Source organism: Rhinolophus hipposideros, assembly GCF_964194185.1.
Source record: "Rhinolophus hipposideros genome assembly, chromosome: 4".
Taxonomy (NCBI): domain Eukaryota; kingdom Metazoa; phylum Chordata; class Mammalia; order Chiroptera; family Rhinolophidae; genus Rhinolophus; species Rhinolophus hipposideros.
Genome location: NC_138050.1, coordinates 48,518,085 through 48,590,173, shown reverse-complemented (window position 1 = coordinate 48,590,173; position 72,089 = coordinate 48,518,085). Strand labels below are relative to the sequence as shown.

Below are 72,089 nucleotides of genomic sequence, written 5' to 3'. Positions count from 1 at the left end.
ATAAAGCAATGTTGCTTGCTCACCCACTATGACTGCATTTATTATGTAAAGTCTGCCACTGGCACACATAAACGTAGCCCAAGAAGTCAAGCATCAGAAGAGATAAAAAAATTTTTTTAAATATCACTTATTTAAAATTTGTCATCCATGAATAATACAATGAGTGAATGAACAATTTGTGAAAAGAGATTAAAATCTTCCAAAGATTAAAGATCTCAGAACATTGTAAATTGAAACTAGAGGATACTTAGCACAAATACTCATGTTATTATTCCAACCCAACAGTTCTGTGGCTCCTCGGGGTGACCAGCCTGGGGCCAGCAGTGTACAGGCTGTCCTTGTTCTAATCTTCCCAGCCCCTGAGGGAGGCAACTGACACACGCAGTTTTAACACAGGGTGTTAAATACAATAGGGAAAGTGTGGGGTCATGGGAACAAAGGTTGGTATGGCTTCCCGGTTTAGACAAATTACACTTTAAAAAAAAGTACCTGTCACATATATACATTATTTTAAATACACCTGTTTTAAGGTAGACAGAGTTTCCCAGACTTTTATCTGACTAAAAGGGGGAAAGTCAAGTGTTTACAACATGAACTGTTGAAGATGTGTTAACAAACCTTTCCTTTGGCAAAAACTGAAGGTGCAAGGCAATTTCAAGTAACCAGAAAAGTCACCCTTTCCAGAAAGGGAGGAGAGTACATTTCTGTGCCGCCTCCCTTCTACCTTAAATGTAAATAAGCTCTCCCAGACCTCTCCTACACCCACAGTCTCCTGAGCTCTCTGCCAGGTCTTTTAAAGAATCACATAGAAAAAGCTTTATTTACATTTCTTCTGTTTTCCCCACTCCAAAGGCTTCCCTGCAAAGGATAAGGATGCCATTCCCAGATTTTCTAAAGGAAATCTCATCCGTTTGGTCAGGAAGGGAGCCTGCCCTTGTGAGAGAAGAAGTCAAGGCCTTCAAGGCCTTCTGGGGGCTAGGAGTTGCCTCAGTCCTGTCTCTCCACTATGAATTCAGGAGCGAGTCTTAACAAAGTTCCAGGAGAGAGGGGTAACAAGCACATCCTGGGCAAGTAATTGAAGTTTCGCCTATGCAGAAAAGTAACTCCAGAGAGCGCACCCTATGTGTGGACCCTCATAGAGTTCACTTTTATTCTGATGAGCAGGACTGTGAACTGGGTACTAAGCAATAGTTTTGTCCTTGATTATTGTTCCCAAAAAGCTGCTGAGTTCACTCTGATGAGAAGGTGCCCCCGGGCCTGGGGGACCTAGCGGCAACAGCGCCTGGAAGGCCACTGGTCTTGCCTCCACAAGGACCTGGATGGGGACACAGGGAACTTCCTGGGAGGAGCCCCAGGTATTACAAGTGATGTGCTTCTGCCCTGTCTTCTAGAAGCCCAGCCTTTGTGCCTGCACAGCACCTCACAGGAGGGCCGGCTGCACAGCGCACTGCTCCAGGCACACTGTGGGAGTGCGCAGGCGCCTCGGGACCCCCAGAGTCCCGACCGGGTGCAGGGAAGCCCACAGAGTTGGCTGGCTCTGGTGAGCCTGGTGGTGCTGAGCCCGGGAAGTTGGACACGGGGCATGAGCCCTCTTCAGAGTCTTTGCCGACAGCATCTGCGAACCTGTGCACGGATGTCAACGCGAGCCCCTTCCTGTCTGCGAATACCACTCGCTTCTTGGGTCTCTGGGGTTCAGGAGGTCGTGCCAGGCAGGAGCGAAAGGACGACTGGGGCCGGTGCTCCCTTGGGCCAGGCCGGCTAGACCGCAGGAGCTGCTGCAGGGACGAGCTGTGGCTCAGGCAGAAGTGCATGGGGCAGTGCAAAGAAGACACGCTGGCAACACTGGAATCTTTGACAGATAAAAGGGGAAGGAAGTTCTGATGACAAGGTAGAAGGACCAGGCATTCTCAACTACAGCCTGCAACCTCACTGCACTTCCCCTCCGGTGGAGTCCCCTACTCACAAGTGTGTAAAGAAACTGGATAAAAAAAAAAAAAAAAAGAAAAGAAACTGGATAAAAAGAAGCACAGGCAAAAAGTGGCAGTGGGTTGGGCACCAAGTGAGAGCTGCCAATTCCTGGAGACAGGAGTACTTACCCCACTCAGGTCCAGGCAGCAGTGTGTGGCAGAGATGTCAGCTCCTCTTGTGTGAGACCAATGTCCCCAGCAGGAACTATTTATATGCTCCTGACCCCCAAAGGGCCAGCAGCACTGAGGCACCTTCCATGTCTGAAACACTTGGTTGGGGAAATGAAAAGGATATGACGAGAAGTGTGACTCAGACACTTTGCCCCAGGCCACCAGCACTCCACCCCTGACCAGGCAACTCTAGGGGTCACTCCTGGGTTATCTGGTGGGGACCCATGATAAGGACAGTGACGACATGGAAAACCTTTTCGGCTATGACACAGACTGCCTTCAAGGAAGAGAGCAGTTTCCCAATATGCTGTGGGTAGTTTCCCCTGAAGTCCCCAGAAGACTTTCTCTGTCTTGTGAAGGAGTCTGCTTTGCTGTCTTTCCTTATACTATTAATATTTCATGCCACCCACTTTCTTCTCTTCTCTCCACCTCATGGTTTCTTCCAAGACTTCTGTTACTGCCTTCTCTATGTTTGTGTTGATTTCCTACTAAGTGTGTATGTGTGTGTGCGTGTGTGTGTGTGTGTGTGTACGTGTGTGTGTCTGTTGTGATCAAAAGAGACAGTGTGTGGCACTTATTGACCAATATAGAAAGCTCCCAGAGGTTCTCAGGCATGGATCTCTGGTTCAATGAGCTGTGGCCAGGATGACAGGTTCTAAGACACAAAGTCCACCCATAAGAATCCCACCTGGGATGAGAACCTGGACGGCACTCCTGGGCTCTGCAGCCTGTGCTCGACGTGACCAGATTTTCTCAGGAGGTGGACAACTTTCTGGGTGTTCTTACTTCTGCAATCTTTCTCAGTCTCCTGTGCAGACCCAGTTTTGTCTATCTTCTAAATCCTAATGCACACAACGTCCTCAGCCCTCTACATTTTTCACTTTATACTTTTTCTTGAATGTCCTTATCCAATTTTGACAATTATTCCCTTACTTTCATATGCTAACTCCCAAGTCTATATATTTAGCCTTGACCTTTCTTTTGTGCTCCAAACTCCTAGATAATGGTTCTATTTCTTGATCTGGGTGTTGGTAACATAGGTGAGCTCTCTGTGTAACTTTCTGTATGTATGTTTTACGTCAATCAATCAAAAGTTTATTTAAAAAAAAACAGCAAGCGGGTTGGCTCAGTTGGTTACAGCATGATGCTGATAACACCAGGATTGCGGTTTGATACCTGTGTGGGCCACTGTGAGCTGCATCCTCCCTAAAAAACAAACAAACAAACAAACAGCAAGGAGGTACAATAGTAAATTATGTAACAATTTGGAGATTTTTCTTATAAAAATGGCTTCAGGAAAACAAAATGTATCAATTATATTTTTTACTTAAAGTGGATATCTTTTCATATCAGTGTATTATAGCTGTAGCTCATTTTTTATCATGTGCATAGTATCATATCACATATAGGGTCCACCATAATCTATGTAGACATTTAGGTGGTTCTCAGTTTTTTTGCTAGTAAAATAGTGCAACATTCTTGTATACATACATTTGTATATGGGTGTGAGAATTTCTCCATGATAGTTATTTCGAGTGAGGACTGTTAGTTCAAAGGGTATGCACATTTAAAATTCTGATAGGTACATATAATGGGACACCTTTGGAAAGTTTTATGCCAGTCATGACAATATTTGAATTTCCTTTGATTTCAACCCCTTCAAGGGCAGAGTCCCTCAATTCACCATATGAAGAAGACACGGGGACAAGTTTTTAGTTGGGTAGGACTCTCCACATCAGAGCACCAGGGTAGACCAGGAACCCCTTATAGGGACTGGCATTGTCCTCTCGTGTCAGCTGGGACCTCCTGGGAGGCAGCAGATTCTGGGGAAGGGGACTGACCTGGTGGGTGGGGTCTCTGAGCCTCCCTGGGACCTTAGGCCAGTGATTTCATTTCAGGAATCAGTTTCCTTAGATGTCAGATCCTGGGTTGAGCCAAATTAGAGATTTTCAAGTGTTTCCTTTATAGCAATGAAACTCTGTCAAACTGAAACCAACTCTGGTCAAAGCAGATCTGCTCAGTAGAAATTGGGATAGAGGATCCAGGTGACAACATGAGAGTCCCCTCCCTAGTCCCATGGAGACCTCAGGGCTCAGAGGATCAGTGAAAACACTCATCCAGGCCGTTTGGATCTTTTGGGTTCTCAAATAAAAGGGATTTGCAGTCAAACCCCTCCACATCATTCCCCTCAATTCCCTCCCTCTTTCCCCTTCCCCCTCTCAGGAAGAGTTCCTGGAAATTAAAAAAGCTGAGTACCAAAGACCAGTAGGTGAGCATGTATGGAAGGAGGGGGAGAAAGAGGGGAAGAGGGACGGGCAGGACATGGTTTAGTTAGTCTCTTACTTAAAGCTTCTCTGAAAAATTCTAGTCTGTCTTGTCCCCGTTGACAGAAAGAGGGATGTAGTTGGTACATGGGAAGGTGGGGACGGTTTAGGGGGGCAGGACCTGGTCATGGGATATAAGGGTCTTGCCAAGCTGTTCCAGGAGGGTGAGGAACTGCCAAAATTAGCAGGTTGTGGTTTCCATGCTGGTCCATCAGCTGGCACTCATTTGGGAACTGAGTGGATGGGGGTTCCTTTGTGCCCTAAATCAGCCGCCTCAAGAGCTGGGACATCATGCCCATCTTGGTGATGAGTGAACAGAGGCCCTGCCTGAGCCATCAGTCGAGTTTCCTGGGCTGGTGAAGCGCGGAGCTGCTTGCTTGCAGAGCTGAGGAGGCTGTATCTGAGCTGCACTCAGACCTCCGTTAGGCCCTGCCTTCCAGGTCAGGAATGACAGCTGTGGGTAAGCAGTGCTTCCTAAGGCCCAGCCTTCCCATCTGACATCAGAGAGGGTTGGATTGGAAAGTCTCTGGCCTCAGCTCCATGTCCCTCCTCAGGGTCTCAGAGCCTGGGGACTCAGACAGCTGGAGTTGGGAATCCCAGTTCCCCTACCTACCAGTTCTGTGACTGGCGATTCATCTGACCTTTCTGGGACTCAGTTTCCTCCTCTGTGAAACGAGTGATGCTAAATGACTGCTCCCATGTTAGGGACAAATGGGGTGCAGTTGGTTGACTGACACCCAGCACAGGGCCTGGAGCACAAAGTACAGTCGGGGTGGAGAGGGAGGCTGTGATTCTGAGGGAGGCCCCCCAAGATAACCTGACTCTTCTATTCAGCCACCAGTTCCCCAACATAGAACCAGTGGCAGATCACATGCATGAGACCAGCTCAAGTGCAGCCCTTTCCTCAGCATCAGGACACAGCTGGGACACTCGGGGTGCACTGGGTCATTTCCTCCCAACTCTAATGAGAAGGAGAAATTATGAGTCTCCTGGGGTTCCCTGAAGCCCAAGAGGGAGGGGTGGACCCTGTCCCATTTCCCTAGTACCTATTACTACTGGGGAGAGGCAATATTTACTTTTAGGTAGTAAATGTTAGATTTCAATATTATGTTAAAATCCTATTTCCTTTACAAATTGGGAGTTGTGGAATGCTTCTTTCACTTTCTATGCCATTGAAATGAGATTCAGAATCTCACATTCCTCCTTGAATTAAGAAATCTTGCAAGGTCATCAGCTTCTTGCATATGGGAGGAGGGCCAGGCCCCCTCCCTGGCTCCTGAAGGACACCCCGAAGTCCCAGTTACTCAGAGGACAGGCTCATTTCAGCATCCTTAACCTGAACAAGGAGGAGAGACAGCCCCTAAGAACTCCTAGGATTTAGAGATTGAAGGTGCTTTCACAGGCATTGACAAACCTCCTGAACTGTAGGTGCTTTAAAAATAACAATGGCCAAGACCACTTCCTGCCCCAGGAGAGTGGCTGCCTTTCTACAGCTCTAGAGGCAGAGGGAACAATTTCCTCTCCTGTTGAGATGTCTTTTGACCAAATATTAGGAACTTGTGGTTTTCTAGTTCAACCTCCGGAAGTGCATCAGCACTAAGTACGGAAAACAATGTAAAAAGATCAAAATGTGAATGTGGAGAGGAGGCCAAAGGAAGATCATTTGCAAATGGACTAAGGCCACATTCTCAGGCTCCCTCTAGGGGCTCCGATTGTCCTTTACCTAGATTTGAATCCTTTTGGGAGCCTTGTCCATGACTTCCAAATTCCTTTTCTTGCTTGTTTCTTATCAGGGGAAAGCTTTGTAATACAGCTTTTAAGGCTACAGTGGGGACTTGTTCCATAAACATTACTGCTTCCTCTGACCTAGGATTCCTACCATTCCTGCACTTCCTTATACTTCCTCTTTAAGGCAGACATTCCCTAGAAGGCCCCAAGCCTCTCCATCTGGTATGGCCTCTCCTCCCTGGCTGGGCCTGATGGATTACCAGTGAGCTTTGGTTTGCCAGCATGAGACCATAATCCTGGCTAGTGAATGACCCCAAACTCTCCCTTGCTGCCCAGGGGGACTTCTGGGCCTTTCTAGGTCCATGGTTCTGAGGTCCAATCACCAGTTGGACAATCACCAGTTTACAAACTCAGTTGTGTTGTTACCAACGAGTCCTAAAGGGGTAGCTGAATAAGTGCCCAGTGTGAACGGAAAAGGGGCCACATATTAAACCTGACAAGCTCAGGAGACTGAAAATAACCATATTAGATGGCCTGAGCATAAAAAATGTCATAACTAGTGGGCCACAGTGAGAAGTCACATCTTTAGCTTTCTTCATAAAATTAATCTGTGCCCTTTAACTGGGCCTATTGACGTTTTGCACCTAAGATGACATCCTTGTAATGTCAGTAATCCCTTTTTCCGGACCAGAGCAGGAAAGTACAGAATCCCTCATTATTGTTCTTGTCCCTTAACACGTCTATGTGAACTATCAACTATCCTGTACCCACCCATGTGAAAGAAGTACCTGTCTCTCCAATTTACTGTTATCCAATTCCCGAGATTTCCCCATTTTGCTTTCTCCCATCCCCTTACTCTATCACCAATGGATTCCGTGTAACCTTCCTCCTTGGATTCTATGTATAAAATAAGCTGCAAGCTGCCGTTTTGCGGAGCATTTTCTCAATCCGTTGAGATTTTGCTTCCCAGCAAGTTATCGGTTTGGCTCAAAGAAACCCTTGCAAGCTTTCTCTTAGGCTGGATGTTTTCCGTCGACACCATAGAGCTTGTCGCCCCTGGGACGGCTGTGTTCTTTCCCAGTCTTGTATTGTGGGTATGTCATGGTGATACGGTGCGGGGAGGTTTGAACTTTTCCTGTTGGGAGTTTTGAAAGATACGGGATGAGAGGGGAGGATGTACGGAGGTCCAAAAGGGGAATGCCACCTAACTGGCTCATCTCTGAGCACGCATGGACACAGCTCCAACTAAAATACTCAATGCTTTTGATCTGGGTGAAAAATACAGCCTCTCTGAGCTCACCCCCAGTACCCACCCCATGATCAGGAGCTAAAGGGTTCCCACCTGCATTTTCAACGTCATCCCTTGGAAACATCCTGTAAGAGCAAGGGCCAGATGAATTTCTTGGCACTTCTGAGTTGCCTACCTCCTTTCTGACAGCTGTAAATGTTACCCAGACACTCAGCAGGTGGAGTCTGCCAGGGAGGCCTTTTCAGGACAGCCAGAAGCTGAGGATAAATCCTGGTTCCTGGCAGCCCAGGCCCTTCCTGATGTGGCACAGCCATGTAGGAGAATGATCATCCAATGACAAGGTTATACTTTCCCTCCAAAGAGAAAGAGAAATGACAGTTCCCAGGGCTAGTCAGGGCCAGAAGGAAGGCACAGTTGTCTAATGGATTTCTCCTGCAAGACTATGAGGCTCTTGAGAACCAATCCTACATGTAGGAATATTTAATGTCTTGTGCCTACCATATGGTAGGGAGGGACAATTTATTGTATCTTTAAGCTTCCAATAGCCAAAAATGCACTGATAGTTAACAAGGGACCCACATTTACAGTAAGAGTCTATCTCAGCAGTCTTTTTACTTTGATGTAAATGTTATATATAGATATATAAAATATTGCACTCAAACTTATTCATCACAGAATAAAGAAGAAACACTCATAACCATCAAATGTATGTGTGTTTGTTTGTGTTTTTTTACAGCAGTTGACCTTTTCATAGCTGGTATTTACAACTACCTTTTTCCATTTCCCATTTCATATTCTCTTTGTCCTCATCAGTATTTCTGCAGTCTGTGGTTGCTTGCCTAGTTGGGGGACCCTGAAGGGTCTGGGCCATTAGTCATTCTGCCTAGATTGGTTTCTTATAGTTTTCCATCGACATTAATCACAGGGCACGGTGATTCGAAGAGATGTGCTCAAGCATCTCCTAAATCCCACACAGAGTGGAACCTCCGTTGCAGAGTAGCAGCAGGAAGCCTGAGTCCCCGAGTAATAGCAAGGCTATAAAGACAGTGTCTGCTTTGGATGTAGACATGAATAAAACTCAGGGAGAAACACAGGAAGGAAAAACAGTTCGGTCTTGTTTTCATGTTTCTCTACACTGAATCCTACTAGACGGTTTTAGCAGAGGCTCCCCGACAAGCAGCCCAAAGCAGCCCAGGCATGAGGCAGGAGTACTGTCCTGCTTTGGGCTTGTGGAAATAGACTGCATGATCTCTACACATTTTACAGATGACTACAGCTGAAGATAACTGAAGGCTAAGAATTACAATTACAGTAATGCTACCCATTCAAACATTTTTGGTGTGAGCTGCCCATTTTCAGTCTTACGCATCGTTCTCCAAGAACGTACGTTCTCCAAGAACGTACGCTTTAAAAGCTATAATAATGATAACAATAGCTATCATTTTGACTACTTAATATCTGCTAATCAACATGATTGGCAAGCTCCGCATGTGTTATTTCAGTTATACTCACTGTCCTTGAGGGCTTTATTCCCATTTTATAGCTACAGATTTATATACTGTCCTTGAGGGCTTTATTCCCATTTTATAGCTACAGATGTAGAAGCTCAGAAATATTAAATAACAAGGAAGGAAAGTAATTACTAAGAAGCTAAATTAAATACCTAGCTAAATTATCTGTCAAAGAAAGAAATAAAGACATTTTTAGACATACAGACAGACTTAAAGTTCACCTCCCACAAGCCTTCAGTGAAAGAACCAGTAAAGAATGTACATCAGGAAGAAGAAATGAGAAACTAGGAAAATGTAACAAAAATAATGAGGAAAAGAAGAAAATTAGCATATCTAGATTAATATTAGTTTTAAAATAAGACATTAAAACGCATTCTAACTAAAATTCCAGAAGATCACCACATGGGAGAATAGAGAAGATTCAATTAAAAATAACTTATTTTTAGGCACGTTATAAATATTATAGATACTCTATTATTGTTTAGTGCACCACTCTCAGAAACTGATGTCAGACAAAAGTAATGATATGTAGGATTTGATAATACAACATGCTTGATCAGGCAAATAGACAAATAAATCCCAATAAGCCGTAGCTTATTGTTAGATCAGTGATGCTGAAAATGGTCTCTCTTAATATTATGATCCCCCAAAAGGCATGTCAATCTTCATGAATCAAATTTAAACACATATAGATTTTTTAAAAAATGAAAGAAAGCTGGTATTTCATTATATGCAACTTGGAATTAACATGCAACAAAGAACAGAAAAATAAAGACCTAGAAGTATATATCTTATTTGAGAATATAAACGTAAAAGCTCTTTAATATTATTTTGGAACCTGCTGGAATATTACACAAAAGGAATAATCCATTCTGATTAGGTAGGTGTTACTCTGCGACTGTGAGGGCCAAACACTAAATAATCCCATGATTTTGATTACTCTGTTGAATTTATAATACAAATAAGTTAACATACATAATAAAGGAAAATGAGAGTACAACATGAAAAGGAAAGATCTCCTTTCTCTCCTCACCTAAAACCAAAATTGTCACCTCAAAAAAGATCACTGTCTATATATTCTATGTCACACACGGAAGTTTAATAAAGTATTGATATATTTTAAAGTTTCACGAGCTCAAAGCAAGAAAATATTATGGACACCACAAAGAGACATTAATAAAGTGCTGTGCTCTATTTCATCTGCACCATCTTCTCTTTTTTGCCATAGTGGTTTTCAGAATGTTCTTGGTTCTTCACTTTCTCTGCCTCACTTGCCAGTCTGTCTGCAATCAATGCTATTGCCAGTCTCTCTCTTGCCATCTTCATTTTCCTTTCCTGCTTCCTGATATCTTTCTCAGTTACCAGAAATTGTTTGCAGAGGAGCTGTGGGATACCCAGGCCAGCTCCTGGAATCATCTCTGCCATATGTGAGGACCAGGCAGGGGTGGGCATGGAGCTGCAGTGCGGACCACCTGCAAGAACATCTGACAGGGATTCACTTGTGCAACGAGGCACAAGTTTGGGCAAGGCTCTGGCAAGATCGAAAGGACTTAACAGTTCTCCTGTGCTGCTGCAGGCCTGGAGTCCTTGCAGTCTCTTCTGCCAGCATACCTGTTGAGGCTTGTCCAAGGTTTCCTCCCATTGATGGCATCTGACCTCATTGCCAGAGTGGGATGTGATTCTAGTAACTGGACTCTTGAATATGTAACTGGACATTCTCAAAGGGATGGACATGCTTAAATCAGGCTTTGGTTTAGATTGGTTTACCCAATCACGATGCTTCCTTTGTGAAGTCTTGACCATTATACTTCTTTTCCTTTTACTCTATAATAAATCGTGAAATTGGATCCAAGTGATAAATGAAGCCTGCCTTCTTAGGACAATTACCTTGGCTGTCTTGTACTTCCACCCTCCCTCTGTCCCTCTGATGGATTTGACCTGCATCCTGGGACATCATCAAGCCGATTTAGGTCAGGAACAGAAAGCTTGAGGTCAAAACTCAGAACCTACTCTAGATCATTTCTCCTCCAACATTTTGTAAGACCCTCTACTTTATGAGTATGATTTTATTTTATTTTGTCCTTGTCACTCTCAACTGCACAAGTCCTGCTTCTCTCTCATGACACACAGTCCCTAGTCTTTTTCTAAATCCCAAACCCTACCATTTTTCTGTGTTACGTGGTTAACCCATTGACCACTTGGTTTTTATAGCTTCTTTAGAGCTTAACTCAAAAGCAGCATTACCAACCAACCCAATCTTAGTAACTCACTCCCATTTCCCGGAAGTTTACATCAACCCAAATGGTCATATTCAAAATAAATAATTCAGAAAACATATTCACCCACTACAAATTTCTGATTTCCAATATTTTTTTTCAAACATTCATGTAATAGATAACCTGTTCCTCAAGATTGCAAGTTATGCCAGATCACCGTATTCTTATCTTAATTTCTCTTCTCCTAGTCTTAACAGTGATAAGACAGGGTTCTTGGGAAAAGACAATACTGCTGGCAAAAATAGAAGGCAGCAGGAAAAAAGGAAGACCAAATTTGAGATGGATTGACTCCATAAAAAAAGCCATAGGCATGAGTCTCCAGGAACTGAGCAGGGCTGTTGAGGACATTGTGGACATCACTCATTCATAGGGTCGTCAGGAGCCGACTCAATGGCATGTAACACATTTGTATAGATCCTGGATTCCATGGACTATGATCTCAACAATCCCCCTGGAATCATCCAAAATTCCTTACCACTCATCATATCTGCCTTGTAAAAGTTTAAATCCAAGATCTTGATTATCCGCCCTGCCAGAGCTACTGCTGATCTTATCATAACTGCATATTTGTGTACCCCTGTAAATACGAAATCATCTGTACCCACTGGGAAGCATCCATAATGCCTGGAAATTGTCCTTTCTTTTTATGTGTTGGTATATTTACTTCTTGATTTTTCCCAAACCCTGTTTCAAATTTTGTCCACTTTCCTTTGTCTTTCATATGTATTCAATATCCTTTAATTTGTCTGATATTTGACAGAGAAATTGTGAAATACTTCTAGATTGAAACTTTACTGCCATAGATACCAAATCTGCAAATATTTCTGATAAACTCCTATTGTTTCTCAACTCCTTCTAATCATATTTAAAGAAATATCTTTATCCTCCACTGGTGATCTGGATCTCATTCCTTCTTCCTTCTTCTTAAGTTCATCCCCCCAATATTCCCATATCACCCCTTTACTTTCAACCTCTTTATGAACTAAAACCTTCCTTCAGCATTTACATATCTAAAAGTCTTTCCTAACTACACAGAAATCTCTCACCTGATATTCCTGGACCCCTCCTCAACTACTGCGTTCTACTCCCTCCCCTTTTTGTGAACCATTGGGAATGGTCATCTATATCATGTGTCCTGGTGGCCTCACCTCCAACCACCTCCTCAGACCATCCCACACTGCCATCTGCCTTCACCATTCTAGAGTAAGGTCACAATGACTCCTTTGTTACTAGGCCCAACAGGAACTTTCCATTGTTCATCTGACATGAGCTTTAAGAGGAAAACTTAAATATATTGGGACAACTTATTTATGTGAATACTATTTTACAGCTGTGAATATTATAGAATCTAAATACAGAGCAGGTATATATGATAAAATTCAACTTACAAAGCGAGAATGAGCTGTAAGTGGAAAGTACAAACTGGATTTCTGGAACTCAGTACAAGAAGAAAAGAATGTAAAATAACTCATTAATTTTTACATTGACTGTATTCAGAAATAAGATCTTGGTTCTAATGAGTTAAAATATACAATTAAAATTACTTTCATCCCCTTTATTTGATGTGGCTACTAAAAAAATTAAATTCCATAATATAGAGTGCTTAATGCTTCTATTGGACAGTGCTGGTCAGGCCAGGAGTGAAAATAAAGCCCACAGAAAGTGATCAGGGAAAATTTTTCCCAAGGAAAGGAGTCTCCCTTGACCTCCATCGCTAGATGCAGCAAACACTCTCATACTCTCTCTCTCTCTAACGAAACCAACCTAACATTATCCCAGGGTCCCACTACTACTTCTCAAATGCCATGAAGCTGCACTCCTACATCGTCCTAACTGGACTGATCTCAAGAGAGAAGTCAGAAGTCAATATAATTTACCAATTAGGAAAAGCCAAAACTGGAGACTAAGGGTCAAGATTATTTGTGAACTCCCCTCTCTTTAGCTTCTGTTAAACACTCAACACATTTAGAAAACTTTCTCAGGGAGGGTTGTTTTAAAAATCAATTTATCTTTTCTATGTAAAAATATACAAGGTATGCAAGGAATAATCACTTTAGCCAATATATAAAAAGGAGGTGATAGAACACAAATATCATTATGTCTAAATCACTATTAGATTAGTGAATCAGTCAGGGGGCAGGTGATATTGGATTAATTTGGAACTTATTAGGCCGATCCTGATTAGAAACCATCGTATTGACTGTTGTATGCTAGCACCTCTGAAACATGCCAGCCCCTCCTACTATTTAACCACCAAGGTCCAGCAACCAGACCAGTCACTGCTGACAAATCCCCTGGCTCCACCCCTTCTGATGACACCTGGAGGATTTTCCCAAATCCCACTTTGTGAAGGCACTCTTCTGTTTGCCACGGGCCAGGGAAAGATTTTCTCCACGGCTCATGCTCTGTGTGATACGTCTCCGTGGCTGAAGGGGAGATCAGGATGCAGACCCTGTGAGCTGCAGGAATTAGCACACGACTGTGGTTTACTGACAGAGAACCTTTAGTGCGCACAGCTACGAGGGTCCACGAAGCCCCAGTGATTCCCAGACAGCATGAAAGAACAGGATGCAGGACAGAGCAGTGTGTTTGCGGGTGAGTGTGCTTGGGAATGCCTGTAGCATGACGCATGTGACACTGGCAATGCATTCACCAAAGTAGTTCCTCCACTGATTCACTCTATGTTATGGAGTGTTTTCTACATACATTTAGGTGCTAAGTACCCACACTTTGGAGCCTATAGTGTCAGAAGAATTTTTAAATTTGATTGTAATATATAGATACAGCATCTGTGTTATACCAGTTGTTCCAAGAATTTTTCAAACATTAGCTTCTTTTCTTTTTTTTAAGATTTTATTGGGGGAAGGGGAACAGGACTTGATTAGGGGAACACTGTGTACTTCCAAGACTTTTTCCAAGTCAAGTTGTTGTCCTTGCAGTCTTAGTGGTGGAGGGAGCGGCTCAGTTCCAGGTCCAGTCGTCATGGTAAGTTGCCGGGGGCGCAGCCCACCATCGCTTGCGGGAGTCGAGGAATCAAACCGGCAACCTTGTGGTTGAGAGCCCACTGGCCCATGTGGGAATCGAACTTGGCAGCCTTCGGCGTTAGGAGCATGGAGCGCCAACTGCCTCAGACACCAGGCCAGCCGCAAACATTAGCTTCTTTAATAGTGTGCATAACCTTATAAAGAAGGTACGCTTATTATAATATTATTGCCAACTGACAGAGAAATTGAGACACCATCAAGAGAAATAACTTGCCCAAGGTAAAGCATCTAGTAAGTGGTTGAGATGGAATTTGAACATCAGCTCCATATTCTATGCCCCTAACCATGATATTTGCTCTCTAAAGACTTCACTTCAGTTTGGACTGAGAGTCTGAGTTCCTTTCTGTCTGTTGGCTGGGCACTCTCTCCCACATTGTTCTCCTCTGGGGCCTCTACATAGAGCAGTTCAAAACATCAGCATTTACTCTCCCAGTTCCAGCCATATGAGAGAGGAACAGACGGAGAGTAAGAAAGAGAACACAAGAAAGTGAGTAAAAGTGACAGGTTTTTGTTAATGAAAACTTGGATGTGACATCCCATCCTGTGGCTGTACGCTGTTGTTCAGAAGCCAGTTACTAAGCACTTAGTGGTTACACAAGATGTGTACACAGGAGGCTGGGACCAGTGTGAAGGCTGCTCACCACATAGGCCGACGTGAGGCACTGGGGTCTGACTCTGAGTGTAACAGGGGACCACCGGAAGGTTTTATGCCAGTGCATAAAGTATCTGAATTTTCTTTCATTTCAACCCCTTAAAGGTGAAGACCTAAAAATGAGGCCAAGAGGAGCAGTGACTTTCCCAAGATCACACGCTGGAACCCAGGCTTGGTTTGAGTGGTATTCGATGCTACGTCCCACCAACCCCTTTTTGTAATTCATCCACCTTTGAGTTTGTGCATCAGACATATGACACCAGCCCACAGGAGTTGTAGGTATTATCTCATGTAGAGTAGTTTCCCCCTTTATCCACAGTTTCACTTTCCACTGTTTAAGTTATCCATGGTCAATCATGGTCGGAAAATATTAGATAGAAAATTCCAGAAATAATTCATAAGTTTTAAATCTCATGCCATTCTCAATCATATTTTGAAATCTCCTGCCACTCTGCCCGCCACCCCCAGGACGTGAATCATCCCTTAGTCCATATCCACGCTGTGTATGTTCCCTGCCTGTGGCTGTCTTGGTTCTCAGACCCACTGACTGTCATAGTACCGTAGCGCTTGTGTTCAAGTGACCCTTAGTTTACTTAATAATGGCCCCAAAGAGCATTTGAATATGCCAAAGAGAAGCTGTAAAGTGCTTCCTTTACTGAGTTAACCACAACACCCAGGTGTAGGATATTATCTTTCCTCAGAGGTGGTTTTAGTTCTGCTAGGTGTCAGCAGTCTGGATTGCTTTAATCCGATTTTATGTGTAAGTTTGAGATTTTTCAGGAACATCCATCAACATGATTCAAAGCCTGAAATCTGTGTGCGAGGGCTTGGCTGACTTCTAGTTCCTTTTTACTCCTAGAGCCCCAATCGTGAACGCAGGGTTGTTTTCTAGAACACTCAGCCTTCAAAGGCACTGAACTCCGGCTCTGCCCCGCTGGTCCCACTAGGCCAGAGGTGCTTAACCTTGTGTTCCACAGATCCCTCTGGCAGTCTGATGAAACTATGGACTCCCTTTCAGAATACTGCTTTTAAAAGCATAAAATATATAGGATTACAAAGGAAACTTATTATATTGAAATACAATTATCAAAACATTAAAAAAAATTTGTGATATAGTAATTCATGTGCGTCTTTATTCATGTATTAAATAGCAAGTTCTAGCAGTAGGTCCAATAGCAACTGTAATTTAGAAAGTGATGAATGTAAATGACATTTTGAGATATCTGCGACAACTGTAAACGTGGTATGAAAATATCTGATTTCTGTTGGTGACAGAAAGTCACAAGTAGTACTGCTAATATTACTAGGGCTCATGGCTTAGATTCTTAATAGACGGAAAGTCTAAGCTTCATTTAGAGGTTAGTGAAAAAGGAAGATACAATTTTTTTTCTCAACCAAGTTCACAGACACCCCTGAATTGAAGTCTGTAAAACCCAGATTTAGGATTGCTGCATTTGGCTGTTGGAAGTGCTGCTCCATCTTGGCTACCACTTTGCCTGGGCAAATGCTGCACTCACCTCTCCTCATCTCCCTCTTCTCCTAGATCTTGGAGCAACAAATCCTCACTAGTTCATCAGCTCTTTGAAGTCTTTAGAAAAATGCTTTTTATATTTCATCCCATGTTTTAATTGTCTCCAGTGTAAGAGTTGACCTAAATTGCCTAGCCCACCATTACAGGAAGCAGCGGTGCCTGTCTGGCCCACGTTATCTCCACTTTTATGTTCATAAGGTCCTTATTTCTTCTCCCCTGGATTGCCAGCATAGCCATTGGTTTCTAACCCTCTAGTCTGGCCTCCATTCTTCAGTCACCAAAGGGATTTTTCTAGATGTAAATCAGATTTCTAAAATATAAATCTGACCATATTAGATCTTAGCTCATTCAGAGACTTCCAAATGTTTTAGTGCAAAATCCGAATTCTTTAGTAAATCAGTCTCCTATGAGACTTGTCTTGTAAGTCTGCTATAAGACTTACAAAATCCTCCTAAAGATGGGAAGTGGCTCTCTTCCCACACTCCAACTCTCATCCTATGCTCCTGCCTTACCCAACTCCTTGGAGTGCCTAGAATGCTGTATGCATTCTACAGCTTCTGTGCCTTCTTCGCATGTGGTATTTCTGCCCCAAATAGCCATCCCCTCTTCCCTCTGTGGCCTGGCTAACGCATCTAGTGTTTTAAGTGTCAGCTCAGGGACCACCCCCTCTGGGAAGCTTTTGTGAGTTGTCTTTGGAGTCCTTCCTAAGGTTCTTTCGGAACACCCCATGTCCATTCCTACTGTTATATTACAAAAGCATATTATTCTGTGATTTGAGTTCTTGTCGGTCTCCTTCACTAGACAATACACTGCTTCAAGTCAGAGGCTTTCTTCTTCTGAATGCCCAGCACATAACATAGTGTCTGACCCTCTATGTTCATTTGCAAATTGAATGGAGCTATGCTTGGCATGCTATTTTTTAAAAAAAATACATACATATAAAGAATGAAAAGCACTTCTTTGGGCAAAAGGAGCTGCAGCCCACGAGACAGATTCAGGTAGTAATCCAAGTTGTGTTCCCACTACTATTTTTATTGTGTTGTTACGTGACATATTCATTCTTTTTAAAATGGTAGATAGGGCACAACTCTTGCCTTCATTAACACTTTTGTTTATGTGCCTCAGTTAGGAATTTGTGAAATGGCTCTTTCCCATACAGTTTTAAAAACTGGGAACTCCAGGTTACTAATATATGTCCAAGTTACTACTATATAATTATTTATCCTTTACTTAATTCTTACCAAAATGTGGGGTAGTTTTTCAAATTAAGACAAAGTGAAATTGTAAAACTGTAGGATAAAGGAGATCAGAAATTTAAGGAAAGCCTCAGGGCAATATTATAGGAGGCTGGGGTGAGGCAGTGAGCCTAGTAATTGGCTCTGAGCTCCCTTGCAGGAGCTAAACAGGGGAACAAACAGGGACTCATCCATGTGAGAAGATGACTCACAGAAGTTTGAAGAGACAAACTTTTACTTGCACTAAATTCTGAGAAAAGTTTATTACATGGATCTTTATAAAGAAAAAAATAGGTCATGCAATTGATAATGTCTTCAATTGTACATTCTGGAAGACATGGAGATGTTATTCACATGGCTGTTTTTGCTAAAAGCAAGGAATACATTTGTCCAGGGATACCGCTTTCTGGGATCAAATTTGACACAGAAATTAAACTTGGGGAGACAAGAGAAATGGACTGATGATATACCCTCAGTTTTTCTCATTTCATTTATTAGCTGTAGTTAGAAGCCTATTCATGACTGAGTTCACTAAAGTGTAGACATGTGATGTTGACCGGAGATCAGAAAGCTTGGGATACCACAAGATGGCAGAGTTGATGATCTATCATAAAAACGAAGAAGGCAGACTACAGTTTGACTTAGACTGAAGGTCAACTGACTGTCTGGAGGTTGAGGGGAGCCAGGCCTGCAAACAGTCGAGTGGGTAGCAAACATGTTGCGTTTGTTAACAAATGAAGTTAGATATGGCAGCTGCCATTTTTCACTGTTATAAGACCTGAAACCATAAGAAGAAAAACAGGCAGCAAACTCTCCGACTTTGCCCTTAGTAATATTTTTTCATATATATATAGATCTCTCTCTCTCTCTCCCCCCTTGGGAAAGGGTAACAAAAGAAAAAAACAAACAAATGGCACTACATCAAACTAAAGTTTTTGCACAGGAAAGGAAATCATCAAAACAATGAAAAGACAACCTACTGAATGGGAGAAGACATCTGCCAATGATACATCTGATAAGGTTTAGTAAATTTATAAAGAACTCATACAACTCAACACACACAAAAAAACAATCAAATTGAAAAAATGGGCAGAGGACCTGGACAGACATTTCTCCACAGAGGAAATACAAACGGCCAACAGACATATGAAAAGATGTTAAACGTCACTAATCATCAGAGAAATGCAAATTAAAACCACAAGAGATATCACCTCACACCTGTCAGAATGGCTATCATCAATAAATCAAAAAACAAGTGTTGGTAAAGATGTGGAGAAAAGGGAACCTTTGTTCACTGTTAGTGGGATTACAAATTGGTGCAATCTCCATTATGGAAAAGTTTGGAGGCTCCTCAAAAAATTAAAAAATAGAACTACCTCCTGATCCAGCAATTCCACTGCTGGATATTTACCTGAAGAAATCCAAAACACTAATTCCAAAAGATATATGCACCCCTCTGTTCACTGCAGTGCTATTTACAATAGTCAAGATATGAAAGCAACCTAAGTGCCCATCAACAGATGACTGGGTAAAGAAGACGTGGTACATATATACAATGGAATATTACTCGGCCATAAAAAGAAAAAAATGAAATGTTACCATCTGTGAAAACACGGATAGACCTAGAGGGTATTATGCTAATGAAATAATTCAGACAAAGACAAATACCATATGATTTCACTTACATGTGGAATCTAATGAACAAAACAAACATACAAAACAGAAACAGACTCAGATACAGAGAATAAACTGATGCCTGCCAGATGAAGCGGGGTAGGGAGACTAGATGAAAAAGGTGAATGGATTAAGAAGTACAAATTGGTAGTTACAAAATAATCAAAGGGATGTAAAGTATATAGTATAGGGAATACAGTCAATAATATTATAATAAATGTATAGTGCCAGGTGGGTACTAGACTAATTGAGGGGATCACTTTGTAAATTATATAAATGTCTAACCACTATGCTGTACACCTGAAAGTCATATAAAATAATACTGAATGTCAACTGTAATCGAAAAATAAAAAAAATTATTCAGGTTATAATTATTTTAAAATGTATCCTTTTATTTGCTTTAGGCACAGCAGAATCTCAAGAAAACTTAGAGCAATTAAAAGAGAATAATAATGCTTCAATAAGAAGTCAAATGGAACTCAGAATTAAAGATCTGGAATCTGAACTCTCCAAAATAAAAACTTCTCAAGAAGATTCTAATACAATAGAATTGGAAAAATATAAGCAACTCTACTTAGAGGAATTAAGTTAGAAAGGCATTGGCAAATAAACTAAACGAGACTAATGAAAAACTAGCAGAGATCAGTACCAAACTTTTTGTGAAGAAACAACAGAACAAATCTTTACTCAGCACTCTTATTATGAGGCCAATCTTGGAGCCACCCTGTGTTGGAAACCTCAATAATAGTTCCGTGCTTAATAGAAATGTTACTCCAAGAGAAAACTCAGTGATTCCTACCTCAATCCCACAGATTTCAAATAACAGCATGGAGACTTACTTGACCAGGATGCAGCAGGAGTTGGAAAAAATGTACCTAGAGAACTAAAAGAAGTTGCCACTGAATTTGAATCTGAATCTTATAGAACTTCTCCTCCAGCTTCTATTAGTAAGTTGATACCAAGATATAGTTTTGAAAATATCAGATGAATATGTATACAGTTTGAAGAAAAATTGTATGATATGAAACATAAATAGTAAAAATTTATTTACTGGACTGCATACATAACATTTTGTTTCCCATTAAACATATGACATGTGAAATCTTTATTAAAGGAAAATATTTTTGTATCAAAAAAAGAAATTCTGGAGCTGAGAAGTTTAATAATTGAAATGAAAAAATTCACTACTCAAAGACAGATTTCAGCAGGCAAAAGCAATATTCAGTGAACTTGAAGACAGAGCAATAAAAATTATCAAGGCTGAGTAACAGAAAGAAAAAAGGTTGAAGAAAAGTGAAGAGAGCCTAAGGGACCTGTGGGATTCAACACAATCAAGAGGACCAACATATTCATTGTGGAAGTACTAAAGGAGAAGAGAGACAGAAAAGGGCAGAGAGAATATTTGAAGAAATAATGGCTGAAAACTTCCCTAACTTGATGAAAGACATATAAATGTCCAAGAAGCTCAACAAACTCCACGTAAGATGAATTCAAAGAGAGCCACACTGAGACACATTATGATCACACTTTCAAAAGCCAAAGACAGAGACTCTTGAAAGCAGAGAAAGAGAAGGGAATCATAACATACAAGCGATCCTCAATAAGATCATCATCAGATTTCTTATCAGAAATTTTGGAGGCCAGAAGGCAGTGGGTCAACATAGTCAAAGTGCTAAAAGAAAACTGTCAACCAAAAATTCTACATCCAGCAGAACTGTTCATCAAGTAAGGGAAAAATGAAGACATTTCCAGATAAACAAAAGTTGAGGGAGTTCGTGACCACTAGACCTGCCCTGCTAGAAATGTTCAAGGGACTCCTCTCCTGCAAGGTATAATGAAAGGACATTTGACAGTAACTCTGTACATAAACAATCTGAAAAGGAAATTACAAAAAGTTTCACTTATAATAGCATCAAAAAGAATAAAATACTTAGGAATTCACTTAACCACGGAGATTAAAGACTTGTACAATGAAAGCTATTAAACATTGTTGGAAGACATTAAAGACATAAATAGATAAAACACAGCCCATCTTCATGGACTAGAAGACTTAATATTGTCAAAACATTAATACTTCCCAAAGCAATCTACAGATTCAGTGCAACCTCTATCAAAATCCCAAGGACTTTTTTGCAGAAATAGAAGAAAACCCATCCTAAAATTCATGTGTAACATCAAGAGACCCCAAATAGCAAAATCTATCTTGAAAAAGAACAAAACTGGAGGACTCACACTTTCTGATTTTAAAACTTATTAGGAAGCTTCGGTAATCAGAACAGTGATAGAGTGATAAAGACAGACCTAAAGACCAATGGAACAGAATAGAGAACTCATATACCTTCACATATATGGTCAAATGATTTTTGACAAGGGTGTCAAGACCATTCAGTAGGGGGAACAGTCTTTTCAACAAATGGTGCTAGGAACACTGGCAACTTCATTCATGCAAATGAATGAAGTTGAACAATTACCTAATACCACATACAAAAATTTACCCAAAATGCATCAAGGACCTAAAACAAAACTCTTAGAAGAAAACGTTACTACAAAAACTTCACAACATTGGGTTTGTTCATTTCTCTTGGATATGACACCAAAGGCACACATGACAAAAGAGAGGGTTGACAAAGTGGACTTTATGAAAGTTAAAAAAAAAAAATTTGTGCATCAAAAGATACTATCCACTGAGTAAAAAGGCAATCCACAGAATGGGAGAAAATATTTGCAAATCATATATCTGATAAGGGCTTAATGTCTAGAACATATACGGAACTCCTAAAACTCAACAACAGAAACAAAACAGCCCAATTAAAAAATGGGTAAAGGACTTGAATAGACATTTCTCCAAAGAGATACAGGAATAGCCAATAAACACATGAAGAGATGCTCAACATCACTAACCATTAGGGAAATGCAAATCAAAACCAGAATGAGATACAACCTCATACCCATCAGGATGGCTACTAACACAATAATAGAAAACAAGTGTAGTCAAGGATATAGAGGAACTGGAACCCATGTGCACTGTTTGTGGGAATATAAAATGGTACAGTTGCTGTGGAAAACAATATGATGGTTCCTCAAAAAATTAAAAATAAAATTACCACATGATGCTACAATTCCACTTCTGGGTATATACTTGTAAGAATTAAAAACAGTCTTGAAGAGATACTTGTATACCTATGTGTATAGTAGCATTATTCACTAAAGCCAAAAGGTGGAAGCAACCCAAGTTTCCACTGACGGATGGAAACACAAAATGTGGTATATACATACAATGGAATATTATTCAGCCTTAAAAAGGAAGGAAATTCTGACACATACTACAACATGGATAAACCCTAAAGAGAATTGTGCTAAGGGAAATAAACCAATCACAAAGAGAAATCCTGTATGATTCCACTTATATGAGGTATTTGTAGTAGTCAAAATCATTAAGACAGAAAGTATTATAGAATGGCGGTTTCCGGGGCTGGAGGCAGGGGGAATGGAAAATTGTTCAATAGGTAAAGAGTTTCAAATATACAAGATGAAAAGAGTTATGGGGATGGATGGTGGTGATGGTTACACAACTGTGAATGTATTTAATACCACTGAACTGTACACTTAAAAATGGCTAAGATGGCCCTTGTTACCTCACAACACAAAAAAAGGAAAAAAATCAATTCCTGAAGAATTCCAAATGTTTGAAATGTTTAGCCTTCCATGATAAATTAAAGAGCATTACATGAAAAATTGATGTCCTTAATTGATGATCTTGCTTAACAATTCACTCTGAAAGCTTTAACTCATGAAGATCACAGAAGGAAGTTCGATGCGTGCCCTCAGTGCCTGCTGGGACCTGGGCACAGATTAAACCCAGCTGGGGTCTTGTTGCAAAATCACAGCTGATACATGATTGCTGCAGCTGGGAAAACCCAGATATGAACCTGTAAGCATTTCTCAGGAATAGCCATTTGGGGCGATAAGCTTATGACAAAGTATGATGCAATTATTTGAAGAAAATGTGTCGTCATGCTTCCAGTGTTGAGTTTTTAACAATAAGCAAAATACCACAAACTGAAAAAGTTCACATCACACTAATCCACATCACTTCCCTTTCTACTTGGTTTTGCAATTCAATTTCCCCTTTATTTTAAAATGACATACTAATATTTAAACCAGTCTTCCTTTGAAGAGGTGACCAGCAAATGAGACAATTTACTCTGTGGTTTTAGTAGACACCCTGAACTCCTCCATGTGGCCTGGCATGCACAGGACAGGCGCTGGGAACAAGAAGATGTGAGCCCGGCCACTTGAAGTGTGGTCCCTGGGTCAGCAGCGACTGCATAGCCTGGGATCTCTGCAGAATGCTGGGACCCAACCCAGAACTCCTGAATCAGAATCTGCATCTGAACAAGATCTCCAGGCAATTGGTGTGCACAGTAAGGCTTAGAAAGCACAACAGCGTGATAGCCCTCATCCCTCTCCTGGCCGCTCAGCACCACGATGGAGGCAATGCATGTGCACTTGTGACTAGGAGGAAGGAAACGTAGGCTCCAGTCTTAAGACTTGTCACTGAATATCTGCTTTGTTTCCCACTTATTACATACTACCAGCCCTGCCTACTACTAGGACTGCTGTGAGGACCAAACGGGGTCCTTGCTGACAAAGCTGGAAGTGATCTGGGCCCAGCATGCCTCAGACCTTATTCTGTACCATTTTCCAAGTTGCTCATTGCATTCTAGTCACACTGACAGCAGGCAGAGTTCGTTTCTACTTCAGGGCCTTTACACAGTTTGCTTTTTCTGCCTTGGATGCTCTTCCTTTTGATCTCTGTCTATCTGGCTCCTTCTTGGTTATTCAGATCCCAGCCTAACACAGTGAGATTCACTGAACTCAGTGAGAACCTCTCAGACTACCCAATGTAGTCACTCCCCAGTGAGTCAACCTGTTCAAATTCTCTATCAGGCACTTATCACCATGTGTGCAGGCACACTTATTATGTTATTCTGGGTTGGAGTCTCAGTGCCTTGAACTGTGCCTGTCACACTGAATGCTCAATACATATTTGTTAGATGAATGGCTAAAGAAGGTAAAAGTACTCTTGAGAAAGATATGGCACTATATGAAATATAAAATGCATAAAACCTTCCTTGCTTTCACCTAGTGATTTCTCTTGGAAATGACAGCAATATTACATCAATTACTCTACAGCCTATGGCATGTAAGTGAAAATGTCCTGCCTTTTTATTAAGCAAGAAAAGACTGGAATCCAGGCTGCTTGTTATCATGTTTGAAAGAAAGATGGTTCATTCACTGTTCACATCCCTCCTTTGGGTACCGGTAATAGTCTCTATTCACACATTAGTTTAATTTCATCCATTTCCCTTGAGAAAGCGAAGTGCTTAAAAAAAAAGTTGCTACTGAGGTCACAATATAGGATATCAATGTTGCTGTGCTAAGAGCTCTGGCCAAGGATGGCCAGATGGCCTGGAGGCTGGCTTGGGCAAGCGCTGAGATTCTGGGAAGGCTGCAGGTCAGCAGCAGGGAGAACATAACTGCATTAGACTACAAGCCAACAACTGTCCCGAGGTTTCTTCTGCCACAAAACGGAACCTTAATAATGGTTATTGGTTTAGTTGTGACTCCCAGTTAAGCATGAGAGGAGTTGGTTTTAAGTCCTCTTCAGAACTTCCAAGATATTAGTTTACACAAGTTAGTGACACGGCATAGAAGAAGACTGCAGTTGTTTTCCTTAACCTATTTAAACTCTTCCTACTAGGATGGTTAAATGAACTCTCCTGCCAGTATCAGGTCAGGGCTAACGACTGTCTCCTAATCACAGGCAGTGATATCTCTGTATGAACTACCTTCGCCTCACTTTCCTTAGTTCAAAAAATACCACAAAGGGGAGGCGCGCAAAGCGAAAATCTCCATGTAACTGCCCAGTGTGCAGAATCAACAGAGTAAGGGCCCCATCTGCTGGTTCTGGCTAAAACAGCGGGAAGTTAGGGTATGCAGCCAGTTAGGAATCTGCCCAGAGCACCTTCTCAGGTCCCAAATGATCCACAGCACTGCTGAGAAAAGTCTCGTCTTTAGGCACAAAGTGATATGAGGGCTATCTAAATATTTTCTCTCAGGTTCCATGTCTTCATTCTTGTTTATTCACTTTTGGTTTTAAATTAGCTGTACTGCTCCAGAAGCAACCAAAGGTGCAATGGTTTTATATCGGATCAAGTGCTGCGAGCCTTCCTCCAAGTCAATCACATAATCCCTGAAAAAGGAGGAAAAAAAATGTATCTGCAGAGCTTAGCTGGTGCTCTATCAGGAGGAATTATTTCCCACTGCCAAAGACACAGACGTCACTCACCTCTGCTCGTCTGTTTCTGGCTCTACCAGTATGTTTTCTTGTCGTTCTTTTACTCTCAGAAACACGTATGAATCTAGATCCGGCTTGGGAACTGCCAGAAAACAGTAATGTCATCAGAAAAACGCTCAGCTACCAACATCGATATGGGAAAAGTTGCTGTCGTTAATTATGTTGAGCACTAAAGGATCCCTGACGTAACAGCATTTTAGGGGTAAGGTGGTTTGAGGAGAGACCTGGCTCCTCCTTGAAACAGCATACTTCCCACCCACGGTTTCACACAGCAACCACTCATTCGACAAATGATGAGTCGTTCAGACATGCAGAGAACTCTGCTACATATTGTAGAGGATTCCCGGAATTTGGGCTAACTAAGACTCAGATTTCACTAGGGCAGGCTGCTCCTTCCCCCCTCCCCGACCTGCCCCACCAGCTTCCAATTCCAGGAGCCCGGATGTCGTCTTTGTCGGGGATCCAGGACAAGTAATATGTGAGTGTTTTTTTTGTTGTTGTTTTCGTTTTTTAAGGAGGGTGCAACTCACAGTGGCCCATGTGGGGATCGAAACAGCAACCTTGGTGTTATTAGCATTATATGTGAGTGTTTTAGGAGGTGTCCACGAGTGTCAAGTAGAAGCTCTGAGACAATGTCCTAGATCCAGTTCCAGGAATTCAAATGCATGCTGTGGCTGCTTTAATCAACTGGGTACAACAGCACTGGACATGATTAAGGACATGGTGCTTGCTCTACTCCAATTCTTCTAAGGTGCAGACAAAACTGGCTGAACTGGACATGGATTGGACCTTCTGTTTCCCTCAGGCAGGTTTGCCAAAATGACCAATTCAGGGTTCCACAAATCTGGTACGGGTTTGGCTTTGACTTGCTCCTGGTGTTGTAGGCTGCACACTGTGCTCTCCCCCGACTCTTACACCCCAATTCATATATTGGCACCCTAACTCCTGGTACTTTAGAATGTATTGGAGGTAGGGTATTTAAAAAAATAATTAAATTAAAATGAGGCTGTTAGGACGAGGCCTACTCTGAAAGGTGTCCTTATAAGTGGAAGAGACAGAGGTACTTGTGCACAGAGGGGCAACCATGTGAAAAGGCAGCAAGAGAGTGGCCATGTGCAAGCCAAGGAGGGAGGCCTTGGAGGAAACCAACCCTGCAGCACCTTGATCATGGCGTCCAGATCTGTGAGAAAATAAATGCCTGCTATGTGAGCCACCCAGTCTGTGGTACTTTGTTATGGCAGCCTGAGCTGATTAAGACACCTGGTGAACCATGTCTCCGCCATCCTGTTCTAGCTCTTCCACCTGCCACAGGGGTCACAATGTGGCCCCCAGCTAAGGCTGGGGGGCAGATGAACTCTCAGTGCTCAGTTGTACTTGAACTTGTGGCTTCAGCACATTAAGTTTACCTTGGGAACAAAGTGGATTCCAGTCCCTGGAGCACTGTTGGATTTGGTCTAGCAATTTTACCTGACAAGGTCCTGCTTGGATATGGCAAGCTGTGACAAAGTCGAGGGGTATGGACTGTAACCTATTTGCTTGGGGTCCCTATTTAGTTGATCCAAGGTTAGGAGTTACCACCAGAAGTCCCTCCCCTCAGCTCAGCAGAATATTAAGGGGACTCTGTGAAGAGGGTCAGAGGTGGAGGCACTGGCCGTGATGTTCTTCCCCCACACTCTCAGTCCTGTTCCCCTTTTCCATGAGAGAAACTCCTCACAACAAAAAGATCAGGAGCCCTTACTACAGGTAACAAGGAATCATTAAAGGTTTCCGTAGCCTCCCATATAAATCCTCCTTGGTGGCTAGATAGTCTCCTGCACAGTCTGAAATCTGTGAGGAAAAGATTGCTCCCTACCTGAGAGCAGAGACTAGAGAGAAGAGTCTGGCACGGTGCAGATGTCCAGGACGTAACTGCTGAAGGAACAAATGACTGAACACCTGAATAAATTTACATTTATAAGAATGTAAACCTAACCTGAAGAACAAATAGCTACTCTTACACCTACTTTTAATGATTTTTTGTTTTTAACTCAGAGCCCTTCCGCTCTCTCTCTCTTTTTTTCTTGCTTATCTACACACTTATTTTTCCATTTTTGAGAGAAAAAGAGTACAGACAAATACCTGAAGATTCTTGGGATGTAAACTATGGCCCCTCAGGATATATGAAAAAAGAATGTTTTGCTTACCTGACCTCAAGAGGTCCACTTTTTGTAAATTAGGAGGCATGTGTTTTAAGGCAACATTCTTTAGGTAGGTCTCTGTGTTAGTCATATACCTGAAATACATAAATTCAAATCACTATGAGAACATGACCAGTACTAGGAGCCCCCAGGATTCTCAGACACAACAATGGCTCTGAGATCGGCTTCATGGATACAACCACCAAACCTCATGCTGATGAGCCAGGGAAAGAAAGGCAGTTCCCACACTTACTGCTCACTTACTCTTTGGCAAAGGCAAACTCTTCCGGAGAAAGGCTAGAAGGGTCCCCCTCATGGCGTGTTTTCTCCTTCTCAAGGACATGAGGAAAAAACTTCTCTATCTGGGAGGATAAATAAAAAATCATCATGAAAACATCTGTCAAGATTCCAGGGTTAAACATACTAGTTTTCAGAAATAGGTTGAGATTAATATAGAAATTGACTCCAAATATGGCAAGTCTTTGTGATCAAGACTGTTTTTAATAACAACCTACTCTGTGGACTTCAAGAAGGCAGGTTTCAAAGAATTCAGGGTCCTAAAAAGGATGTTTAAAACGGATGAGAGGCTTTCGTAAAAGGTAATCTGAAAATACAACTGTAAATGACATTTAAGAGGAAGAGAAGGGGATATTATTTAACGTATCTATGTAATTGTACAGGGTGTTCTTCTATGAGATGAAACATACAAAAGCCAGAAAGAGGCATACAGAATACAGAAGAAGATAGAATAGTGCACTTAATTATTAAGAACATAACCAGCAAGGACAAAGGCCACAATGAGGTGAGGCTTGGAAAAAATGCTAAGAACTACCAGGGAAAAAAAGTTAAAAGCTACAAAAAGATAAAACGGTGTGTGATTAGAAACCTGGAAGGGATTGGTCTGTTGTTTGAAGTCAACGGTCATGGTTATCTCTGTCGGGAAAGCTCCTTGTAAGCAGGGAAATGACACCAGTAAGGAGGAATTGAAAGCCAAGACAAAAGAACACTTACCTCCTTAAAGGAGTTTACGCCTTTTGGCTTGGCCTAATTATGTTCCAGCACAAATTGACATTTGTATAAAGTTTAAGTGTATGAAGCACTTTCTCCTGTGTTATGTAAATTGCTACTACTACAGTATCACTTAGTGTTCTAAAAATATATGTAGTTCCATAATCTCAGAAGAATTAGTTCAAAAGAGGTGTGAAAAATTAGAGATAGGCAAATTTCCCAATTTTCAAAAATACAGAAGGTAAGGAATCTTCAAATGCTGATTAGTATCCTTAACATTGATATGTGGTATTAGAATAGATAATTTAAAAGATGGTTTGTGAACTCAAATTAAAGTAAATGGTTAACATGACAAGGATTTACGCTAACAACAACAAAAAGTAACTGAGGGTGGGTGGAGAGGCATATCGTGTGTCTCAATTTTTTTCAAAACATTGATAACATCTTTATGACACCTTCATGGACATAAACGTGGGGCTGGGTGATAATATAGATTGGGAGACTCATAAAACAGTTGAATAAAGAATAATGATTCAATGGATAGACGTCAATCTGTAGGGAAGTCTCTGGTGGAATAGTCTATCATTGGCCCAGTCCTTTTTAACGAGTCAGCTAAGACTTTTGATGACACACTCATCAAACTTGCTGATGACATAAAGTCTTAAGAGACAGCTAATTATTAGGTGACAAGATCAGGCACCAGAGACCAGAAAAATGGCTCAATTTAATAGGATGAAGTTTAAGAGGGGTAAGTATCAAGCCCTACACTTGGGGGTCAAAAATCCAGCCATACAAATACAGGATGGTGACAGGATGAGGTAATAGCTTAAAAACTTCAGATAAGGTTAGAATTAACAGTGAGGGCAGAATGAGTTAGTGTGATGGGTCTGTCAATACACTAAGGTGATGCTAGGTGGCATTACTACCATTTTAATATCCAGAATAAGGGAAGCGATCATCCTATTTTTCACAAACATGACCAAACCACAACTGGAATATTGTATTCAGTTGAGGTAGTATAATTAAAGAAGGATACTGACAAACTAGAACCTTTGTAGGGAAGCGACCAGGAGAGTACATAGAAATAAATGGTTGAAATGTTTAGCTGAGAGGACTTCAATGAGACTTATGAGCTGTCTTCAGATATCTGAACTACTCTCACAAAGAAGAATGTATTTGTTTTGTAATAACTAAGGGACAAGTGGAATCAAATGAGGAGAAACTTCAATGAAGCAAGAACTTTATAAGGCTAAAACAGATATCGTACAAAATAAGAAGGTCTTACAATTTCACTTTATAAGTTAGATGGCCACAGAGCTACAGTTGAATGTCAACTTAGCACTGCCATGCTGTAACTCCAGGGGGCACCATTCACAAAGCAAATAGACTGAAAATGTGTTCCCAGAAGTGTGCAACATATGTTCCATCTATGCTTCTCCAGAACAATCTCTTGCCCTCCTGGTATTGGGCCTCAGCAGCATCTTGGGGCCATGGACCTCCCAGGACCCAGCCCAACGTCTCCCCAAGACGCTCACACTATACCACAGCCTGCACTGCTTAATGCCCACAGGTTATCTCCATGTCAAACCTTCATGAGCCGACACCGCAAGTAGCTGCTAAGGACATAGCGGATCCGCTCCATCTCCATTCGATGGATGCTGACCTTCAGATCCCCCTTCTTTGCTCGCTTGAGATTTTCTTCCTATTAAACGGGAAAATGAAGTTTATAAAAAATATGATTTTCAAATGCTAAGAACCTTCTTTGTTTAACCTACACAGTGCCCACAAAGACCATTATCATTGGCAACACCGAGGACTGAAACACTACATTTAGGTCAAAGGAGAACAAAATACTCATCGCGTAAGAGTTCTCATTTTCTTTTAATTTCATAAGTACACAAATCTATGACTACAGTCTCATTATATAAAGTCCAAACAATACTCACTTACAGGCATACCTCAGATACGTTGCGGGTTTTGTTCCAGACCACCGCAACAAAGCAAGTAGTAATCTTTTTGCTGGTGGAGGGTCTTGCTTTCAATTTGTGAAAAAACACAACATCTGTGAAGCACAATAAAACGAGGTATGCCTGTACTTTTATAAAATGACCATTTGAATAGAATCTGAATATGACTGGTAGAAGGGCCTAGAAGAACCCCAGCCTAATTATGAAGGAGGTAATACAGCAGACAGAAGAAATGTCTACGGGGTCTAAAAAGTAGTATTGAAACACCAGTTGAGAAACTGTAAAATACCAATGTTTTTTAAAGCTACTCTGAGGCTGATAATGACTTAAACCTAGGCTCATTTAAGACAAGGGCCACAAACTCAAATGTCTACGGGGACTAGGCAGGTAAGACATGAGAAAGGCGTGCAGTCAGGGACTGTGGGGAACTGGAGCACAGTGAAAAGGGGTGACATTTACCCTGCTCTAGTTAACTGTTCTCATGTACAAATGTGGGGCTGGGGATGATAGGTTTTTGGACTTTTCATGGGAAGCTGATATCCATATGTTCACAAGAACTCTCATGCTTTGTAAATGTAGATAACTAATTCAATATTAAAAAATAAACAAACAAACCAACAAACAAACGAAAACGTAGTCTGGGCCCAACAAAACAGATTTGGTCTCAGGTCTCTTACTACACTGACAAACCATTTTAATGTTCTCTTCCTTTGTAATCCCGGGATAAGCAACTCTTACCATGTGATCTAGTTGTTCCATGACACATTCTATAATTTCAGGCTTGCTTTCCAGCAGGTCAGGGGCAAACTTTTCATTCATCCAGGCCTAAAAAACAATGGCCCCCCCCGCACCAAATTTATGTATCAATCACTCACAACGAAGCAAAATAACCTTGTAAGTCTGCACACATCCCATGAAAATCATAGCCATCTCAGACAAAGAAAACTGTTTGCCTACCAGTTGGAAATACTGCAAATGTGTTGAAGACTAGCTGTGTTTAATAATGGCTTTCCTATTTCTTAAATGTTATCAGTTATGATACCTGTTGCTGAGAGTAACACCGCTGGTATTCAAACAGTACCTTTCACATTTCTACTTCTTTACGAGCTATTTCCCACCAGGGGGCACCAGCACCTTTCAAGTTTGAGAGATGAAGGACCACTTTACATAAGTCTGTACATCTGTTCATTCCTGAAGCTCAGAGCACTTTACAAATACTTTTCCATTCATCATCATAATATCTGAGAGGAAACGGATATAGTTATCCTCATTTTATTGATGAGAAAACACAGATGAAGTTACTTACTAACTGCTCTAGAATATAAAGGATCACAATACGAGTGGATATTCATCTGTTAAACAGTTTTGGAACCAGAGGTTAAATTCCTAATAAATGACACAGGCCCAGATGCTTGGTACATTTCAGAAATTATCAAAGTTTAGAAAACTGAAATATCCACAGGTGACTAAGGAATACTATACTTATCTTTCAGTAACAGGAAATTTAGTTTTAGCATAGCTCAGAACTACATGCCAATCAGGCTCAAGTGATTCCTTTTGACATCCTTGAGTCTCTGCTTCTCCAATTATCACCATCAAGACATTATTAAATACTGCATTAATTTTTTCAGGTGTTCAAGCTTCTGTACTAGTGTTGCAGAAATTAACGAGGAGAACTTGTGGTTTCAAGTAGCATAATGAGTGAGAAAAGATTAAATTGTCATAGAGAACTTATAAAGCAGTTTTCTTTTTAACTGACATTATTAAATATTAATAGGAACAAAAATATTTACGAAATACATATTAACATGAAGAATAGTGATATAAATACCTGTGAACATATAACGTCATTAACAAATATTAGTATTTTAAAAGTCCCTGTGTGTCTCTGCCTCCTCAGATATAATCATTAGCCTGAATTTAGTGTTAATTTTCTGTACAGTTTCACTACATTTGTTTGTATCTCTATAATTGCTTCCGAACCTTTTCATGACAGGGCATTCAAAGAAAATGACAGCATTTATATGGTACATGGAAATAAAATGGAGTAGATTTGGGGGGAATTTCTCATTTACATTATGTAATTATGATACAATATAAAACACTAGGGAAAACTTATACTAATATAAAACTTTCAAATAAAATCTTTTTAAAATAGATTTTGTGTTTAAATCTATGGTGTTTTTAAAATAATCATGTTCTATGTTTGAAATGGCTACCTCTGGTCCCTGATCAAAATTGTTTGTTTTTTTTTTAATTTTTTGGGGTGACAATGGTTAATAAAATTACATAGGTTTCAAGTGTACAATTCTGTAATACATCATTGATATATCACATTGCTAATCAAAAATTTTAATGACAATCTGTTTATCATATTGCAGGCTAAACTGTGTCCCCCTCCACCCCTCAATTCATATATTGAAGTTCTAATTCCTGGTACTTCAGGATGTGACTGTATTTGGAGAAAGGGTCTTCAAAGAGGTGATATTCGTAAAGTTAAAATGAGATTAGGTGGGCCCTAAGCTCATACGACTGGTGCCATTATAAGAGGAAGAAATTTGAACACAGACACACAGAAAGAAGACCATGTGAAGACACAGTGAGAATACGGTCATCTACAAACCCAGGAAAGAGGCCTCAGAAGAAACCAAACTATGTTGGCACCTTCATTTCAGACTTTTAACCTCCAGAGTTGAAAAAATAAATTTCTGTTCTTTAAGCCACCCAGTCTTTGATATGCAGCCTTAACAAACTAATAACAACCATTAAAATGAGGAACTTTGCACTGTAGGCAGTAACTTCTAAATTATTTTTTATAGGCATTCAAGAATATCCTATATGTGCTTCTAGAGCTGCGTTTATCAGGGGCCCTTGTCAGGTTGCTCATCAGGCAGTCCCATGCAGCTCGAGTCTGTGCCCAGCTGCAGCAGCTGTCCAGGTGACAGACCAACTCCTTGGCTGCATTCAGGACACCGCAAGAGAGCATCAGGCACGAGATGTAACTCATGCTTACCCACTGCCACGCTGAGGCTGGCTGTGCTGTCAGATCCTACTATCTTCAGGCTGCCTTCCAAGGAGCCCCTGACCACACCCACAAGAGGCAATGAGCCTGGGGGCTCTGGCTGCCCCAGAGAGTGGACGGTAAACATCACCGAAGCGTTTGCAGCGCACTAGTTTGTGCCATATCACCCAAGCTGGCAAGCTCTGCCTTAACAATAGTTTTGCAAGTGTTTGAGCTTTACATAAATGGTTTCTTTAGAAACTTACATTTTTTTTTGGTTCTGCGTTATATTCCTGAGTTATCCATGCTGTTGCAGGAACTATCTTTCACTCATTTTATTGCTGTTCCCCACCCCATGTGTATATGCCATAATTTTTTATCCATTCTATTGTTGAAGGATATCTGACTATTTGCAGTTTTTAACTATTGCAAACAATGTTATGAACATTCTGTGCATGTCTCCTGGAGTACACGTGAACTTGTATGTGGGTATGTACTGGGTAGTAGAATCACTGGGCCACAAGATATGTATGCCTTGAACTTGACTAGAGAATAACAAATTATTTTCTAAAGTGACTGTACCAATTACATGCCCCCTACAGTATACAAGTAAGCAAACTGCTGTACATCTCTACATCCTTGCCAATACTTTATATTGTTCATCTTTTTCATTTCTGCCAATGTGATGGGTGGGTATGAAGTGATACCTCATTGGGATTTAAATTTTCAGTTTCCTGATTAGTAAAAAAGTTGGATATTATTTTGATATGATTATTGGTCATCCTGGTTTCCACTTCTGGGAGATTCCTATTAAGACTTCATCTTTCTCCTGGTCAATTTATAAAGTTTATGTATTATGTATACTAATCTTTTGCCAGTTATATATTTTGCAAATATTTCCCCCTAGTTCTGTGGCATGTCTTTTTATTCTCCGGAAGATGTAAAAACAGAGTTCTTAATTTTAATGTAGTTGAATATATCAGTTTTGTCCTTCATGCTTTTTGATTTTCATTTAATAAACCCTCTCCTAATAAAGCAGGGGCTCTTAAACTAGGGTCCCCAGACTAGGTAGGCAGATTTCAGGGTGTCTGTGAAACTCCTGAAATTAGAGGTAAAATTCTATATGGGTCGTGTATTATTTTGGGAAGAAGGGCCAGAATTTTCACCAGATTTTCAAAAGGTCTGTGATATAAAAACAAATTATAAGAATCACTGCCCTATAGTAAGGATGATCATATAAGATATAATTTTAAAATTATGTTCCTTTGAGTTTGTTAGTCTTGATGGCGTGTATGTTAGAAAAGAATGAAGAACACTAAAGTAACAAACATGAGAGAGTTCTGGAAAGGGGCAGTTAAAGGGAGACAACAAGGGGCCGGCCCAGTGGCTCAGGTGGTTGGAGCGCCGTGCTCCTAACGCCGAAGTTGCCAGTTTGATTCCCACATGGGCTAGTGAGCTGTGCCCTCTACAGCTAAGATTGTGAACAATGGCTCTCCCTGGAGCTGGGCTGCTGTGGGCAGGGCTGCTGCGTGCTGCCCTGTGCTGCCTGGAGTGGCCAGTGGCCAGTGTGAGCAGCCGTGGGCTGCTGTGGGCCATGAGCAGCCGACAGACGACCAGCGACCGACAGCCTCAGCTGGGGGAGTGCAAGGCTCATAATACCAGCATGTGTCAGGGAGCTGTGTCCTACACAACTAGACTGAGAAACAACAGCTTGAACTGGAGTGTGTGGGGGGGGGAGGCGGAAAAAAGGGGGGATAAAAAGGGGAGACAACAAGAATAAGGCAGTATGTGTAGTGGATTAAGAGCATGAGTTTTAGAATCAAAGAAACCTGGTTCATATCCCAGCTCTGCTGCCATTGTGTGATCTTGGGCATGTTACTTTGTATCTTTAAGCTTCAGTTTCCTCATCTGTAAAATGTAGATAACAATAATACTTGCCTCACTGGGTTGTTGCAAGAATTATTACTCTTCACAGCTAACATTCAGTGAGTGCTTGTCATGTGTCAGACAATATGCTAAGCACTATATGTGTGTGTGTGTGTGTGTGTGTGTGTGTGTGTGTGTGTATATACACATATAAAATCTCATTTAATCCTCACAACTCTATGAGGTAGCCACTATTATTAACTTCATTTTATAATCAAGGAAGTGCTTGAGACAAGCTATATAACTTGCCTAAGGTTGCATAAAAGACTAGTGGCATGGAGGGGTTTAAATACAGAGTCTGAACTAACTACCAGAGCTTCACAGTTAATTGTAAATAACAGTTATTAGCACACAGGAAATACTCAAACCATAGCTCTTATGACTAAAGAGACAGCCTAGAAATGATTTTAGATAAGCAATGGAAATATAGAGAATAGTTGACAAAAGAAAGTACCTGGGAGGAAAAGGAAGAGTAAGACCAGTTTCATCCCAAAAAAGGTGTTTCAGCTCTTTCTTGCTACCCAAGCATTCTATAAGTAAACAGCAGGTGTTTCAAGGGACTAAGGCATAAAATTTACAAGTCTCCACTACAACACCTCTGTAGTCCCTGAAACTACCAAGTAGCAAATCTTTGCTCTGTGAACTGTTCTACTAAATGTATCCAAAGCTGTCCCTTACTGGCTCCACTCGAGAATTTTGTGTTTGACATGAGTTCTCTAACAAAGACTGTTCCCCCTACTTCCTATTTCTGGGCAGATGGTAAGACCCAGTCCCTCTTCTCTTGAAATAAGCCTTGAATCCCATTTCATTATTTCTTGATTCCTGACATTTGCACAGTTGGACTAAATAAAAAGGCTAAGATTGGCACAAGGGGATTCTATTTGGGACTCTTACCTGCTCCAGCTTTTCAATGAGCTCTGCAGGAGTTAGGACCACTTCCTCACTGCCCGCATCAGAGTCCTGTGCTGTGAGATCCAGTTCCTCCGTCATCTTCTCTGAAACCGGGAACCTATCAAGAATAAAAGAACCCATACCTTTCTATATGTTTTCCATTTATTTGCAAGAATAGGCAACTACATACTACAACAGGTTGTAGAGGCGCTTTGGCAGTGGCTAGAGAATTCATAGGCTTTGCTATTTTCAATTCTTTGCCTCCTTCAAACCTTAGGTTATCAGTTCTCACCTCTTGTGCTTCCAGGAACAAGTCAAATTGAGCAACTGTCACACCACGCAATAATTATTCGTCTTTCTGGTAGAGATCCTCTCCTCAGGGTCCCTGTTCATTTCAGTTTAAATATGAATTACTCATCTGCTCTGTGCCTGGCACTTGTAAGTACTGGGGACATACCATGTTTCCTGAAAATAAGACCTAGCTGGACCATCAGCTCTACTGAGTCTTTTGCAGCAAATGTTAATATAAGACCTGGTCTTATTTTAATATAAGACTCAGTATAATATAAAATATAATGTAATATAATACAATATAATATGTAATATAACACAATACCGGGTCTTACATTAATTTTTGCTCCAAAAGACACATTAGAACTGATGGTTCGGCTGAGTCTTATTTTCCGGGAAACACGGTAATTACCTGTGTAGTCCCTTGCGCTTAGCACAGTGCTTAACTCATAGCAGGCACCTAAAATTGTTGGGAGAACCAATCAGTGTTGCAAGGCCCAGCAACATCAGACTAGACAGCGATCCCAAAGCCTGAAGAAGAAGAAGGGTGGTAGGGACGAGAAGTCGTCCCCGGAGCCTCAGGGAAACAGAATATTCCTCTCCCTCCTCTCCTCTCTCGGTGCCACGAGTCTGGGTCTCCACCTCCTCTAACAACAGACACACACACACACACAACGCGCACGCGCACACACATACACACTATCCAAGGTCCCACTCGGATGCTCACCTGGGCACCTAGGGGGCAGAGAGGCACCCCCAAGTAGCAGATGAGGACGGGAAGCTCGTGGGGGGAGCAGCACCGCTCTCCCAAGGAGAACCTGGGGGCCAACAACTTTCTCTAGGCGTTTCCCGGACGTAACCCACCCTTCACTTCTCAGCTCCCGCGCTCCTCTTAGAAACGTTCACCTAGCTACAACGTCACCGCGCACGGGCGGCACTGACCAATCCCGACCCGGTGTCCTGGTGGCCCCGCCCTAGGGGCGGGGACTCGCCGCACTGCCGGGTGTTTTCCCTCCCTCAGGGACGCGGCGGGAGGCTGGTCCGAGGTAGCTCCGCCCATGTCGGCTCGCCGCGCTCGTGTGCGGTCCCGACTAACACGACTGAGCGACGGTCGGGAGGGGGCGCCGCGCTACCGCGGCTGAGGAGATGAGGCGGTGTCTGTCTTCCGGCCGTCGGGGAGCAGAATCCCCCCAGTATGCCCTGTCCCGTAGGGGGGGCCAACAGAGAAATGGCCTCTGTTTTAAGATCAGGTCACTTAGTCCGCTGGGTCATCTTCACCCACCGCTCTTGGGCCCTTCTGGTTCCTTCATCTTTGCCGGCGCTTCAGTTATGCTCCTACTTCCACGTCTACAAATCTTCCGGCTAGTGGTGCTTAAAGTGTTAGCCCCAGATGGCCAGCACCAAGGTTGTCTTGGAACTCGGGAGAAATGCGCATTCTCAGGCCGCAGCCGGGCCCGCTGCTGAACCGGAAGCGCCGGGAGGCGGTTAAACACGCTCCACGTGGGTCTGAAACGCGAGGCTGGAGAACCACCGCTTTAGGCAATGCCGCCGTCTCAGCTACTCGAGCCTAGGTTATTTTGACATTTACTCTGCATGCCGTCTCTACTTGTAATGTAGGGCAGAAGTATACACCGTATTTACCTTTTTCTGTGTGTGACGTCAGGTTTTCTTCTCTTCGTGGCTGATGCTTTTCTCCCTGGCGGTGTTCTGTAGACAGTGTCGCCTCTGAGTCTCCTCGAAACGTGTTTTCCCTATCAGTCCGAAGACGCTTTTCTTTGCGGTGTTTCTCTGCCAGGTCGGTTGACTAGAAAAAAAAGTTTGGCTAATTGGCAGGTTGATAGCACCGGCCTGATTGCAGTCATGGTGTAAAAATGATTGCGATAGACTATAACTGAAGGAGAGGGCATATTTGCAAAGGGCTATGGAAGCTGGGGGACAGCAAAGATGGACTCCAAAAAGAAGAAATATTTGAGCTGCGCCTTGCAGGATGAGTTTTATTAATGACACATAGATGGTCTTTTAAGATCTATTTCAACTCTGTATTTCAGTAGTTTGGAAATCCAACGGTGTTTAGTTGTGGCGGATTGTATTTTCCAAAGATAGCTACTCTTATAAAGATCTCACCCCGGTACTCTTCTTACAATACGGTGTTGACACTCCTACATGGAGAGGTGGGGTCTCTGTTTTTGCCTCTTTAATCTGGGAAGATCTTGGTAACTGCCTCTGCCAAGAGCATGTGGCAGAGGTGATGCTGTGTGACTTTTGGAGCTAAGTCATGAAAGGGGGTGCAGCTTCAGCCTGGCTCTCTTCCTTGAGCTACACCCCTTGGGAGCAGCGAGCTGATATGTAAGGAGTCGGGTTAGCCTGCCATGCTGAAGGGTCCATGTGGAAAGGTCACACAGAGACAGAAAGTGATGTCCAAGGAGCCCCAGCAGCCCCAGCTGTTCTGACTTTCAGATGTCCGAGTTGAATGCGCCTTCAGATGATTCTAGCTCTCAGACTTTCAGCAATCGCAGCTAACATGGAGGGAGCTGTCCCTGCAGAACTCTGCCCAGATTGCAGATTTGTAAAATATTGTTGTTTTAAGCCCCTAAGTTTTGGGATGGTTTGTTATGCAGCATTAGATGACTGGAACATTAGTACTTGAGCACAGTCCCGTTCTTCTGTAATTCTCATTACTATCTAGCTTTTCAACGGTCTTTATTAAGATTCTTTAAGTGTTGTAGATTTGAATCCTCCACACAAGTACCAGTTACTTAGTTTACTTACTCAAACTTCCTTTCTTTGGTGCTGTCTTCTCCAATCTCCCACTGCAACTTTCTTGGGGAGGTGGAGTCTAGCTTCTGCTTCCTTATTTAATAGAAGTGCTACCTTACACAAGTCACTTCTCTGGGCTTCAGTTGTACTGCCTATTAAGTGAGAACATTACGTACCTTCCTGCGGGTAGAACATTGCGGGTGGTGGTCTCCTTTCACTTCTTAAGGTCATTGATTCCAACTAACATTCATCAGACAAAACCACTTGAGAGTAAAATGAGTTTGCAGAGAAAGATTTCTGCTAGGTAAGGAAGGAGAATTTAAGGCAATGTCCAAAAAGAATATTACATAGAGCTACCTGGGGGAGGCAGCTCAAACTTTTGGTGAAACTGTTGGTCAAGTGGCACTGTAAAGTTCAGGAAGGCGGGAGAAAAGACAGATCATAAGTTACATTATGTAGAATGAAGAGAAAAATCCAGAAGACCTGGTTGTTGTGCACTCACTGTTAAGAAGTTTCAGGGAATAATTACATGGCCATATAAATGACCATTTATTAAAATAATCACATAGAAAAGAAAAGAGGTTATGATAGCAGGAAGATGAAGTTTGATGGTGATAAATAAAACTGTAGGACAGAATTTGTAGGCAAGTTATGATGATTAAACAAGCAAAATGAACATGCTAACATGAATTCAAACAAGTAAAACATGAAGCTACAAACATAGCAAAAAGAAAAGGCTTCTGCCCAAAGTTGAAGAGGATACATAAAATAGGACCCTATGCAATTGAAGAAGGTGAAAAGTCAATGTAATTTCCAGATAATGTTCAATGAAGAAATTTATTTCCATTAAAGATGCAGCAAATAGAAACAGCCAAAATATTTGTGGATAGCTATGGAAATATACATGAATAAGAATGAACCTAATCTTTTTCAATCACCAAGGATAAAAGATAAAGTATACATATCCATATGATATTGTGAGTCTTTTTACAGAAAGATACTTTTGAAATACAAGATAATATCATCATTATTGTTTTCATATCATCACTGCCCTTGCTCATTTGGTCAACAGCTGTTTCTCACTGTTTCCTTTCTTTGAATTTCATCACATTTTTGGTCTCACTATCCTAAGAACCAAAGAATTAAGTTTTGGGGAGTGTAGTACTTAGGCAAAGTTTAACCCCCAGTTGTTCTGAATGAATGAAAATTTGGACTAAAGATAGGAAAATAAGAGGGCAACTTGGATTTTTAAGGAAGGCAGAAAAGTACTCTATGACTATTTTCTTTGGCCTCACAAGAAAAGCTATTGTCTGGTGAAATTGCGAGTATTTTTCTGGCCAGTGGTAAAACTCTACACTGCTCATATGCTTGAGATGCTGGGAAACTCAAGAGGTCAGGGCCAGGTTTGGGTCTCTCTGACAAATGCAGTATCTGGGCAATTCCTGATATTCCTAATTCCTTTTTTCCTTTCAGACTTTAGCTGCTCATCCCTTACTCAAAGCCCATCTTTATTTCAAGCACATTAAATTAACCCATAAATGTCCCCCATAAAGATACAAACTACAAATCTAAGGTTTGAGATCATAGTTTCAAGAGTTTTTACAGGTAAAGGTGAATTATGTAGCTTTGTAATATTGTTTAACTAAAAAACGTGTGTCCAAATCTTTAATACCATGTTCTCTATTTTCTCTACCTGCTCCTTTATAGGAACATAGTGTGACTCTCCTTCCCAAGTTTGGTCTTAATGTGTTCCTAGTTTCTGACACAGACACATAAACCCTACCTCCACCTCCGTATTTTGTCTTCTCACGGTTAATAGGAGGATGCTTTCTTCTCATGACTACAGTATCCGCCTTGAGAATAACAAAAAAGAGTCAGTTTGCTATGGAGGAGTCCTCATATCTTCTGAAAAGAAAGCTGACCCAGACACCCGACTTCAAACTCTGCTCTAACAAAAGCTTCCCGAGTCTGGACAAAGACTTGTAAATGCCATCTCCCCTCTTTGACTCAACTTTGTCAATAGGGAAGCAGAGGCACTGATACCTGCCAAAGGCTGCTGCCTCCTCGAGCAAAGAGTAAGATGATATTCTCTCATTCCAGTGTTATTATTTTACACTCTTGAGATTTTCCTTGGCAGAGAGTAAACAGCACCTGTAAGCTAGTACCTCATTGTCCTCAGGCTTAGACAGCTGCACTGAAGAAGGCTGTTGGAGGATGGAGTAAATTCCCTTCAGAGAAGTAGGGAGGACTTCGGGCGATGGTGTGATTTTAATCACTCTCTGATAACAGTGCTGCTGATTTTCTTGTAGTTTCGAGCTTCCTCCCTTACACTGTCTACTCCAGTCGTGTCAAACTACTTTAGGACACAAGGTGTTTTGTCTCCTTTCTTTGCACATGCTGTTCCCTCTTCCTAGGCTTCTCTCTTTCCATTGAACCACCTGATAAATTCCTATTCATCCTTCAAGACTCAGCCAAGGTAACTCTTCCTCTGTGAAACCATCCCTAACATACTACCCCTTATTTAGGTCACCAGTATACCTTATACTATTCTGATATAATGTTTATCATGCTATATTGCAGTTTTAACATGTCTGTTTCTTCCATTAGATTATGAATTCCCTAAAGGTATCCTCCAAATTGATCACAGTGCCTATCATTCATGCACACATTTATTTCTTCATTCAACAAATATTTCTTGTGCATCTAGTGACATTTGAGTGTCTACTACCAGGTCCTGTGTAGGTGCCAAAAATAAAGTAGTTGATGGGAAATACAGACCCTGTGGAGGGAAATAGATAATAAATAAATAACAATTCTTTGTCAGGTGGTGATAAAATAAAATTGGGTAACAGAGTGTTGGGGTTTGGGACATTTAAATGGTTGGGATAAGCACCGTCTTCGTCCATTCGGGCTGCTATAACAAAATGCCAGCAATTAGGTGATTTATAAACAACAGAAATTTATTTCTCCCAGTTCTGGAGGCTGGATGTGCAAGATCATGGCGCTGACAGAGTCAGGGTCTGGTGAGGGCTCATTTCCTGGGTGGCTGTCTTTCCACTGTAACCTCACACGGTGGAAGGGGCAAGAGAGTTTTCTGGGTCAAGTTTATAAGGGCACTAATCTCATTCAGGGGGGTTCTGTCTTCATGACTTAATCATCTCCCAAAGGCCCCACCTCCTAATACCATCAACTAGGGGGTTAGGATTTCGATACTACATGAATTGGAGGATACAAAGATTCAGCCTATAGCAGCCTGCCTGAGGAGGTGATATGTGACGTAGTTTTCTGGAATAATAAATATTAGTCCCAAGAAAGGTGGATGTGAAACACTGAGGAGATACAAAAACTGTACTGTCGTTTGCTCACGGCAGAATAAGCAATGAGCATGAATTCTCCTTTTTTTTTTAAAAAAAATTAATCTTCTGAGAAACTATGGCAATACAGCATTTAACAGGTTAAGTAAAATGATTTTCTTAATGATTTTCTGGGTAAGAGTCAAGTAAAGAGAAATGTGACCTTTCCGTCAAGAAATTCATGTGCCTTTATTTCCTGAGCATCTGATGAAAAGCTCATGTGTCTAAGTGCTGGGCAGGTCTTCATGTTTATTAGGGTCCATGTAATTTACTCTGGGGAACTGTCTTTAGGTTTAAATGAAAACCAGGCCAAACTCGGTATTTCTAAATCCTTACAGGTTAGAGCAAGCTCTTTTTTGTTTTTAAATATATAGCCATAGGGAAAGGTTTGACTATACTCAGAGGAAAAGGATAAAGTGTAGCCTTACTCAAAAGTGTATCAAAATTCCACTCATTGTTTTTCATTTTAATCCTTACCTTTCTTTGTGTTAATGGATCATAGACATGTTTTGGGCACCATTTTGAGAATGTCATATAACTAATGAAATGGGTCATTCCACTTCAGACTAAAGCTTATTACGATAATTTTTCTGTGTAGGGACAACTCTTAGAATACAATCAAGATTCATTTATACCTAGGCAATGGTTTCCTTGAGCTGACAGATACAGTAAGATTTATTTTTAACATTTCTTAAATTCCAAGCTTTCTAATTAGAGGTAGAGATGGAATTGCATTGTAATTGTTACCATTTTAATTTCTACATGGAGCATCTATAAATTACACATCTGTTGAGGTGTCCATACTTGGAGTAATACCGTATTTTGCCAGGTATAATGTGTACTTCTTTGCCCAAATTTGTGAGGGAAAAATAAGGATGCACATTTTATATGGGAAGTACTAATTATGCATCTATATACATGTTTTTAATTCTTTTATTTATGCTTATGAGTTAAAAGCTTAACTCTGGAAATCAATAACGATATCTGTCTGCAAAATAATACCCTGGAATACAACAATCGGTTTTGTTGAACTTACGACAGACTTGCAACGACAAAGAGTTCTTGGCCTTCTATGATACGTAAATGTTGTAAATTTGTTACCGGTACATAAAATTTCTGATACCTTGCATCTGCTCTTGTGTTTTGTAATTCGTTACATAAAATTTCTTGTATCATAATATGTTTAAAAATAAATGCTAAAATTCCTTTATAATACAAAAACCAAGTACCTAAATGTAAACAAATAAAAATTTGAATTAAAAAATTAAAACAAAAGATTTTTCCCTGAAAATTTGGGCCAAAAACGTGGGTGCACATTATACACGGCAAAATATGGTGATGAGGCATGGGTTAACATAAAAATGTGAAATTTAAAATTTTTTGACATCTTAAGAACTTCTGGCATTATGTCTAGTTTTCTAAATCTGAACACTTCTTACAGCTTTCCCACTGGTGAAACTAAACATCTTATTTGAAGTAAATATTCACCCTCTACCAGAACTCTAAAGAATGGGATGGTTAATTATGTTCCATGTTACATAACATTATTTGGGTATTTTACTATAAAATTAACTAGAACAGATAATCCCAAAGTGACAGGAACTATTAGATTTATTTGTTTATGTTATGTTCAATTCAGTTACGAAAATATTTTCAGCGGAAAATAGTGAAATCTGGTTATGAAATCATGTTAATTGGTATTTTTTGAGCCAAGAACCCAAAACTTTGGGTCATTTGGTCTATCATAGCTGATCTTGCTGTGAGCAGCTGCTATTCTTTGAGTTGCTAATTCGTTAGAATCAGTAAGATTTGGATGTGACGCATGGAGCTCTGTGAAGGCTGAAATTACTTTGGACATTCCCCCCGTTTGTGGGGAAGTGAGATCATAAGTTCCCAGTTATCCTCTTTGTTTCATCTTAGACATGTTTACTTTAAGTGAGAAATTCAGCTTGACCCTGAACTTTACCCTTGGCTATATGCTGCTTCTAGGCTGGAAGTTGATTCACTTATTTAGAGGTCTACTCACATACCTGAATACAGGAACCTATTTGTTCACATTTTTCATGTGTGTGTGTGTGTGTGTGTGTGTGTGTGTGTGTAATGAGAACAAGCAGAGCTCAGAGGCTAGTGCCTCTTGACAATCAATGAGACCAACAAGACAAATAGGCCTGAATGCTTAGAGGAAATTGAAAAGAGACCTGAGTGGAATCCCAGGTGGTGGTGGGTATTGTGTCCAGATTACCAAAGCTTGTCATGATATGCATAATATTTAGATATGGTCATTCATATTGACAAAAACATGTGGTTGTTTTTATAATAAAAAATTTCGGGGCATTTCAAAAAGTATAGAAAATAATAAGCCATTTATTCAATCTACGCTGTATGCTCCTTTTTCTGACCCCATTTCTCTTCCCCACTCTCTAGAGGTAACCACAATTTGGTTTTTATTGTTCCCAGGCATATTTACATATTTTACTACATATGTGTATGTCCAAAAATCATAAGATGGTAATAATATATGAATTGTGTGTATATACGTGTATTTATATCAATTAGGATAACTCATAGAACGTAATCATAAGGCATCTTCATTTTTGTCTACAACTTTTTTTGTCCATTAACATTTATTTATTTATTGGGTATAGTTCTTCCTGTCTCAGGATGAAAACTGAGGAAGGTCCATGATTACTCTTGTCACTCTTTGGTTGGAAAAAAAAAGTCCCATGAGCTCTTTAAGTTAGAAAACACAGTCCCAATTGAGTAATTAAAACATGCAGTTTTGTTATAATAATAATAAAAAAAAAAACCTCTCTGGAGAATGGTGCCATATTGGTTGTCAATACGGTTGCTGTTGGGAATTCTGGGTACTTAACAAGATGATTTTTTCTATACTGAAGGAGTCCCTCCATATCATTAGATATTAAGTAAAGATATCTTTCTGCAATAAAAATGCCCAAAACATGCTGTTAGGCCTTTCCTTTTCTAGATGTTTAACTGAAGCATTCCTCATTTTAAAATTAGACAATAACATCTACATTAATGTTGCTTTTTAAGCACATAATCCTTCGAACATCTAAATTAGGAACTGGACTAAATAAAACATTTGCACATTGTATGAGATGCACAAAGGATGAGCAGAAGTCATGTGCACCGATCCTTTAACTGGGAAAAGGTCATATGACATCTGTTTCTGAGTACTTGTATATCACAGAATCTGAGCTTCTACAGTTATGTTGTTTGGCATTTGGTTGTTCCCAGAAGACTAATTGCCAAAACATTTTGAATACAAATTATTATGTTCATTTCCTGGCAATAAACTTGTCTGTGAAAATATGAGGTAAGAGAATATATACATGAACAGGGACATTAAGATCAAGAACAGATCTGGCAGCCAATGGACTGATTTTTAGCGCCAGCTCTCTCATCATTTTGTTTTTCTAGAAAAAACTTTATTATAAGTGAAACAAAATTTTTCAAAGACAAGGTAATTTATTAATCTGAAGAGTAAAGATTTCACTACCAAGGTAGAAAGTGACAGCACAAAGTTAAATGAGTTCTGACAAGGTCAATACTTACATTGCTGACACTGTTTTTAAAAAATCAGAAAATTCTGTTGGCATAAAGTTGTTTTAACTTGACAATGACCCTTAACAAAAAAATCTTTGGTTGTGTCTGATTTATAAAATTATTTCTTTATACAAAGAACTTTAGGCATACAGTTTTTTAAAGTAGGTATGAAGTTCCTATAGGGCTGCCTGGTTTTAGGCAGAATTTCACAGAACTTCACCTCTTGCCCACTTGAGGTATATGGAAAGAACTTAGGATACAATATAGAAGAGCCATAACCTTTATTGTGGTCATCTAATTCTATGTTTACTCATTTTGGAGCAAAATACATGTACCGTTATACTCCTAAACTATCTTAGAACTTAGGGGGTGTGGGACCTACATTTCGGCATTCACAACTCACAGCAAGTAAGACGTTAATCAGACACTTGCTGTCTTTTCCATGTTTCTAGTTTTTGTGTACTGTGGAGTAATATTATTAAACCATTTACTCCAGCTCTTGTGGGAGAAGAATAAAACCCTTGACATCTTACACATTTGCAGATTAAAGTTGGTCACTGTGTAATGGTTATGTTGATGTTTATCCTCCAACCAAGCTCCAGTGAGGGTGGGGATCACTTTGGCTTATTTCCGTTAATATTCATACTATAAAATAGTCTCTGGTGATTAGCTTACAAGCCTGTTTGATTGCTTTTAGCTGCTAAATGGGTGACAAACACATTTTCCACAGTATCTTGTAACTTTGTCCAGAGAAATCTAATAAGGGCTTAAATGAATACAAACTATCATTCACACTTGATTAGGTCCTAGATAATTTGAAAAATGAAACTTTCTAAAAGTGAACTTTTATCTGAAGATTAAATAAGTCAACAAAATTAAAGGAGATATATAGTTTAAAATGTTCTTAGCTTTAATCATATCTAGATTTAACATCACATATTGGCAATGTCAGTCAGTGATACACATTTGAATGAAAGGACAAAATATGCGTAAGAGACTTACTCATTATTTATTATTTATATTACCTACCTACTTCAGAGGTTTTGAATGCAATTCATTTCCTTTCTCTGGGAATTCCTGATCTAGAGAAGGGTCATTCAAATACTCAATAGTTATCTCTAGGCAAAAATCCACTCTAATGGAGTTTGAGCCACAGATATCATCTCTTTCCAATCTTAGAACAAGACTTTAAAAAGGGAGTATACAACTCACTATCTTATCAAGTCAACACCTGACTAATCAAGATGCATTAAAGTATCTATTACTGACCTGTCAATTTATATCTTATTTATTCACTTTACAAATATGTGAGTGCTAAATGTATGTAGTACCATGCATGATAATGCTTGGAATTAGGGATGGATGTAAGGACAAGTAGAAACAATCTCTGCTCTTACAGAATTTTCAGTTTCCATTGTTGGGCTGAGGGGTTGGGGTGGGGGAAGATAGAAGCATGGCAAGGGGAAGGGGAGATAAGCATATAAATCAAATATAACACTAATATTCTGATTTCCTTTGTATGAAATTAAAACAAACAACAAAGCACGAAACAAAGCATGTTTACTCCTGGGAAACTATAACTTGAGCTTATGCTAGGAGCCAGGGCCAAGCGGAATATGGAAGGAACTTAATTCAGGTCTCATGACTTCTTGTTATTTGGGTAAGAAAAAAAAGCTAAAAATCTTACAAAGAAAAATAATCTCACAAAAGAAAAGTTGGGGGGGGGGTGGCCGGATGGCTCAGTTGGTTAGAGCACGAGCTCTTAACAGGGTGGCCGGTACAATTCTGGCATGGGATGGTGGGCTGTGCCCCCTGCAACTAGATTGAAAACGGTGACTGAACTTGGAGCTGAGCTGTGCCCTCCACAACTAGACTGAAGGACAACGACTTGGAGCTGATGGATCCTGGAGAAACACACTGTTCCCCAATAAAAATTTTTAAAAAAATGTGCTCCACAGCAGGAGCGAGGGGAAGCAGTTTAAAAAAAAAATAAGTGTTGGATTACAAACTGTGTTTTATAAGCTGTTAATATCTACAAATGCAGTTCATTAAAAACAACAATGAAGTGATCAAATGATTCAAGACAGTAACAATAACTGATACTTTTTTCCTAATGAAACATCCCAATCTCTCATTTCTTTAATTGAATACATTTTTGATTGTTAGGGACTATTTCTTGGTTTTTATCTATTTAGCTAACATACCTGCTCTTATGAAATGAAGCATGTAAAACACTGAAAAGTGTGACAAACTATATAAATGTGAGATAATCTGTTCAAAAATACAAAGCTATACTGCATCGGTAATTCTAGTACTGCATATTGTCTAACTGCCAAATTTAATGCCACATCATTTATCACATTACCGAATCACGCCAAACATGACACAGAGACAATTTGTTTAAGAAAAGTTTTACTAATATGTTAATATTTCAGCAAAGTTATTGCAACCGGTTTAAAAGGCAGACAGACATTATTATTACAGGCTATAAAGTAACAAAGGAGTTTTATACAATTAAAATATTACACAGACCTAAGGGATTTATTGAATAACTAACAGATCCATAAAAGAAATTAAATCTGAAAGATTTTAAATCCAGTATTAGCACCTACAATATCTCTGAAAGTAAAACTTTTAACTGTTTCATTCTCTCCTAATATACTTAACTCTCTCCCAAATATGGTACTCTCAAACCCCATATGAATGAAGGGCATAAGAAGCCCTGATACCAAGAACATACAGCCAAAAGAAGAACTAGAAATACTGACTCAGACTTGAGAGTTTTAGTTGGATATTACTTAACTTACTGTACTTGAACCAATCATAAGATTTCTGTGCACTGAATACTGCATATGAGGAAAGTCTATGAATCATAAGGTTTGCCAGTAGGGATAGTCAAAAATTAGCAATATACAGTATTATTCCTATCAAATTTTTTTCTTGTAAGTTATATTTATAACAAAACTATAATTAAAATATTTATTACACTTGCTTGTTACACTTTCAGGGACACAGCAGGGACATTTATGTGTTTGATGGTTTAGCATCCACTTTATTGTGCTTACTTATTTTTGTACGGAACAAACAATACAGACCACATTTTCCCAACGTTTAAGGTAATACAATAATAACAAAATTCTCCAAAGAAAAATAACTGGAAATTGCATTAAATACTGTTTTAATTAGGAATTGCTATAATAAAACAAGTAACATTATACATTATTTTTTCAATGAACTTCAGTTTTGAGAAACTGAACAGCAGAAACAGATCTTTAAGATATAAATCATGGAAAAACTGGTAGTTCTTTGAAATTTGGGAGATGCATTAATAAAACCACAGACACAGTCTACCTTTCACCAAAATCCCGGAGAAAAGCATTTTATTAATTTGGGGGAATAAGACTGAATACTGACTAACATCCCTTTGAAGTCTACAGCCACCTGGGAAGCTGGCCCTAGGAATGAAGAGAACCATTGGTACTGGTGGCAGATAAGAAATAAACTTTGCGTTGGGCTGACCAACTGCATTATTTTATTAATGGCTTTGAATAAAAAAAGTGAAATGCTTCACTGCATTTTCTCAGAAACTAATCAAAAGATTACAGAGTCCTGCATAATTTGGAGACACAAAGTGGATGCTGAGTGACTAGAGGTCACTCCAGGTGTGGAATTTTAGAAAGTTAGTCCTTGGAGTAAATGGCACCGTGGCTCTGGCAGCAGTTACAAAGGAATGATGCTCTGGAGAGGAGGTAGGGGACACTCTGCGATTGGCCAGTGGATAGATGAAGGGTCCCAGCTGGAGCTGGGATCTATAGTCAGAGGGGAAAAGTAAAGGTTTTAGAAAAGGATGCTAAAAATCACCTCTAGACCATCTCTCTTATACCAACTGATATGAGTGTCTAATATGTGGGCTATGTTCTATTACCCAGGATTCTATTTATAAAATACTTGAATCTGTACTACGTGCCTAAGTGAGTACATAGCTCAATAGTTATAGAAATCCAAGCCCTGTATAGTTTGCTGTTTCACCAATCATGTCATGAGAGGTTGTACAGCATGGGGTTAAGAGGCAAATCTGGGGCCAGGCTGCCTTGATTTAGTTTTCAGCCTTGGACAAGAAACTTAAGTTCTCTGTGCTCGAGTTTCCTCATCTGAAAAATTGGGATAACAGTATGTACCTCTTAGGGTTGTTGTGATGATTAAAATTAACCATTTACAACAGTGAAGGCACATAATAAATGCTAGCTACTTTTATTATCATGAATGTATTATGACAGAATAATGATATATTCCACAGAATGATATATTCCATTTTTTGAACTAAAGACAATCTTAATCCAAAAAAAGAAAAACACTATCAGTCTATTTAATAATAAAGATATTTAAAAAATTAAAGAGCAAAATATTTTTGTTTAAAGATCTTTTTTAAATAAAGACCATCTCCATGATTTGTGTCCTCTTTTGTTAAATCATTAATTTAATTCTCATATAATGCTTCAACCTGCAGACACCTTGTAGACTTAAGAAAAATGGTAGAATTGAATTTTAGTTTTCTCCCCTCCTCCAAGAGTTTAGCCCACACTGGATCCTGGGCCTGAGGAACATATAGCTCTGAAAATTAAATTGTGTTAAACAAAAATATTTGCATTCATGAAACTATTCAGAAGTCCCTAATGTAAATCTTTCCCATTTCAAAATTTCACAGTTGTTTGAATATTGATAGATTAGTCTCTGGTGTGTAATTGCTTAAAACCCTACACCACTTCAGAAAAGCATTATATTTAGCAATAATAGCTGCAAAATGAGTCATGACAAATGTTGTGCCAAGTCAATGCAGCTGCAATTGATAAAACAAACTTATTCTAATGGCATAAAACAAAAACCACACATAAGGTTCCTGACTGCTCGTCTGAAAAATATCAGTTTGGAAACTGTACACGAGAAAGTGTATGGACAAATAACACTAAGTTTTCAAAAACAAAGCCTTTTTAAAAGAAATAAAAGATATGGCAGATGATGTCCTCATTTAGGTCTTTGGCTCTTGAGACAGGTGACACGTTCACTTGTGCTTAAAGAAGACCGCTTTGGAAAGTTACTTGGTCTGTAGGATTCAATAAATGGTACAGGAGCATACAAAATGTATTTTTCAAAAAGTATTGAAAAAGAAGAGAACAAATACTTAGAATAATCTGATGAACTCTTCCTATTCTCCATATTCTTGTTGCTGCAAGTACTTACAGGAATTATGGTATAAAAAAACAGAGGTTTTATGGTCAATCAGACTTGGGTTCATATTCTAATACTCATTAGCTGGGTGACTTTGAGAACATCATTTAATCTATTTGTACCTTGGTTTGCACATCTGTAAAATGGAGAAATACTTGGTAGAATTCTTATAAGAACTCGAAGTACCATTTGTATAGTACCTGGCACATAGCAGGTAACCTGAAAGTAGCTATTGTTATTGTTGCCCTAGGAAGGAATATGTTTGCTTTGGTAGATTCTATCTCTGTGCTGCCTGTTAATTAGTGATAGATACCTGTAAACAAAGTTAATTAGGAAAGCACAGCAGCAGAACATTATTTGTAGAAAGAGTAAATGACTGAAATTGGCAGAAACAGTAAAGTACAATTTTGTCACTTAGAAGACTATGCTAATATTATGAATTCTACATGATTTTGCCTATAGATTTCTATTAGTATTACCTAATTTGTTTTTCATGTAAGATCATTTGATGAATATATAAGAACATAAACATTTGAAATAAAAGAATAAAATTTATGGTTCTGCCCACTAGAGGTAAGGTGTCTTTTACAGGGCTATGAAATATTCATAATTTCCCCACTCCACTATAAAATGTTTTTTTGTTTTTTAAAGCCATTTGTCATCTAGGCAGGGAAATATTTCAACTGATTCTTATATGCAAAACCCAACTATTTAAATGCCTATGATAGCTTTGAAATATTAAGATACCCCCCACAAAATAAGCAAAACCCAAAAAACAAAGTAACAAAAAAAACCCACCAACCCAGTATGGAAACAATACAGGGGGAAAATAATCCTAATTAAATGCTATACCAACAACTAGAACTTGAGTTAAATACACACCTTAAATGTTAAGCCAATACAGAGAATATGCCACTATTTAACGGCTTATTTACCATTCAGGGAAGAAAATTCATGCATCCTACAAAATTACAAAAATTTCATGTAAATCATATAATTTCACATTTACCTTTAATTCTATGGTTTATCTTCCACTGCTCATGCCTCTGTCTTCATAAATGGTAATTTCAATCTAAACAGCATGGCTGTTAAGAAAACACACTATAGAATATAACATGTAAACTGGGACTATGGCAAGATAATGTGCAGGATCTGCACAGACTTTTCTTTCAATTGGCCTTGTTTATTTTTAAATTATGAAAAACTTCTACTTAAGTTAAATACGATGCTTTTCCCACATTGCTGAAAAATTTAAGAAACGTAATTGCTTGTAGTAGTCTACATGTAGCTCCTCCCTAAACATTATTTATTTTTTGAAAAAAAGTTCTGAAAAAGAATATTGTAGAACTAGGGGGTTCTTAACTGAGAATCTATGGAGGTAATAAATTCAGGGGTTCAAAATGCTCTGAAATTATATGCGAACTTTTTTTCTTGGGAAAGGGTTCATGACCTCTAAAAATGTTAAGAACCATCGCTGCAGAGTATAATAAAACTGCTGAAATTATCAGCAGGAAGGCCTGGGATTATCTGACCTAGGTTTTAAAAAAAATTTATTTTATCCATTACTCCAGTTATCAAGCTAAATTAGCTTTTTGCAATTTTATTTACCAAATTCACTTAGTGATTTTCAAAGCTTACTGCCTCTAAAAATATGCACAGTATGTCAAAGGTAATGAAATTATACATCTGGCAGCTGCAACTGATTTCAACTAGTCAGATGAACCCATGGAACTGCAATTCATTTGGATGACAAGTCTCACCACACATTATGAGTTTATGCATTTCAAAGGGGCTTTAGGTTCAGAGTTTCTGCAGCTGAAATGCATTACTCATACCACCCCCATTATTACTACAAGATGCCCTCAAAACCACCAAGAAAGACAATAACCAGAATACTAAACAATCCAAAGAGACCTGCACAGCGCAAAGGAAAGAGAGACGCTTTAAGAAAAAATGTTGGAGATAGGAGGCTTACGGTAGGTATGCCATTCACAAAGACAATTCCTATGGCAAATACAAGACAAGGGAGTTAAATTTAGTCACTGCCAAATAGCACCATTGAAATTTTCTCTTTATAGATATTTAGATCTTACGATCTGGTCTAAAAAGATACAACTCGAAGTCCTCTCTCAATAGGATCTGTCAGGAGGAGGCCTTGGGGAGCATATATCTTCTCATTCTGCTCTTGAATGTATTTGGAGACTTTTTTCAGAACCTGACAGAAAGAAACACCACCAGCTTGTTACAAATTTCATCAGATTCCCCTTTAAGTATCAGCTGAATCTCAAAATATTCAGGCTGTGGAATTAGTTTTCAAAACAAGTCATAGCTATTCATACGGAGGGATACAGCTCTGATTATTTGGCTCACACCAGTTACATACAATGTAGCACAGCATGACGGACTCTTTAGTCACAAGTATTTTCAATGCAATGTAAGTACAAATGCAAACAAAAGCATGAAAACCGATCCCCCTCCTTCTTACTTCCTAGTCACCTCAATCCTGGATATATAGACGATTATATACACAACACTTAGTTAAGCTTTTCTCTTTCCCTGCTCATCAAGTGTTGCTCATGTGACATCCTCTAATATCAAGGGTAGTCCTTGGCCTTCCCCTTTAATACTTAAGAACTGCTTCTTCTCTCCTTTGTACGTTCTCATTAATTTTAAGTAATGATACAAAGTGAGCTTATAACAAAAGGTAGCCCAGTTAATTTGAAAGTGAACAGTTTATTTCCTTTGTAAAGCATGTGGGCATTAGTTGCCATGGAGTTTGTGATGACTACAAGCGTCTTATATCATTTCCATGACTGCATGTAATGCTACTTGTAGTTTTCTCTTGTGTCCTAGACGGAACTTCAATTTATAAGTTTAGTATTAAGGTTGTAAAAGTCAAAGCAAATGTAGACAAAAACCAGATAGGATACAAAGGAACTTCTGGAAATTGCCAAATCTCCAGCTTTAATAAGGGCAATTCTGAGACAGATAAGCTAGAAGAAAATAAATCTTAATAACTATATACAAAATCAAAGAGTTACATGTTTTATTTCAGATTCAAAGTCATCAGAACCCTTTTCTGGCTCTAATGTTCAAAGAGGCTTTGATCCAGTTCTTTAATTACTATATATTTTCTTAAATTCACACTATCAGCAAATGATAGTCACAGATAAATGTGATCACAACTTAAAGGGAAAAAAGAACTTATGAAAATAAAGTTGGAAATTAAGAAATGATTTAAGTGTGGGTCTGTAATGTACCAGGCCAAACAATTTAGGATGTTACAATTTAGGTGCTTTAGTATAAACTGATTTAGAATTTAAAACTCTATTTGATTTGCATAACAAATTTTCTTATTGAAGGAAAATAGTTTATTCAGGTTACATCTTTGGGAATAATACAATCTCATATTTTAAGCTTTTTTAAAAAAGAGAATGATGTTATTAAAAGAGCAAGCTGCAGGGTTCTTATGTAAAAAATTAAGAATGCTATTTCTAAAGAAAAGATTTCTTTTCACCCCATTACCTGAAGTAATACACATATCATTCTCCTACATTCAACTCTCAAAGAATTTGAGCAGTGCTTGGTCTTCATGGACAAACAACAACAACAACGAAAACCTTCAGGCACTATCTGAGTTTGTCAATCATGCTAAAATAATGAATTTCAGAAGGATGTAGCCCCTAAACTCAGGACTCTCAATCTTCTCTCCAATTTCCTTCTCGGCTCACCTGCCAGAATTGGAAATTGGAGAGTCAGTCTCCCCTCACCAAGGTCCATTTATACTAGGGGGACACTCAGAAAAATGCTTGCATGGCTGGTTTCAAAGAAAGGATTCCTTCAGAACAGCTTTCCTCCCTCTCTTCTTGTGTACAGGTTACTAGCTAAAAAACAGCATTCCTGTATTTTATTCAAGCACAACTTTGTTGTGCAGGTTTTTATTTAAACTTTTAATAACAATCATGTGCACTTGGGTATCAGTTCAGAAAGAACTTTTTGTATAAGCTCCAAATCCTCTTATACTATTTTGGTGAAGGCAGCACTGTCCTAAACAAGATGCTTTTAAATTCTTAGTCTCTCTAGCAATAGGAAAGCATTCGTGTGAGTAAACGCATACTGCATCCCAGACAGGACAAAGCACCATTCTCACCCCTAAGATACCTTATGTTTAGATTCCACTCATACTTTACTATTTTTGGTAAGTCAATGTCAAAACAAACTACAACACTGAACTTATCTGTTATTCCCAAACCCTCAATAACATCTCAATTTGTATAGTATGTACAAAGCATAATATTTACAAAGCTAAAAACAATCAAACCTCAGGAAAGACTGTTATCCTCCTCAAGAATATTAAACTGGAGAAAGCCTACTAGACCCTTGAGAAAAAATATCCTAAATGAGGCTAAGTGAGAACACCAGGATCATAATATTTTTAGAAAATATCTAAGTTCCTTCTAACCATGTTTTTGTTATAGAAAACAGCACTTAAGCAGAAGGGATGTTTTCTAGTTGATAAACAAAGCAGACAGCTACTGAGAGAACCTCTACAAGCCCATTTGTTCCCTAATTATAATGGGCAGCAACAAAGAGCAATAACACTGAAGTCTTTATCTTCATTTTAAATCAATAAATAGCACATTATAGGAAAAAAAATGCATGATTGTTCTATTGAGTTTTCAAAGGCCTATTTACAATTTCAAAAATTTAAGCCACATGACAAAGTGTAAGCCCTATTACATTTGGCTGACTGTTTGTAGACTAGAAATTTTAGTGCCTAAAACAATAAAGACTAAATGACTCAATCCTGTCCTTTCATGAAGTCAAAAATAATAGCACGGAAATTCCTAAAGAACAAACTAGAGAGAGAGGGTGGTTGTTTTTATACTTTTATCATTTTATCAAATACAAACACACATTTAAAAAGTTTCTTTTAAAAGCATAAATACATTGTATCTTAATTATGACCATTTCAATTATTCACTTTCCATGATCTAGTTATTTTTATGTCCAGTTTCTAAAATAAATGACCTATTTAAAAAAAGGTGGCCATGCCTTAAATTTTGGTTTCTTGACCAATTTTATTTGTTCTTTACTTGCTTTACAATACTCTGTAAAGAAACCTTGATTAGACTTATAAAGTAGTACCTTATATACTGCCTATGAACCCAAGTTAAAACATATATTGGGATCAATCAATTTCCATTATATTTCTGATACTGAGAACTACCTTCCAAGATTAATAATCAGAAGAATTTTAAATTAAGAACTGCTAAATGTTTTAGCAGCTAAATAATCTAGCAGCTGCTAAAAAAGATCACTTGTACTTGAGACAAAAAAAGCCTTTACATATAGTGTCTCTCTGTTTGAACGGTCCCAGGCTTTTCATCCTTTACATAAGCAGCTAATTACCACTTCAGAGGCCTTACCACAGGAGGGTTTGTTTTCTTCAGGGCACTTACCATAATTTACAATTTTGTTGGTTTTGTTTCCTTATTATCAGTGATTACCACTAAATTATAAACTCCACAAGGTTTGCCCTATTCAGTTATATCTCCCGCATATTGCTTACCACATGGTAGGCTTTCAGTAAGTATTTATCGAATGAATGAATCCCCTGTCCCTTCACTCAGCAAATGTATTATTAAAGAGAAGCTGGTAAGACAAACCAGACTGAAAGCTGATAGTGATTCTTTATAACTTATGATTTTGAATGTTAAACAGGAATGAAAGCTGCTTCTCTGTATGATATGTAGAAGGATATAAACTACTAATTTATTTATTTCAACATACCCTTTTTGCAACACTAGCTCCGAATATTTTAGCTTCAACAGTATCTGTTTTCTACTACATGGAATACAAGACAATCACGGGGACATTTCTATTACGTACATGGGGTATAATATAGGTATCCTTACAGCATTTCATTTTCTAAAACATGGTCAGAATTTAATGGATATAGGGGGTTCACTGTGATTAACTTAAATTCATTCCTTTGACATACATTCAGTGAGTGCCTAATAGACCTACAAAAATGGTGTTGGCATGAAGAGGACACAAAATGATTAAGGCACTGTCCTTGATCTCCAGAAATATACACATTTGACAGGGAAAATAAGGATGTAAACTGCTACATTTCAGAGTAGACCGTGATAGTGCCAGAAAACAGATACAAATAAAATGTTGTGGGGTACAAAGGGGAGAAACACTCTTGGTTAGAAGAGCAAGGAAAAGTTAGATGAAAGTGGGACATAAGGGACTGATGAGAACTGAACACAGGAAGAATGGCATCTAAGTGGAGGAAAACTTTGGGGGGTATATTTGGTGACCAGTGAGTAACAGAGTTTGGCTGAAAGATAAAGTGAGGAAGGGGAGGGAGATAGAGCTGAAAAGGTAAGCTGGATGTCGGCCTGAGATGGGGCTTGAACTTGACTCAGCGGCAATAAATGGGAAGTCAGGGAAAGCCCGACTTAGCAGGAGTGGTAAGAGAAGTGGAGAAGTAGGCTGTGTTGTATGAAGACAGCAGCAGACTGGCTGGAAAAGTAAAAGAATGGAAGAAATGAGACTTGTTAGGAGACTATTTCAATAGTGTAGGAGAGAGGTAAAAAGGACATAAATTAGGATAGCAGCAGAGGAAATCATGAAAAATTAATGAATGGGAAAATGGAAGATATTTCAGTCTCTGACAACTGATAAAGTTTTCTCTCTTCTTCATCCCCCACACTTACCAATGGTACTGAAAAAGGGTGCTATTAAACAAAATGGGGAGGTGTGAGGTTTGATTTTGGACATACATCTAAGTTGAGAAGCTAGTAACTCTGGGTCTAGCAGGCAGTTGGACAGAGAAGACAAAAACTCAGGTGGGAAGATAAGCCTGAAGATAGAAATTTGGAAATAAAGTAAAAGGATTCTCAGAAAGCTGGGTAGAATGAAAACAGATTTTATACATTCTTCTTACGTATAAGCCAATTTGAACATTTATACATCAACTCCAAGTAAATATACCAATTATGACCTGTTTCTGAAAGACCCAGGACTCTTTTCTATTGTGTTCTGGACATTGGTGCAACAACAATATTCAAATTATTATTAGTATAAACGCCTCTTTAAATTTTACGGCATTTGCCATCTTGTAAACATAAACATGTAATAAACTTACCTTCTTCATGATTTTAAGAGATTTTGTGAAAACAAACGTCTCCTTACCTTCTCATAATGAGTTTCCATGCATAAGAAGATGGTGTATGCTGTTAAACAAGCCAAACAGCCTTCAAGATATGATTGACCCCCAAGCTTCTCTGCTTCTGCGTAAAGGTTATTTAGAGTTCGAACTGTTTCTTCAAACTGCTGCCTATCAATCTGTATGGAAGAAAGAATTTATAAATAAGTTTTGGAAAAAAAAAATCTGCAACTCACTAATGCTTGCTATCACTGATTTATTTTGCTGTTTTGTCAAAATTCTTATCTAATAGTTGGCAAATATTTTAGGTAATTAAATCTGGACCTAAGTTACAGAATCTGCTTAGTGTTTATCTGTATAATGAACACCGGATATATATATATTTTCCCCCTTCTCACTCCTGCCACTGCAGTTCAAGCCATTGTTTCTCAGTCTAGTTGTGTAGGACACAGCTCCCTGGCCCATGCTGGTATTATGAGACTTGCACTTCCCCTGGCTGAGGCAGTCGGTCACTGGTCGTGGCCACCGGCTGCTCATGGCAGCACATGGTAGCCCACGACAGCCCAGCTCCAGGGAGAGCTGTTGTAAACAATCTTAGCTGTAGAAGGTGCAGCTCACTGGCCCATGTGGGAATCGAACCAATGACCTTGGTATTCTGAGTGTTCTAACCACTGAGCCAACCGTGTCCCCCCCATCTTTCCATTTATTCATGTTCACATTTACTGAGCACCTACTGTTACATATTACTATAGTTCTTAGAGAAAGATGAATAAGATACTGTGTCCATCTTCAAGGAGTTTACCGTCATGCAAACAGAACAAACATGTAAACATAAAAATGCAATAAACTGACAGAGTACTACAATAGAGGCATATGTAAAGTATGGTGGGGTAAAAAAGGCAGAAGTTCCCTTCATCTGGAAAGAGCAAGTGATCCTAAACACTGGAATTTACGAGGCAAAAAAAAAGGGAAGGAAGGACATTTTAAGCAGACAGATCAAAGGTACAAGTTTTGTATTCTATTTAGTCAAAAGTGATGGGACTCACTTTTAAAGTAGCTATTTGGTACTAAAGCTCACATTGAATAAGGCAAAATCTCAAACTACTGCATAACTCTACACACTAAGTCGTTCCTATTACCCCTTTCTATTCAGTGACACCATTATCTTACATTTACACTAATACCGTACTACTGTCATCCGTTTTTCAATCTAATCATCTACTTTTACTTTTTTCTTCCAATATCACTTAATTTTCTAACAGTACTCTATAGATTTTAAATCTCAATACTTTACTCTAGGATTTTCAAGACCTATTAGTAGAGAATTTCATCCCATACTATCATTCTTGGTAAAAAAGCACAATTTATCTGTCCTTACTCTAGGGCTTCTCTCACGTATTTTCCTTGTTCCTGAAACTAATAAGTACTTACAAATGAATTTTCTTTTATGAAGTCTTATATAGAGATACTCAGAAAAAAGTCAAAGCACCTCAATATTCAGTGGACAAAATAATCTCAAGAACACGATATTTTTAAAGTATAAAACAATTTATGAACATAATTCTTAAGCTATTAAAATTATTTAGGTTTGAATCAGTTGTAATCATTTTGTCCTTCATGTGAAAACTCTGAGGATACAATGAGCCAATGTCATGGAAAAGTTGAATGTAACTTTAAAGTGGTGGTGGCTCTACCTGTTTTTCAAAAGGAGCTACTTTTAATTTTCCAGAATATTAGCGTTTCTGACAAGGGATGGGTGGGTGGAGATTGTGCTGAGAGCCAGGGCACTGTTCTTTCACTGAGCCACCACTTGACGATGTGGTGTGTCAAGAGTGGTCATCTGTAGAACCTATGTCAGAGTTCTCATTCATTGAAAACAGATTTAGGAGAATATTTTAGTGAAGAAATTTTACAAGTAAACTGTAGTCTTTACCTAATTACGCCTAAATTAATGCCTTCAGTGTGTCCAGTAAATTCACAAAAGTCTAAATAATTTTAAACATATTTAATTTACCTACAATGTTACAATCTGATAAAGAAAGTTATTTGAATTAGTAACACTTCTTTGGACACAATATGATTCAAAACCATGGGATCCAAACCAGAAACATTTTATTTCTTTCAGATCAGAATTACCCATCATACCAGCAACACTAATTCTTAAAAGTTATTTCAAGATTGCAGTGCTTTACAGGATGAAGGCAAATCACAGATCATTAAACGAACAAAAAAAACACGGTGAAGGATTATTTTTATTATTTTTGTTGTTGTTAGTTTTAATTGATTTGTGGTTTACAGGATTTTTTTAAAAGGTAAAAAAAAAAAGAAATAAAGATTTTAAAAAAGCCAAGAATTTCTTTGAAAGGTTATTTTAAAAAGGAGAAAAAAGGTAAAAAGCATCATAGGCAGCAGTAAAGGCAAAGAACCTACTTAACGCGCAAGGGCTCAACAGCACAAATGTGAGTGTTTCATCTCACTCCCGTTAGGCACTACGAAGAATGGCTGTTAGCACCCTCCCCTAGGTGCTTAGACACTGACATAGGAACTACTTCAAAATTTAGAAATATCCAAAGTTGGAGCTACACACAAAATCAGATCAATAAACGTTGAAAATCACAATGGAAACAGGAATCAAACTCATTTTCCCAGAATTTATTTCTTGTAGAACTGCATGGTAGAAAGCATAGGGCTGAAGCTTAAAGCGATCACAAGTCAAAGGTAATTTCTACTGACCAGATGTAGAGATACATTTTTAAAAGTATGTAGGGTAACAAATGCCTCAATAATAGTTGTTGCATTTCTCTTCTACTCAGACCAAAGATGCTTAAGATGTCTGTATTTTGGCTAAAGTAAGAATAAAGCTTCCTTTAAAGAACTGTCCTAGCAACAAAGCACTTAAGCATTAAAGTACTATATTTTAACAGGCACTGGAGAAGGTAAACTTGTTAACAGACAGAACTTGTCCTCACTCCCAAATTAAAGGGTACAGATGTGTGTGTTTTAATGCTTTAAAGTAATACAAAACACTCGTATATTAGTTTCTTCCTCTATTAAGTTGCCAAGTGTGATGTTTTCACAAAAAGAAAATCAGCCTTAGTGGCAGAGCAATCAGTACAATTTCTAAGGTTGGTTGAGAAACAAAGCGAGAACCCTTTCAATTTTCCATCAAGCAAGGAAAATTTAAACCTGTAATTTAAATTTAATCTATCACAGAAAAAATAAATCAAAGCTTTCCAAAGCAGTTTAAATATAAGCTAGTGTTTTAACCCAAACATTTAAAAAGAAAAAAAAAATCAAAGGCACAATTGAGCAGCACCATATAACCTTCCATATAGTACTCAGAATTACAAGAAGTTCTGGGTTGTATGTAGTCAAAGAAATAAAAGGACTCCAGAATTTAGAAACAACACTTTCCTGTAAGAAACAGTGGAGTTCTGTAACTACATTATGATTCTGTATTCTGACTATAAAATAAAGGCTCTACCACACACAGAGTGGAAGGCTAATGTCTGATTCTGCATACATATATTTGGCTCAACTATGAGTTTGTAGTTTGACAAAGGAATCTTGTAACATCCAAATGTGTGGGGAAAAAGAATAGTCTACATTCTGATGTGAAAGCATGTAAGTAGTTTAAGTCAGAGTTTCTATGAGAGGCTTAAAGATAAAGTAGCTTTAGCCAATAGGCAACTTGCTCAGTTTCTACCTCTTCAAAACACTGTGGCAAGGACCACGCAGTGTCAGGCTGAGTTAACTCATAACATCGTGACAGCAAATTGCAGCATTCATATGGCATTTCACAAACGAGCTAATCTACAAACCATCTTTACAAGACAAGTTTGATCTTTAATTTGCATTTTAAAAAAACATACTTGGGCCACTAACCTGCCCAAGGTTATAAATCAAGCTGAAGGACACTATAATTGATCATTGTTGATTTTCCAACCTTGGCAATCAGGTAGAACCACCTACCTGCCACAAGCTGGTTTTAAATGACTGCTGCACATTTCTCTATCACAGACTCATCTACACCCACTTATTCCATGACCAGCATTTCTTAGACACACACCCACAGCATGCCTAATCACCTCTGAGTTCCTTCCTGGTCAAAGAGGGAAGAGCCACAAAACTTGCTTCCATCTAACCAGAAGTTGACCTCTGAACAGTAAACATATGTAAGGTAATATGGCTCAAGACCAAGAGTGTCTCTTTGGGTGGATGAACGCATGTAGGCACAAGAAAACACCCCCATTCACATGGCTCGCTTCACTGGATCTTTAAAATATTATTTTACTAAGTGTGCAGAAAGGGGAAACAGCCCATGCCTCCATTTCTGTAGGCAGGGTTGCCCCAAGCACCTATGTCCTGCTGACAATTTTGACATGCAAACCAACACAACACAGGTGGCTCCCAGGATCTTAACTGGGAATGACAAATTTAAAGTCTTGTTCTTAATGTCTCCCTGTCCAGGCCCACCTAATGACCTGATGTTTCTCAGGTTCCAAGAAGGCCTGTCTGCACTGCCTGGCACGGCACTTAATAAACCCTTCCTGCCGAGCTGTGCGGCCAACACAGTGGCCACAAACACCCGTCACGGGCATGATGACTCCTCCTGGGTGGAGAGGTAGGAAGATACGGCTCATAACATGATGAGTTAGGTGGCCTGGAGCCCCAGGAACTAGCTCCTCATCACTGCTGTCAATAACCCGGCGTGGTTATTGGAGGAGAACAGCAGAGGAAGAGATTTCCCGGTACCGGGAAGAGGTTTCCCGGTACCGGGAAGAGGTTTCCCGGTACCGGGAAGAGGTTTCCCGGTACCGAACATCAGAGTTCTGGAAGGTCACACACCTGCGGGCTTGGCCTTATTCTCCCTCCTCCCAATGCCAGGTCTTGCTTAGCGGCCCTCTTCGTACCCCTGCGGCCAACGCCCGCAGAGCCGCGGGACCCTCCGCGGCCGGGGTCGCAGCCCATGCCCGGCGCTTCCCCGAGACGCCTCCCTCCCTCGCCCCAGAGCAGGTCGGGGAGCCGAGCAGCATACCCGGTTCTCCAGCTCCGCGGGGAACTTGGTCTGGAACTGGCAGCGCGTGCCACTGCTGTAGTCTCGCTGAATGAATACCTTCCCGGACACCGGCGCCTGCTGCGGCCTCATGGCGAGGACGAGATGGGCCGCGCTGCGGGTTCGTGGGACACCAACCACGGGTCAGATCCCCGGCCTGGACCCAGGACTCCAGCCCGCCAGCCCCTCAAACCCACCCACCGCCCAAAGCAGCCCACGGCCTCCCCTGCCCCAGTCCCCTTCCTCCATGCCGTCACCGCGGGCCTTTAGCTAAGGCCCCTGCCCAGGACCCGCGCCCCCCACAGCCCGGTTCGGCCCGGGAAACACGAACCCGCCTCTCCCTTCCAGCTGCTGTCGCGCCGCCTGCACCGTCACTTACGTCCTGCCGCAAAAGGCCTCTTTCCCCGCCCCTCAGCTCGGCCTTCTACCTTGAGTCTAGGACCCACCCTCTTCTCTGGCCGTAAAGCGACTCTGCCCGGGTTGCGCGCCGATGGGCGGGGACGCGCGCCGTGGGCGGGGCCAGGGCGAGTCGGCTTCCCGCCCCGCCCCGAGGAGCCTATCCGGCAGGACAGGGCCGGGCGGGGCTGGAGGGAGGGGCGGGGAAGAACTGAGCGAGCTGGGTCCGACCGGGGGTTGCGGAAGTTTGAGACGTGGGATTTCCCGGTTACGTCATTTCTCTACTGATGGTAGCGCGATCATTTCTGATCGCTGATTCCGAGGGCTTACTCTCACTGTTGGGACACCACCCGATTTTATCTGTACGAAACAAACTGCTCACACAAATTTAAAAATACAAAGCAGGCTACTGGGGATCCGTTTGACAACAGGGCGGAAGTAAGGGAGGACGAACGAAGAACCTTCCTGGGCTACACTGTCAAGCATCCTTCCCTCCTCCAACTCTTCGCTGGGGTGTTACCGTTCCTCCTACACCAGGGATCTTCATGTAGTACCCCAGCCCACACTCCTCGGCTTACCCGAGAGAACAAGCTGTTCTGCTTCTCTCCATGCCCACTGGTGCCCTCACTTAACTCAGCATACTTTTGCAAGGCAGTCAAAGAACCCTACCTTACCCTTCTCTGGTGGTGGCTAATAAAAGTTGTTAGCACCACCGTCTGATCCTGCCTTCTATGTATTTCTAAAATTTTCTCTTATTTTAAAAAGAGCTTTATGGAGGCATAAATAGCATATAATAAACAACATTGAAAGTGGACAAATTGATAAGTTCTGACATGTGTCTACAACCATGAAACCCAAGATAGTGAACATTTATCACTTTTAAAAGGCTCTTCATCCTCCTTTGTAATGCCTCCTTCCTGCCCCCTCTCCAGACCCTTTCCCCAGGCCCTGATCTGCTTTCTGTCACTATACATTAGTTTGCAATTTCCTTAAATTGTATAAACAATGAATCATACAGTATTTACTTTTTTTGTCTGACTTCTTCCACATAGACTGTTTTGAGATTCCTCCATTGTTATCAAGAATTCCTTCCTTTTCATTGCTGGATAGTATTCCATTACATGAGCACCCACAGTTTGTTTATTCACTCACCTGTTGACAGACATTTGAGTTACTTACAGTTTGGGGCTATTACAAATAAAGCTGCTATTGGACATTCATCTAAAAGTCTTTGTACAGACATATGTTTTCATTTCTCTTGGGCAAATACCTTGGAGTAGAATGGCTGGGTCCTAGGGTAATGTTTTAGGAAACTGCCAAACTATTTTTCAAAGTTGTTGTACCATTTTACATTCCTATAAGCAGTGTATGAGAATTCCAGTTGCTCTATATCGTTACCAGCACTTGCGTTATATCTCCTTGTGGTTATAACTTTCATTTTTCTGTGACTAATGCTTTTGAATATCTTTTCATGTATTTACTTGCCATTCACATACCGTCTTTGGTAAAGTGTCCAAATCTTTTGCCATTTTTTTGTTTATGTTTGTTTTGCTATTACTGAGTGTTGAGAGTTCTTTATATATTCTAGAGAAAAGTCTTATGTCAAATATGTGATTTGTTAATATTTTTTCCCTAGTCTGTCGTTTGTCTTTTCATTCTCTTAACATACTCATGGGTTTTGGGGGATGAGGGTGTGGACATTTTGGGGAGGGCATTATCCTACCTACCACAGGTATGGATTGAAGTTCATTTTCCCTTATATGGTTATCTGATTGTTCCAGCACCATTTGTTGAAAAGACTCTCCTTTCTCCACTGCATTGCCTTTGTGCCTGTGCCAGACATCAGTTGTGTGTGCGTGTGTGTGTGTGTGTGTGTGTGTGTCTATTTCTCGATTTTCTACTGTGTTCCATCATCTGATCCTGGTTTTCATTAAATGTCTACTAGTGTTTGTCCCTGAAGTTGATGTTTCCTTACTGACTCAGTAATCTTCTAAGAGTTGTTTTCTTGTAAGATATACATATATGTACATACATACAAGATATAGAGATATATACATATATAATGAACATATGCTTTTTAATATATATAGCATTTTCTTTACCCATTCATCCATTGATGGATGCTTTGATTATTTCCATATCTTGGGTATTTTGAATAAAGCTGCAATGACACAGGAATACAGATATCGCTTGGAAATACTGATTGAATTTCCTTCAGATGGGTACCCAGAAGTAGGATTGCTGAATTATATAGTAGTTCTATTTTTAATTTTTTGAGGAATCTCGATACTATTTCCCATAGTGGTTGTACCAATTTATATTCCCACCAACTGTGCACAGGGTTTCCCTTTTTCCATATTCTCACTACCACTTGTTATCTGTTGTCTTTATGATAAAAGACATTCTGACAAGTGTGAGTTGATATCACATTGTGGTTTTGATTTGCATTTCCTGGATGATTAGGGATGCTGAGCAACTTTCCTCATACCTGTTGACTGTATATCTTCTTTGGAAAAATGTGTATTAAGGTCCTTTGCCCACTTTTAAATCAGATTATTATTATTATTTGTTATTGAGTTATATGAGCTCTTTATACAATTTTTGTGTTGTCTAGTTCTCCCTTCAGGTATGTCAGTATTTGCTTAATATATTTAGGTGCTCCAATGTTGGATGCATATATATTTATGATTGTCATAGCCTCTTGATGAATTGACTCCTCTATCATCATATAATGACCTTCTTTTGCACTTGTTACAACTTAAAGTCTATTTTGTCTGTTCTCTTGGTTTCCATTTGCATGGAATATCTCTTTTCATCCCTTCACTTTGAGCCTATGTGTGTCCTTAAAGCTGAAGTGAATCTCTTGTAGGCACATATAATTATATCTTTTTAAATATATATCCATCCAGCCACTGTATGCTGTTTGATTGGAGAATTTAAACCATTTACACTTAAAATAATTACTGAAAGGTAAGGACTTCCTAATGCCATCTTGTTAAATGTTTTCTGGCTGTTTTGAAGTACCTTTGTTCCTATTTCACTTTCTTCTTTTGTAAATTGATTTTCCATATTGGTATGCTTTGATTCCCTTCTCTTTATCGTCTGTGTATCTACTATAGGATTTTGCTTTGCGGTTAACCTGAAGCTTACTTAACAAATCTTATAGCTATTACAGTCTATTTTAAGTTGATAACAATTTAACTTTGATCACATAAAAAGGTCTACCCCTTTACTCACCAACCCACATTTTATATTTTTGATGTCACAATTTACATCTTTTTACCTTATGTAGCCATTAATAAATTATTGTAGGTATAGTAATTTTTAATACTTTTGTACTTTGCTCACTTAACTCAAGTTAAGTGATTTACACACCATCTTACAATATTAAAGTATTCTGAACTTGAGTATATATTTAACTTTATGGGTGTGTTTTGTATTTTCACATGATTTCATGTTATTAATTAACACTTCTATTTCAGTCTGAAGAACTCTTTTCAAAATTTCTTGTAAGGCATGTCTAGAGGTAATGAATTCCCTTAGCTTTTGTTTCTCTGGGAAATTCTTTATGTGTCCTTCATCTGAAGGACAGTTTTGCTGTGTAAAGTATTTTTTGTTGGCAGGTTTTTTAGTCTTTCAGCACTGAATATATCATCTTACTTTCTCCTGGCCTGCAAGGTTTTTGCTTAGAAATCTTCTGATAGCCTTATGGAGGTTCCCTTGTATGTACAAAAAAAACGTTTTTTCTCTTGCTGTGTTAGGATTATCTCTTTGTGTTTGATTTTAGACTGTTTAATTATAATGATCTTGGAGAAGATCTTTTGGGGTTGAATCTTTTTGGGCACATGAACTTCATGAATTTGGCTATTCAAATTTCTCCCCTATTTTGGTAAGTTCTCAGCCATTATTTCCTTAAATAAACTTTCTGTCCCTTTCTCCCTTTCTTCTTCTGGGATTCTAATAATGCATAGATTGTTTCACTTGATAGTATCCCATAATTCAGATAAGCTTTCTCCACTCTTTTTTATTCTTTTTTGATTTGTTCTCCTCTGACTGTGTAATTTCAAATGTAATTTTCAAAATTCAAATGTAATTTCAAATTTCAAATTTCAAATTGTGTAATTTACAATTTCAAATGTAATTTGTCTGTGAGTTCACTGATTATTTCTTCTGCTTGATCAAGTCTATTGTAGATGCTCTCTATATTTTTTAAATTTAATTAATTGTCTTCTTCAGATTTAGAGTTTCTGCTTGGTTCTTTTTTATGATTTTTTGTCTCTCTCTGGAATTTCTTATTTCGATCATATATTATTTTTGTGATTTTATTGAAATTTTTTCTGTGTTTTCTTGTAGTTAACTGAACTCACTTAAAAAACTATTCTGAATTCTTTGTTAGGCAAAACATAGATCTCCATTGTATTGGGGGTTGGTTATTGGAAAATTATTGTTTTCTTTTGGTAGTGTCATGTTTCCTTGATTTTTTATGTGTCTTGAAGCCTTATGTTGTTTTGTCTTTTCATTTCAAGAAGGAGTGGCTTTTTGCAGTCTTTACTGACTTGCTTCAGGAGAGAATTAACTTCTCTCAGCCCTGCCAGGGATTCTAAAGCTTTCTCAGACTTTCCATGGAAATGCCTGCTTCATACTTCTTGTTTTCTCTTGGGGGGAAATTCTTAATTGTCTGCCTTCTCTCAGTTTTGCAAAGCCAGACTGAGTGCTGACAACCTTCTGTTTGCTTTCTATAGGGTGGTGTTGAATGCTCAAGTTTGTATACTTTCTCCCAATCCCGCAGATTCAGGCTAGCTTTCTGCAGGTGTTCAGTAGCTATTTGCAAAGGCTCACACTTCCTGCCCTTGGAGGTGTGCCCAGGAAACCAGCCACCATGTGTGTGGGTGAGGTGTGTAGAGCACTGGGGGTGCCTATAGGTCAGTTGGGGGATCCATGGGTCTCTCTTGGCACTTTCTGTGACTCTTTGGGGTGGGGTGGGGGGGGGCGATGCAGTAATTCTGGTAAAGCGAAGGTGTTCCTCTTATTCTCTGCAATGCATCCAACTTCGGATTTTTTTTTCCTCCAATGGTGTGCTGGAACTTCTCTGCGGGACTCCCAGACTTCCCCAAAGATACCCTTGTCCATGGGTGATTGTCAAAATTGGTGTTCTTTGGAAGGAAGATGGTAGAACATTCCTATTCTGCCATTTTGCTGATGTCACTTCTCACCCATAGGTATTTTAAAGTGAGTGAAAACATAGCCGGTAAAGCAATTTGAAGTCCAGCTGTGGTTATTACCTGGGCCCTATAACCTCTAAATTTAAAATCTTACAGTAGGTTTCTCTGATTTCTGAGGGTTGGGCTTAATTTAGATGAAGGCCTAAAGCACCAGCCTAGTTGGCAACCATAGAGAATCACATGGAGATACCTAAAGGCTTCCACAAGAATGAAGGGTTGGTGATACATCACATGACAAGCAATCTTGCCTAATGGAATTTCCTTTCTGGTCAGAAAAATGGGGAGGAGGAAGGAGCAAAGATTTCTTTGACTGTCCTTTCTAGTTTAATACAGTCTCCAGATGAAAATTATGATGTCTTTCTGAAATTGGGGACCATCTTATAACCAACAGTATCTTGCAATTACTGTCTTATGTCCTACCTGTCACTGCCTGTGCATGCAGCCCTTGGTTACTATTCCTGGTGCAGGAGTGGGCACCTGCAGCCTTAAGCGCTGCAGACAACCTCACCTACCTGATCTGTATTGACTCCTATGCCATGCCAGTTACCATGCCAAACCTTGGGATACAGTTATGGTTAAAAGACACCTTTGAGCTATTTGCAGCCTAGCAGTGAAGAATACCAGAAACAAATTTCTTTAAAATTGTGGGATAACCAGTAGATCAACAGGGATTGAAAATTATTTGATGACTGTCAATTTTGAAATCCACTAATAAAATATAATATACTAAAGCTAAAAAAAAAATAAATTGTGGGATAAGTACAACAATAGCAGAGAAATTCTTCCTAACTAAACTCTACCCGATCAAGAACTTTCCTTCTTTTGAGTTCCCCTGAGGACTTCTGAATACCATGTGTGCTGCATAATCTTACACTCTCTGTCATGCAGGGTCTCAGCTCCTGCTCCCTGCGCAAGAATGCAGGATATGGTGAGGCCACAAAGGAACACCAATGGAGCCATAGATAGGGGGATCATACCACTATATTCTCGCTGGCAAGTGGATTACATTGGACCCCTGCCTAAGGCCCGCAATACGATGTATGTGTTCACAGCAGTGGACACTGCTATGGGATTGATGTTTGCTTGGCTGTGTCCAGCTGCAGATCAGCGGCATACAGTGGTCACTCTTACACGGCTATGCACCTTCTATGGGCACCCCCAAGTCATTGAAAGTGACAGGGGTACCCATTTTATGGGGCAAGAAGTGCAGCGCTGGGCTGCCAGGATGGACATACAATGGTTGTTTCATACCCCGTACAATCCACAAGCAGCTGGCATGATTGAACGCTACAATAGACTTTTGAAGCAAGGCCTCCGAGTGTCAAAACACCCTCCCATGATGCACAACTGAGCCTCGTGTCTGTGGGACATCTTAAGAATCCTGAATGAGAGACCACGGAGGGGAGGGCCTGCACCAGTAGAAGCTCTGCTACATCGAACGGCTATTCCCATTCAGTTACGGGTTACCACGAGTGAGACTCTGATAAAACCAGGCTATGGCAGAAATGGAAACATTTTGCTGCCAGCACCCACGTGCTTGAAAGCAGGGGAACGGCAGCAATGGACTTGGCCCTGGCAGGTCAAAAGCGCCCACTGTCAGTGGTTGGGCCTGATCGCCACATCGGCTGGTTTGACCCATGCTTTGCAAGTGACACCAGGGGTGGTGGCCAAGTGGCCACTGCAAGTGACTGTGGTATACGGAAGTCCCGATACCGGGATGATTTTGCAGGGAACCTATGTGCTCTCACTATGGCCTATTATGGGTCCCCTCTTCTGTAACATGTTGAAACTATGCAAGGGACCCCAAGCACTGCCATAAACATCTGGTACCACAAACCGGGAAAGGTGCCAGTGGCAGCGACCCTCCTTTTCCAGGACAAAAAGCTGGCATGTATCCTCCCAGATGGAAGGGATTTGCCATTGTTGATTCCTATGACTACTATTTCTTTCCACCCATAGGTGCCTATAGGCTAATATGGCACAGGGCTCCTCGCGGAAAACACTTGCCACGTAGATTGTGAGGCGAGACCCTGTAGGGGAGGAGTGAGGGGAGGGAGTCCCAGAGAGCAGTTTCCAGGCTCTCGGCTTCACATGGAAAGCTGCTGGCTTGGGTAGTAGATGGCCATCAGCTGTGACTAGTTGGCCATCAGCTGTAACCAGTTAGCCATTAGGCACCAATATAACTGCTGTGGCTATGCTAGGGCGTTGGTTGGTTGGCAGAGAAGCAGACCGCAGATTGCGGATCATGTGGCTCCTGCTTCCTGTGTCTCCAACCCAGCCATCGGAGAGAATATAGTGCTATGAACCCCCGATCCATGGCTCTGTTGGTGTTCCTTTTTGGCCTCACC

At 39.9% G+C, this 72,089-nt stretch overlaps 3 protein-coding genes across 10 annotated transcripts; all 3 read right to left on the bottom strand.

Moving 5' to 3' along the window:
• Positions 1 to 10,141: 10,141 nt before the first annotated feature.
• Positions 10,142 to 10,765, bottom strand: MBD3L1 (methyl-CpG binding domain protein 3 like 1; the record flags this gene model as incomplete). The annotated part of the gene is made up of 1 exon (XM_081046400.1): positions 10,142 to 10,765. The coding sequence occupies exon 1, from the start codon at positions 10,751 to 10,753 to the stop codon at positions 10,142 to 10,144; it is 612 nt and encodes a 203-aa protein (XP_080902526.1). The 5' UTR covers positions 10,754 to 10,765.
• Positions 10,766 to 23,475: 12,710 nt separating this feature from the next.
• Positions 23,476 to 37,904, bottom strand: GINS4 (GINS complex subunit 4). The gene is made up of 8 exons (XM_081046272.1): positions 37,712 to 37,904; positions 36,697 to 36,811; positions 31,614 to 31,700; positions 30,497 to 30,610; positions 28,165 to 28,262; positions 27,907 to 27,995; positions 25,715 to 25,805; positions 23,476 to 25,618 (listed from the first exon to the last, which is right to left on the bottom strand). The coding sequence occupies exons 2-8, from the start codon at positions 36,790 to 36,792 to the stop codon at positions 25,522 to 25,524; spliced, it is 672 nt and encodes a 223-aa protein (XP_080902398.1). The 5' UTR covers positions 36,793 to 36,811; positions 37,712 to 37,904; the 3' UTR covers positions 23,476 to 25,521.
• Positions 37,905 to 49,054: 11,150 nt separating this feature from the next.
• On the bottom strand, positions 49,055 to 64,579 carry GOLGA7 (golgin A7). 8 transcript variants are annotated; one of them, XM_081046467.1, is made up of 6 exons: positions 64,455 to 64,510; positions 64,106 to 64,238; positions 59,094 to 59,246; positions 54,001 to 54,102; positions 52,897 to 52,959; positions 49,055 to 50,470 (listed from the first exon to the last, which is right to left on the bottom strand). In XM_081046467.1, the coding sequence occupies exons 2-5, from the start codon at positions 64,214 to 64,216 to the stop codon at positions 52,912 to 52,914; spliced, it is 414 nt and encodes a 137-aa protein (XP_080902593.1). In that variant the 5' UTR covers positions 64,217 to 64,238; positions 64,455 to 64,510; the 3' UTR covers positions 49,055 to 50,470; positions 52,897 to 52,911. The 8 variants fall into 8 exon arrangements, with proteins under 8 accessions (XP_080902593.1, XP_080902596.1, XP_080902598.1 ...); XM_081046470.1 differs by having other exon boundaries at positions 49,060 to 51,762; positions 64,503 to 64,579; XM_081046472.1 differs by having other exon boundaries at positions 49,060 to 51,762; positions 52,897 to 52,964; positions 64,455 to 64,509.
• Between the last annotated feature and the right edge of the window lie 7,510 nt (positions 64,580 to 72,089).

What these genes read in the sequence shown, in the direction of transcription:
- GINS4 (XM_081046272.1), bottom strand. Translation starts at nt 36,792, where the DNA reads ATGACGGAGGAACTGGATCTCACAGCACAGGACTCTGATGCGGGCAGT. An exon ending in GAGTTTGCCTTTGCCAAAGA is followed by an intron (nt 27,996 to 28,164) that starts GTAAGTGAGCAG and finishes TATGTATTTCAG; the next exon opens with GTATATGACTAACACAGAGA. An exon ending in AGTGGACCTCTTGAGGTCAG is followed by an intron (nt 25,806 to 27,906) that starts GTAAGCAAAACA and finishes GTTTTCTGGCAG; the next exon opens with TTCCCAAGCCGGATCTAGAT.
- GOLGA7 (XM_081046465.1), bottom strand. Translation starts at nt 64,216, where the DNA reads ATGAGGCCGCAGCAGGCGCCGGTGTCCGGGAAGGTATTCATTCAGCGA. An exon ending in CCGCGGAGCTGGAGAACCGG is followed by an intron (nt 59,247 to 64,105) that starts GTATGCTGCTCG and finishes TCTTCCATACAG; the next exon opens with ATTGATAGGCAGCAGTTTGA. An exon ending in TGGAAACTCATTATGAGAAG is followed by an intron (nt 58,422 to 59,093) that starts GTAAGGAGACGT and finishes TTACTTTTCCAG; the next exon opens with CCAGTCTGCTGCTGTCTTCA.